This window comes from Tupaia chinensis, unplaced genomic scaffold (assembly GCF_000334495.1).
Source record: "Tupaia chinensis unplaced genomic scaffold, TupChi_1.0 Scaffold000272_1, whole genome shotgun sequence".
NCBI classification, from domain to species: Eukaryota; Metazoa; Chordata; class Mammalia; order Scandentia; family Tupaiidae; genus Tupaia; species Tupaia belangeri.
The window spans coordinates 2,840,229-2,901,582 of record NW_006159754.1 but is presented as its reverse complement, the minus strand read 5'-3'; the positions used below and the strand labels follow the sequence as shown (position 1 = coordinate 2,901,582).

General features: G+C 36.5%; 3 protein-coding genes across 3 annotated transcripts in view; all 3 read right to left on the bottom strand.

Annotated features, from left to right (window-relative positions):
- Window positions 1-6,302: 6,302 nt before the first annotated feature.
- On the bottom strand, window positions 6,303-17,931 carry LOC102487257 (arylacetamide deacetylase). Its single transcript, XM_006149744.1, has 5 exons — window positions 17,794-17,931; window positions 14,162-14,384; window positions 12,110-12,179; window positions 8,751-8,922; window positions 6,303-6,899 (listed from the first exon to the last, which is right to left on the bottom strand). Exons 1-5 carry the CDS (start codon window positions 17,929-17,931, stop codon window positions 6,303-6,305), a joined length of 1,200 nt encoding a protein of 399 aa, XP_006149806.1.
- Window positions 17,932-27,738: 9,807 nt separating this feature from the next.
- LOC102486858 (arylacetamide deacetylase-like) lies at window positions 27,739-41,594 on the bottom strand. The gene is made up of 5 exons (XM_006149743.2): window positions 41,436-41,594; window positions 39,524-39,746; window positions 37,498-37,567; window positions 30,687-30,858; window positions 27,739-28,397 (listed from the first exon to the last, which is right to left on the bottom strand). Exons 1-5 carry the CDS (start codon window positions 41,571-41,573, stop codon window positions 27,801-27,803), a joined length of 1,200 nt encoding a protein of 399 aa, XP_006149805.1. The 5' UTR covers window positions 41,574-41,594; the 3' UTR covers window positions 27,739-27,800.
- An 11,647-nt stretch (window positions 41,595-53,241) lies between these two features.
- The window catches only part of LOC102486447 (arylacetamide deacetylase), an 18,054-nt gene continuing 9,941 nt past the window's right edge, over window positions 53,242-61,354 (bottom strand). Inside the window, exons 4-6 of the mRNA XM_006149742.3 lie at window positions 58,948-59,017; window positions 57,708-57,879; window positions 53,242-54,532 (exon numbers count right to left, since the gene is read on the bottom strand). Of these exons, the coding sequence (XP_006149804.2) occupies window positions 53,936-54,532; window positions 57,708-57,879; window positions 58,948-59,017 (839 nt within the window). The 3' untranslated portion in view covers window positions 53,242-53,935. The remainder of the gene's footprint in view (window positions 54,533-57,707; window positions 57,880-58,947; window positions 59,018-61,354) is intronic.

Below are 61,354 nucleotides of genomic sequence, written 5' to 3'. Positions count from 1 at the left end.
CCTGCAGCCGGCGGGCCCCTCCGCCCGCCGCCGCCTCTGGGAAATTTTTAATCTAATGATACCTTCGTTAAAAAATGTTGTTGGTTAATTAGTTAAATTACTAGCTTGGCTTTCTCACTTACAAAATGAGAATGTTAATGTGAAAACGTAGACTAGAAACTAGGTCTGATATTCCGTGCCTCTAAGTTACAGACTGATCTGAAAAAGAATACACGTAACTATGTATTAATAATCCTCTTGTAGTTAAATAGTAACGTGTGCAAATGATAAATACCAGTGAACTAATGTGCGTGAACAAAGGAAGAAGATGATCTCTGAGAGTGATAAATCCTGTGATGCCATCGAACAGGTAGGGTTAACCTTACTACTGGAGAAGGTCAAGCAGATGTGGCTCTGTGGTGGACAGGATGGTGGGATTTGGTTCGAAGTAGAGTGTTGAGGCTAGATCTCTGTGAGAAGTGGTAGGTGAGGAGGTATCTGAGGGAGAAGTATTGACAGCATAAAAATGGTAGGTGCAAAGTCCTTGAGGCTGAGGACTGAGAACATCAAAGAGGAGTATAGAGAGTGAGTGGCTGGAGTATAGAACGTGAACATCATAGGAAATGAATTAGAGATCAACAAGAGCCTATGCACTGTGTAAGAAATCGTGGGCCACTGTAAGAATTATAGTTTGTAGTGACTGTACACATTTTAGCATACAATTAACCTGACATAAGAAGCCTTGGGGCAAGTAGGTGGCATGGTGTTTAAGGGCACTGGACTTCCATGTGGCCAACCACAGTTCGAGTCTGGGACGTGGTGGCTTGCTTTCTCACTTTCCTACTCTCTCTCTCACTCTCTCTCACACACACACACTTTGTCCCTCTGGTCAAATCAAAATTAATGAATAAAGTTAAATAAAATAATTCTTTCAAAAAAGAAGTCTTTAGAAGATTTTTACAAAAGGAGTGATATTTTGAATTCAATATTTTTATTTCAATATTTTGAAAATAGAACCAAAAGGGTTTGATAATACATTTGGTATAACAGAAGGAGCAGAATCACATTTTGACTTTGACCTTTTCTTTTTCTTTCCTTCATTTCTTTTTTGTGTTTTATATATTTTGTAAGCATTGTGTGTACACACCAGACAGAAGAGTGGGAGAAATCATGCCCCTATGGGATGTGGTTATTCTGCAGTCTTTTCTCCATTTCTACATCATGCTGGAATTTGGTGCATAATGCACATGCTCCTGGCGTGTTTTTCAAACCAATGAGTTTGAGAATCAAACACTGGTGGTCATGTGGGATCTGGCTCCCTTAACCACCAGACCACAGAGCTGACCTGACTTTGACCTTCTCTTGACTTGAGCAATAAGAGGAATTTTGGAGTTATCATTTAGCAAAGTGAGAAAGTCTATCGGTGTGAATATTTCAAGAAGAGTATGAGAAATTCAAGTTTGATATGTGTATGTGCATCTGTGTATTTTCAAGGACACAGTTGAATATACACTTCCCTGCAGCTGGGAAAATCCAGGCTGGACATGTGAGTGGGAGATTGAACACACAGGCACAGAAAGCCACAGGGTGAGGGGACATCACCAATAAAGTAAGTGCAGTTGGAGAGGAGGGTTCAGTCCTGAGACCAGCAGCATTTTACAGAGAAGAGATGAAGGAACAGAGAGAGAAAGAGAGAGAGAGACAGAAAAGTGACTGACAATACGTCACTCCGAAGTAGAAGTTCCAGGAGAATTAAGTGTCTTTGAGCCAAGTGAGGAAAACATTTCAAGGAAGAGAGAATAACTGGGTCAAGTGCTTCTTTTAGGCCAAGGAAGATGAGGACATTGACTAGACTCTTGAATTTAGCAATATAGATGCTGTCCTTTATATTGATGAGAGTGGTTTTGGTAGTTCATGATTTTGGTAGGTTTTTTTTTTTCATGAAATTAAACTGGTGGGAGTATATATAAGAGAGAATAGAATGAGAAGAAATAGAGAAAGCAAGGATAGAAAGCACTTACTCAGATCGTTATATAAAAGAAAATTGAGAAGTATGGAGGAAGCTGGAGAAGAAGATGATGTTTAAAAGCTTTTGTTGCTACTTTTCTTTTTTTTGAGATTTATGAAAAAAAATGTTCGGGGGATGATCAATACAGAGGGAGAAAATGATGCAGTATTAAAAGGACCGACTCCAAGGTGTAATGCCCTTGAATATCCACAAATGAATGGAAATAAGTCCACACACAGAGGAAAATAATCCTCACACCGAAGCGCTAAGTTTGTGGTTATGGGAGATGAGATAGATAAGGATGTCAGTGTTTTCTCAACACGGGGAGAGAACTTTGGGAATTTTCTTAAATTGCTTTTGCTTTCTCAGTGAATTAGCAAGCAAGGTCATCAGCTGACTTCAATGACAATTGTTCACACGTTGGGGATTTCAGTGGAGTCTAAAAAGGATTCTCAATTGAGTGGAAAGCCGTGACATGATTGCTAGGATCATTAAGGGCATTACTGTGATGTGTAGTCTTGATTCTTAAGGGATTTTTTTTTTTTTGGAGGGTTTTTTTTTTTTTTCTTTTGCTATAGGCGTGCGCTCGCCAGACAGGCAGAGAGAGACATAGAGACAGAAAGCGAGAAATCACCCCCCAGCGGGGATGGCCACGCTGCAATCCCTTCTCCTCCATTCTCCTCTCGGGATCTTGGGCATGCACGCACACGCGCCCTGCGTGAGTTTTAAGCCACCGGGTCCGGGACACGAACCACAGTCGACTATGTGAGAGTCCAGTGACATAGCCATTACGCTAACTGCTGGTTCCCCTTAAGTGAATTTTTAACATTTTTGTTTGTTTCTGTTTTTCTTCAACCACACTTAGCTGCACAGGTACAGATGAACAGGGACATGGATTTCTTCAAAGTTGGAGTTTTCACAGAAAAGTAGATAAACAGACCCAAGGGAGCTGACAGGGAGGGCTTACTCTGAGTGACCATAGGACATATTCTCAGTAAGGAGGAGAACGTAATATGAGGGAGGTGAGGAAGAGTCAAAGGATGGACAGTTTAGTCACTGAAGTTTAAGTCTTACTATATCACAAATACCATGAAGATTGGAAACTAGCTGGAGTGAATGCACCAGTTTAGTGTTGAGATTAGGAAGGGGGACAGTTAGGGGTCATGAGACATTGTAGGACCTGACCATGGGAGTGTTTTAGTAAAGGAGAGAACAAGATAACTAGAGAACAGCTACAAATACCTGTGAGTGCAGGCCGCTTAATGGATCATCTAAATAAATACTGGGATTACAAGAGTGGAAATGAGTTAGAGAAATCTGGGGATCAATCAGATGACAGCCAAGAGGCCAGGTTGTGGTGGCGTACATTGAAAATTTCTGTAAAATTAAATGATACAAATTTTGAGCTTTGCCAGACACATCTTTCTTACATCTTCTTTCTCCTTTGTCCAGGTACTCTCACCTCTCTTTATATTTATTTATTTATTTTTCATTCTCGTGATGCTTTATAATGCATAAACCACTCTTAGCTCAGAGTTGTGTAAAAACAGGGAAAAGGTTGGATTTTCTGTACGTTGCCAGCTCTTGAACAGGCTAGAGGTGGAGCTGATAGTTTGCAAGGATCAGTGAGTTAAAACAAAACAAAACAAAGCAAAACACAAAACAAAACAAAACTCTACTTCATTTCCACCTTTGTGGAATATAGAAAAATAGAAGCGGACCAGCAGATGGTGTAATGGTTGTGTCGAGGACTCCCATGTGGTCGACTGTGGTTAGATTCCCAGACCAGATGGCTTAAAACTCATGCCAGGTGCCTGTGCATGAGTGTCCAAAAGCCTGAGAGAAGACTAGAGGAGAAGGGATTGTGGCAGCATGGCCACACCTCCTGGGGGATGATTTCTTTTTTTTTTTCTGTCTCTTTGGCTAGTGCATGCACCCAATAGCAAAAATAAAAAGAAAAGAGAGAGAGAGAGAGAGAGGAGAGAGAGAGAAAGCAGCATCTTCTAGTCAGTACTACATTTCAGGTGCTAGAAATCAAAGAGAAGAGAAGGAAAATAAAAAAGCTAAGGAATTTCTGCTCCCACCCCCAATTCTTTGATTATGGAAATAAAAGTAAAATGAATACGCCTACACCAGACTTTGATGTGAATCTATAGTCCAATTTGATTTGAGAAAATACCTGAGAGTGGAATTGGCAGATCACTGAAATTTTGGCATTTCCCCACCCCCCAGAGTGATCACCCCATTTTGAAATTTTATCACTTCCATGATACAGCACTAAAATATAAACTAAGATAATACTTGCTTAATGAGAATCACTGAAGACAGATGAGCACCTAGCTCTCTGGTCAGGTGCCTGTTTATGCGTAGGTGTCTACGTTACTGTTACTGCTTCTCACCTTTGAGAGGGATCAGATGAAACAGTATCAACCCAGCCAAGGGTGAATTCAAACGTCTATTTCAAAGCAACCAATATATTTTTTGTTTGTACATGGTACATGATACAAAAATGATCAGTTTTAGAATATATACCATTTTATATATCTATTCATTTCATTTAATATTAACCCGCAGTTCTTCATACTTATTTACATAAAAAAATCAGAATCTCTAATAATTGCTTTTTTAAAAGTATTGCTTATTTAATTTTATTTATTAGTATTATTATTTAATTTGACCAGAGAATGACAGAGAGAGAGAGAAAGTGAGAAAGCAAGCCACCAGGTCTGACTAGAACTGTGGTAGGCCATGTGGGAATCCAGTGCCTTAACTACCACACCACCTGCTGGTCCCTCATAATTGCTTTTCGGAACTTACTATTATAGATATGAGTAGCATGTTCTGCTATTCAGTTGCCTACCTATTCTGCCATTTATTCTTTTTTAAAGAATTATTTAATTTTATTTATTTATTTTTTTAAATTTGACCAGAAAGAGAAAGAACAAGGGAATGAGAGAGAAGGAGAATGTGAGCAAGCCGAAGCTTTCAGGTCCAGGATTTGAACTGTGGTAGGACTGTGGGGATTCAACACTTTAATCAAGACTCCACCTGCCAGCCTCGGTATTTATTCTTAAGAAAGGAAAATATAATTTGCTCAACATTGAGACTTTCATTTTACAAAATCCCTTGTGATATATCAAATCAAATATCAGAATTCTATTGGCTGGAGCTTCGAGATTATAGTTACTTTCCTGATAAAATGGAATTGCTTCAAATGTAGCTCTTTTGCCATGCAACAGCTCTCCCTGGATAGGATATTCTTCTGGTACTCAACAATACAGTACTTTTAAGCCCAAAGACAAAGATGGGAGCTGATGAGATGAAGCAGGAAAAGAGAAGCTTTGTACACGACGGCACCTTGGAGTGCCTGCACCATCTGAAGACTGTGGCTGTGCTTCTTCCTCATTAGAATATATTGATACTATATAGATCATGGTGAAAACAAGTAAATCGGCCCAGCCTTCAAACACATTCCATTTAATTTTGTCTTCTCCCCTGCATTGTCAGGATGGGCTTTTCATGGAGCACGTTTTTTCTGTGATTTTTCTGTCATTGATCAACCACAATAGTCTCTGTTAGTTACTAGGTCTTTGTCCACCTGAAAAACCTATTTGGCCTCTACCAAATTTCATTTTTTCTTCTACCTTTCCCCAAATACAAAACAGCTAATTCCCCAAAATGTCACAGTAGTTTTTTTTTTTTTTTTTTTTTTTTGAGAGATTTTTCACTGTAGGGCGCGTGCGCTCGCCAGACAGAGAGAGACATAGAGACAGAAAGCGAGAAATCACCCCCCCAGAGGGGATGGTCACGCCGCAATCCCTTCTCCTCCATTCTCCGCTCGGGATCTTAGGCACGCACGCACACGCGCCCGGCGTGAGTTTCAAGCCACCGGGTCCGGGACACGAACCGCGGTCGACTACGTGGGAGTCCAGCGACATAGCCATTACGCTAACTGCTGGTTCCCACAGTAGTTTTTAACATTAATTAGTGTAACATGTGGTACCTGGCTTCCAGCAGTGTTTCTGAGAAGTAAAGGCACTCAGAATGGTGTCTATACAACATACTCACTTAAGAGAGTATATAAGAAGATAATTTAAAAAGTAAGATGAACTATGTAAGAGGAAAACTCAAAATAGTAGGCAGAGTATGTAAAAATTCAAAGAAACCCTTCAGAGGAAGAACTAAAAACAGAAAAGTAACTATTGACAATGAAAGTATTGTTATATGTGAACAACTCCAAGGATCAATTTCTAAAATGTGACTTCTCTGATTTTTAAAAATTTATTTTAAAAGTATGTCATTGATACCAGTTGTACTATAGATTTTCCCTGAGCCAATTAATATACTGACTTATCATCCTGTGACTTATACTAAGTTCCAGAAATGAAAGAACTCCATGGAATCCATCCTCGACATGGTTATGCGTCACCCTAACTCCAGCGTTCTGAAGTCGGGTGACGTACATGAGTCCGTCATCCCGAAGGACGTCATACTGACAGGTGATGACGTAGGTCTGGGGTAAACTACGCAGCTTGCTGTCATCAGCCAGCAGGGGGGCCGCCCTCACATCTAGGAACCCTGGATACTTCTTGGCCAGCTCGGAGCTACCCTGACGTGGACTGCTATAAACGTGGCCTTTCTTAAACCTCTCTGGGAGCAAGGAACTCCAGTTAACGAACTTGAACAGGTGACTGGATTCCACAGGAACGTGTTGGTTGGAAAACATGGCTTTCTCCAGTGACCTGTCCGTGGTAAAATATTCGCTCCAGAATCTGGCCGTGAGTGATTTGGACAGAACTGGAAACTGTGCATTTTCCTGATATGATGGTGAGTCCAGATCAAGAGTCTGCAGAGCAGGATATATTAAGGACTGGATTTTGAGTTTGATCTTCACATCTGGGTCCTCTAAAAGCTGAGAAATAAGATTTTCACAAACAAGAATAAGTTATGATAGTCGATATTTGCATTTATGATCTAAAAATATTTAAACAGTAACTAAAGTATTCCATCTCAACACATTTTCAAAAATTCAAAATAAGTCTCTAAAACTAGATGCTCTTTGATTAAAGCATACTATTGACATAAGGACAATGATCTTTCCTATACTTCTCAAGGGTAATAGAAAAGCATCTAAGCAATAATTAGTCAGTGAATGTCCTATCTTTCCTTCCAAGAATGACAACTAGAAGAACTGCACATATTTGACCTTGTTTGTCTTCTTTTAAAGTAACCGCTTATTAAGGTATAAAAGCATACTAATAGGTTTGTCATTGACTGACAGGAAGCAACACCTGTGGAAATTTCTGATTTGCAGTTGATGCTAAAAGGATACACTTTTACAGGAGACGTGGGCAAATTTTTTGAATGAAATATTTAATAACACTGCTTTTTCCTAAATTAAGCCAAATGTGCTAACATTTGTAAAAGTAAGTATTTGGCATGAGAGATGTATAAATATAAGGTTGGGCAAAATGTGACCACTAGTGGTGAAATATTGAAAGACTATGTATTGATTTTTAAAAACATATATTTTAAAATGTAAATTTATTTTTTGAGAGTATATGATATATTACACTACAAAACACATATAATTTATACATAAAAATACAAATTGTACCAAATGTATTCTAAATGTTTGAAATTGTAGTATTTGTACATCTTGCAACTCTCGTGGTCAAAATAGGCATTTCGTAGACCATTTACTAAGATCATTGAGGATTTCTATATATTTTTATATAAATTTACTTGTATGAGCCTAAATGCAACTCTGCAAAGTAATTTTTCTCCTGCATTGTGAAATCCATCATAATGAATAAAAATCTACCCTGCCAAGTTTCATATTTCTGTTGTCAATTGTGACTGGAACAAAGCTTTACCGTAATTTTCTTTCTTTCTGAGAATATTGCCAACTTAAACTTTAGGAGCAAAAATAATTTTAGTGTGAAAAAACTGTAAGTAGATATCACTACCCTAACAAATAACATCAATGTTATAAAAGTGCTTTGAACTTATATTTATAATTACAGTCAACTAATAAAATCTAAATTTCTACATATGTAGTTCATAGAGAAATATCTTTTACTCCCAGTAATAATTGGAAAAACAGTTTATATTTTAAGCAATTGTACAATGATTCAATGTAAATTTTAAAAACATTATTTTAATAATCATTTTTTTTCCTCTGTCATAAATACAAAACCCATTCTACAGATAATTTAGGATGAAAATGCAACTTTTTATGATGATAATCATAACATCACTAAATGTTAGATTAACAATATCTCATCTTACAATTACGTACAAAGAAGTCTCTTGAATTCATCATATTTCTGCTTTGTAAATAGCACAGAAATTTTTGAATGTGCTGAGAAGTTTCTGAAAATAGTACAATTACTCAGGCAATGGAGGAATACTCCATTAAGGATTATTGAATCTATTTGGAAGTCTAATAGGGTGATAAGGCAATTGTCTGGTCTTAGATTGTATTACTTATTTCCTCTGACCAGTACAACATTTCACTGATACCTATATAATTTTAAATGTATGCGCTATCCAGAGAATTATCATTTTACTAAGAAAGAGAAAGACAGGAGCAGAGATTGACATTAGGATGTATTAGGCATATCTTCTCAATGTTTTCTAATATCTCGGAACTATTACATTTACATTTGCATCATTTCAATATAGCATGCATAAATCAACTTATTAGTAGACTTACAGTAAAAAGAAAAAAAAAAAAAAACAGAAGTAGCAAGAATCATACCTGCTGAGTCACTGCTGCAGCTAAATTCCCTCCTGCACTATCTCCAGACACACCGACTCGCTCTGGGTTCACGCCATATTCTGCAAGAACTTCTTTGCGTAAGAACCACCTTAAGGCATTATACACGTCTTGAAATTGAGTTGGGAAATGATGCTTAGGTGCTAATCTGTAGCTGCGGAGAACAAAACATGGTTTTCATTGCACTTAGAATGTCTTTTTACTTTTTATTAAAGCATTTTATATATGCCAGAAATGCACATTATAAGCGGACTTCTGACCTGGATCAGAGCACGCCTGCCCACATTTGGCATACCCTGTGAGGTCCTGGGTTGTGCATCCAGGACCTTTCCCTTGTGACTTCAGTGGGGCTAACATTGAGCTACCCACCTGACCCCTTAGCTAATACCTAACATTTTCAAGGAATTTCACGAAGTAGTGCACTGAATTATTTTTGAACCGGTAGTTTATGAACGTGACTTTTAATGTATATCCTTACTGACACTCAGGATTTTGTTCTCATTTTATTTCTAGTATGTTTTTCTCAGCATAACTCCAATATCAATATTGATAAGTATGTATACTATATTTATTTATACAATTTATACTTCATGATTTTTATTTATACTATTTATACTAGGCTGAGGTATGCTAACTTTTCATTGATTATTGATGATTTCCTGTCTTTCCGAGCTTTTACCCTAAAGTTCTATTCATTGGTAGTTGTTTTATATAAGAACACATATGTGGGGTTTTTACTTTCATATATGTATACTTATGTGTACACAAAACCATTTATATCCAGGACCTTTCCCTTGTGACTTCAGTGGGGCTAACATTGAGCTACCCACCTGACCCCTTAGCTAATACCTAACATTTTCAAGGAATTTCACGAAGTAGTGCACTGAATTATTTTTGAACCGGTAGTTTATGAACGTGACTTTTAATGTATATCCTTACTGACACTCAGGATTTTGTTCTCATTTTATTTCTAGTATGTTTTTCTCAGCATAACTCCAATATCAATATTGATAAGTATGTATACTATATTTATTTATACAATTTATACTTCATGATTTTTATTTATACTATTTATACTAGGCTGAGGTATGCTAACTTTTCATTGATTATTGATGATTTCCTGTCTTTCCGAGCTTTTACCCTAAAGTTCTATTCATTGGTAGTTGTTTTATATAAGAACACATATGTGGGGTTTTTACTTTCATATATGTATACTTATGTGTACACAAAACCATTTATGCATATACACTTTAAGATTTGTATTAATGATTGTTGATCACCATAAGTTGTTGACTTTTAATATAACCACTTTATTGAGATATAATTTTCACGCTATAAAATTCAACCACTTAAAGTGTGCAATTCAATGGTTTTTTTGTATCTTTAGAGAGTTTTGAAATCATCATCACAATCACTGTTAGAAATTTTTTGTGGGACCAGCAGTTGGCATAATGGCTATATTGCTGGATTCCCATGTAGTTGAATGCGGTTCGAGTCCCAGACCCGGTGGCTTAAACTCATGCTGGGCATGTGTGTGTGCGTGCCCAAGATCCTGAGAGGAGAATGGAGGAGAAGGGATTGCAGGGGGAGGGATTTCTCGCTTTCCTTCTCTCTCTGTCATTCTGGCAAGCACATGTGCCTTATAGCAAAAACTTCTCCCCCCCAAAAAAAATCATTCCCAGAAGAAACTGTGAACAAATTAATAGTCACTTCACATCCCCTCAGTCCCTGCCTCCTCAACTGCTAATCTACATTCTGTCTTTATAGGTTGCCTTTTCTGGGCATTTCATATGAATGGAATCTTACAATGTGTGGCCTGTAATGACTGGATTCTCCACTTAGCATAATGTTTTTGAGACATTTTCATGTTGCATCATTCTGTGTTACTGATAAATGATAGTGACTTGTATGAATAAACTACTTTTTATTCTTTTTAATCATAGGCTGATGGACATTGGGTCATTCCCACATTTAGGGTTTTACAAATAGTACTGCTCTGAACATAGAAGTTTTTATATGAGCATATTTTAATTCTCTTTGTGTATTATTCCTGAAAATGGAAAGGTTGGGTTAAATGGTAAATCTGTTTACCCTTTAGAGAAACTGCCAAACTATATTCCAAAAGGGCTGTGGCATTTTACATTTACACCACTAGCATAAAAGGTACCAATTTTCCTTGTCTTTACACTTGTTATTATCTGTTTTCTTTTTTTTTTTTCAGTATAGCTGTCCTAATGGGAATGAAGTGGCATACATATGCATTAATGTCTCTTGATGAAAATAAGTTCTTAATGTTTAATATAGAGTGGCTTATTTTTGCATTTTCCTAATGACTAATACTATTGAGCATGTTTTCATATGCCTATTGATCATTTTAATTTTAATAGAACCAAAAATTATTTACTTTTGTGTATCTAAGTTGTCATTTTTCTTTACTATAAATGAAATTACATTAAAATCAAAGCATGTATTTCATAAAAATTTTAAGTTTTTTTGTTTTAGGTACACATTATTAATTATGGCAGTGAACAAACGCAGGTATTTGACTTACTATCTTTAAGAAAATTATCTTTAAAAGCTGGAATACATACTTAATATAACCTTGGATTTTCTAATTACTTTTAAGAAATTTAATTGCTAAATTTGTTAGTGATCACTTATAAACAAATCTAGAGCATGACTCTATGACTTTACAATAATGATTTAACTAGATATGTGGTCATATCTATGTTATTTATCATTTTCCTCTTTTTTCTGAAGTTTAAAAAAAATTTTGCCATGAGGTATATGAGCTAACCAGCAAGAGACAGAGAGAGGGACAGTGAGAAATCATCCTTTAAGGGGGATGGCCACACTATGATCTCTTCTCTTCCATTCTCCTCTTGGGACCTTGGGCACACACATACAAGTGCCCGGTATGATTTTCAGGTCACTGGGTCTGGCAATGAAATACCGAAGGCCATGTGGAAATCCAGCACCTTAACCACCATGCCACCTGCTGGTTCTCAAGGGCACTCATTGTTCAAGATTGTCAATTACAAGTTGAGAGGAAATGTAGTACAAGCTATTATGTTCATGAATGATAGTTTAAGTAAGAAACTTCTGTACTTTCAGTTATTCTTTCTACCTACACACACACACACACACACACACACACACACACACACACATTTTTATTTTCCTTCAACTCTAATCAGTGGAGGACTAGCCTTCACTTTCAATCATCTATTCAACATCATTAGAAAAACACTTACTTTGGTATGGTCATGCATCACCTTAAAAAAGTGAAAAACTTGGTATACAAGGCATCTGACCTGAAAATGAAACAACACAGCTCTTACTTGGTTGATATAACAACAGCATCAAGTCTGTCTGCCGTCCATCTTGACAACAGGTCATACTTTTTTAAAGCTAAAATAGAAGGACAAAAGCATCATGTTAGAGAGAATGGACAAATGAAGAAAAGAATGTTTTCTTTACTTTGTTTATTTTGCATTTCAGCAGATTCTCTACCTATTTCCATGAGAGGAAGATAAATTTAACATAGTGCTTATCCATCAGAAACCTTCCATCCACAACTCAGCAGAATTGATGTTTCCCAGAAAAACACCTAGTTGCTCTTCATCCCTTTTATCTTCTGTCCTGTGAATTTTGACATTGACCCTCTGAGCCAGCTTCATTCTCTAGAAGAAGAAGCTTCACTGCCAGATTAAAGGAGATACCTAACTTGGCTATGTTTTAGATAATGCATACATAGAACCTGGCTTGACCAATGAGTTGCCAGATGGGTAAGTTAAGCAGAAATAGATATGTAACATAGAAGAATCATCTAAGTCTGCAAAGGACAATAGGAAACAAACAGGGACTGGCAGGTGGTGTGGTGGTTGAGGGCGCTGGACTCCCATATAGCAGACAGTGGTTCAAGTCCTGAACCTGGCAGCTTGCTTTCTCATTTTACATCTCTCTCTTTCTCTCTCTCTCTTGTTCTCACTCTGTCACCCTCTGGTCAATTTAAAGTAAATAAATAAAGTAAAAATAATTCATTAAAACAAAATAAAAACACAACTGATTAGAAGTGGAGTAGGGATATGCTTCTTTAAAACAAAGTTGGAACCTCTCATTTGCTGCTTACCTTTGTGTTACTATTGTAAAAATGTATCTAGCTGAAGTTTAACTTCACCTTTTCCTCTTTTTTTTTGCGGGGGGGGGGAAGAGAGATTTTTGCTATAGGACATGTGCACTCACCAGAGAGACAGAAAACAATAAATCTCCCCGTCACCCCCAGGGGGGATGGCTACGCTACAATCTCTTCTCCATTCTCCTCTTGGGATCTTGGGCACACACATACGTGCCCAGTGTGATTTTTAAGCTGCCTGGTCAGGGACTCAAACCATGGTTGACCACATGGGAGTCCAATGACGTAACCATTATGCCAACTATTGACCCCGTCTTTTTAAAAGAAATCTTATCTGGGAGAAAGTGTTGATGCTCTTCTTATCCATCTTCAACGCTACCAACATAATTATTCTTCCATTCTCAATCCTGTCATGAATTTGGGCATGAATGTGCATGTGTTAAGTATGATTTTTAAGCTACTGAGGCTGGAATTCAAACTGGTTGACCATGTGGGATCAGGCTCCCTTAATCACTAGGCTATGGGGCTAGAAGATGAAATGTGTTTCTATATGAATATTTCAAGACTGTTCTCAAGAATATTAATATAAAATGTTCAACAGCCAGGCACATACTTCTTTCTTACTTAAATGGCATCTCAGTGCCAATCAGCACTTCTTATTTACCCCTCTTTCTTATGTCCCTCACAACCTTTGGCTTCCTTTTCATTTTGAGATCTCTTCAACTACTTCCAAGTGCTTTGTTGGTTGTTTATTCTTCCACCCAGCACAGATGTCTGTTTCCCCAGGGATCTGCCCTTACTCTTCCAGTTATACTGTCTCTCTCTCTCTTTCTTGCTCTCATCTTCTCTCCCTACCTCACTCTTCTAACATCCAACACATCTGAGAATCTTGTTTAATTTCACATCTTCAGGATTTCATATCTAGTTTAGTCTCCCTCTCTAGAGTTCAAATTTAGGCCAAACTCTACTCTTCTAGTTAATCTACATTGTATTCATTGAGAGTAAACAGAAGGATATCAAGAACTCTGGAACTTGGGTGCACTGGGTGATATTTTCAGAGTTACCTGATTGGGACTACTATTCCAGGGATTTCAGAGATACATTTCTTTTTTTATTATAATTTCATACTTCATAAAACCTGCAATCTTTATACCCAACCTAGATGATGCTGTTCTATCTTGACCTATATTACCACTTAACGACAACTACATTATTCAGTCTAGCTCAGTGGCAGAGGTTGGTCAAAACATTCACTTACCAGCACTTCCCAAACACCAGCCACCACCATGGATGTAAAACACACCCCTCCTGAGTGCTTCTGACTTCCTCTTTGGCACATATACACGAACAGGAATGTTGTTGAATTTTGTCTCGGTCACAGTGACATTTTCATCTGAGGTCACTGGGACGTTATTTAAGCTCATGATGGTATTGAAAGTTTCCATAAAATGGTTCAGTCCCAGCAGCTCAACAAATGAAGCCTAAAACCAAAACTCACATGTATTTTAGAAGTCTAGTTTCAAATATCAAAAGATCTATGAGCACATGAGTACACATTAAGCTCAAATGAAATAAACTGAATTGTCTTCCATGAATGCTCTTTGATTCTTTCAGAAGAACCGGAAGTGTAGAGCTTATGCCTACGGTGGCTGTAGACAGGGAGAGAGAGCACGCATTTAGTCTTTTTTACACAGATGTGTTTGGTTCTGTACTTAGATGTACAACAAAAATGCTCTTCTCAAAAACCTCGTACTTAAGTGAGAAAGTCAGATCAACAAATTTATAGACATTCAAAATGCTTACAGAGTGTGCACAAGTTACCGTGGGAGCAAACAGCAGGTGAATGCAAAAGCTACCTGGGAGGAGCAAATAGAAAGATGTCTTCAAACTGGAAAGTCAATTTGGCATGAAGTTTGACAGAATGACCTTTCTTAAGAATTGAGCTGAATAGTTAAAAAAAAAAACAACAAAACTTAAAAAAAAATTTTTATTTAATTTATTTCTTTTTGTATATACATTCACTCGCATTGTTTAGCTTACAATGTGAGCATTTCAATATGTGAACATTTCTCCCCAGTCCCGTTGATTAAAATATCTTCAACCGATAACACCACACTTCCCTATCCGGTCAATGCTCTACCTCCGTATCCCTTCTCCAAATGTCCTTTGTTAGGACCCACTCCTCCACACACACCTCATCTGACAGTCACACCCATCTCTTGTGTTTGTACAACCATTAGTCAATCAGTTTCTGTCATAGAGTGCAGACATTCGATATAGGTTAAGTAAGAAAAATACTTTTGTAGGAGGAAATAATTTAACACAGAGATGGGCAGCTTTTGCAGATGGCTATCAATCTGGGTGCAGGTTAAAAGGAAGAAAGGAGGTGGGGGGCGGTGAATGGGTGGCAGGAAAAGGAAGGTCGTCCTGACTGCCTGCCACCTATCCAGTCCCTCTGACAGGTCAGTACTCTCAGCATTCTGTGGGATTTGATCTCAGTGACATGAACAACTCACAATGTATGTGTTAGGTAATATTAGCACAACCACTTCAGAGATGTGGACAGCAAGCCTAGGGAGGATAAATAAGCAGTTTCCACTCACACAGTTGCTATATAAGCTTTACCAGGATTATAATTGCAGCAGTTTGATCCTTGATTTAATGCCCATACCATAATCTTTCAACAAAATGCATGAGAGGATCCTGGAAAGATTTCTAGACGTTTTTAGCCAGATAGACTAACCAAGAAAAATAAAATGAACCAAGAAAATAATTGGCCCTAAAAACCAAATCGTCAAAACAAGCAACTACACAAACAAAATACAAAACATGTAAATCAATACTAAGACAAGACATTAAAACCATTTTTTAAGATGTGTATCTCTTGAGAGCACTAAAATACATTATGTTTATACGTTATGAACAGAAGGCTTTTTTTTTCTTTTGAGAGGTTTTTGCTATAGAGTGTGTGCATTCACCAGTCATACAGAGAGAGACAGAGCGACAGAAAGTGAGAAATCACCCCCCAGGGAGGATGGCCACGCTGCAATCCCTTCTCCTCCATTCTCCTCTCGGGATCTTGGGCATGCACGCACACGCTGCCGGCGTAAATTTTAAGCTACCGGGTCCAGGACGCGAACCGCGGTCGACTACGTGGGAGTCCAGTGACATAGCCATTATGCTAACTGCTGGTCCCCAAATGGCTTTTTAATAAGGCTACTAGATAGGAAAAAAATGTATGTAATTAAAGCTAGATGATTAATAAATGAAAAAAAAAAGTAATAGGACTGGATCCCTAGCATTGCTCTACAATGCTGCTTAAGAGATCCTGGATATCACATGGCTATTGCAGTTTGACTCCCTGGTTCAGCTGGCCTCTCCACAATACATTGCAACAACTTTCTCATCAATCTCAACGGCTCACGTAATTTCTGCAACTTGTCGGTATTTTCCAGCTGAGGTTTTTTACACTTGCAGTTTCTTCCTCTGTACTTAGGTTGGTCCTAAGTGAATTTTGTCCTTCTGGTCTCTAAGAAAATTTTCCCTCTTCCAAATGACTTTTTCCTGACCATTTAAACAATGGCCCTGCCAACGATTTGCCCAAATTACTCTCTTTTTCTTCATCTTATCCTCTTCAAGGCACTTCTCATGATCTGAAATTGTTCATTCATTTGATTCTTTTATTTTTTCTTGTTGAATAAATGGGAACTATAGTTAAACTGGTATAAGATGTAATCTGAAGGGAGATTTTAAAGAATGCCGGTAATAAAAGAAATCAATACTGGGAAAACAATGGGAGGTGACCACAACAGCTACACCCTTTTTGCTTGCCAGCTCCAGAGCCACTCTGGCAAGCAGTCAGTTGCCATGACACCCCAGTCCCTCCCTCCCATTTCTGCATCTCAGGTCTCCCATGGCCAACGCTGGGCATGTGCCAACCAGATACCACAGAGTGTTTCCTTGAGAACTTGTTTACATGAACTTGGTCTGTATTCGGAATCCTGAATCCCAATGATGAATGCATAAACATCTACGACAAATTCAGCGCTACAGAGTCAAGGGGTCTCTGATTGGTTTATGAAACTTAAATACCTAATGCAAAGGTTTTGACTGTTAAGGTAATAATTTCAAAGGAAGGCCATTATTGTGACATTGATGCTAATGGAACAGAGCATTTTTCAGTGAACTCTACTCAAATGGCTCCTCTCTTGATTTTCTAAAAAATTATATATACATACATATTTATTATTTGCATTTAATCACCGTACATCTTTACAGTGTAGATAGTTTTCCCTGGCACAAATACAGTATGTATCAGTCAAGACAAAGATATTACCACATACATTATCATCAGCAAATAACTTTTCATTCTTGATATTTTTAAACACCATTACAACATATGAAATAGGAAGAAAGCAGACAATGTTTCTAAGCAATGAAAAAACTCTTTGGCATTTAATCAAGAGATAAGCAAATCAATAGATCAAAAGAATCCTGAAGGGACCAGCAGTTGGCATAATGGCTAAGTCACTGGACTCCCATATAGTCGACCATGGCTGGAGTCCTGAACCCAGTAGCTTAAACTCATGCAGGGCACTTGTGCATGCGTGCCCAAGATCCTGAGAGGAGAATGGAGGAGAAGGGATTGCAGCGTGGCCATCCCCCGGGGAGGGTGGTGATTTCTCACGTTCTGTCTCTTTGTCTCTCTTTGTCTTTCTGGTGAGTGCACACCACTCCCTATAGCAAAAATTTCTGGGTGGTGACAACCCCTCCCTATAGCAAAAAACCTCTCCAAAAGAAAAAAAAAAAAAAAAGAATCCTGAAAAACTTACTTCTCCAGATCAAATGGCTGTTATAGCCACATCTGATTTCATAAAATTTCCAACTTACCGAATATATTATAGTTTTCACATATGTGTTCACCCACATCATTTTCCATGGTTCTTCAGTGTTATCGGGGAGAGGCGTATAAATATAACAGGCTGCAAGGATCCCCGCAATCAGAAGATACAGTGATTTTCTTCCCATGCTATAGCTGTTGGACTTCTATGTCTTTACCAACAGAGATATGACTGAATAGTTTAGCATCCAGGGTGCTTCTGATCCACTCAGAAACTTTATCTTACATCTTGAATACAGAGTTGTTCGTTTAGTTTAAGACTCTTCTTGGCTGCATTCTCAGGAGCTGGAACAGGTTTCACACCATCTTACAGCCTGGCCCAATACGAATGAGATGATCAGGAAGTTTGGCCAGAACATTAAAGATTAACTGTGACTCCATTCTCTAGCTAGAACTCTTCTGACACCAAAATTCTTTGCAAAATCTGCAAACTAGACCCTGCCTCCTGGCTGTACTCAGCTGCCCCACCTGAGAAGCCACCCACTAATACTCCTAGGAATTTTCCAGCACAGACTCTCCAGCCTCCCCCATTTAAAGCAGAAAATGGGGAAGTTGTCAGCACCCCCACTTGAATGCTCTGCCTTTACAGTTTCCATCCTAGGTTGCCTTATTACAGGCCCAGGAGCCCACTGCCTAAGTTCTGCCCTTATAGCATGTAAATAAGTCAACAGAAGCCTTTCAAGTTCAGGTCCCCTTCTGAATACAAGAGTGGTATTTCACAGATAGAGCAGATCTACTACAACACTCAGATGGTACAGAGAGATAACAGTACATTCTGGCAATTTATCTAAACTTTTGATTTGGAAAAACAAATAAGAATGCCTGAACATGTCTTCAGATTATAGCCACCCAAGTACTCAGCATAATCCTATAATCTGGAGACCTAAGTCCCACCCTAGGGTAGGATCTGAGAAGCCCTGATCAGAGCCTCTACCTCAGAGAGATGAGGTATTTTCAGTGTGGGAAGTCTGGGCACTGAAAAAAGGCAATGCCCACAACTAGTATTCTCTAGTCCCCAGCAGGGGTCTTCTCCCTAGGTAGGGGAATTATTCACTGAATAAGAGAATGCCTCAAGCTTCTAAGAGAACCTGGGATTCCTAAGTCTATGATGGCCTCTAAAATTGAGAACTAGTGAGAAAGAAGACCTCAGTGACTCTGAGGGACATCTGGAAATCTTATCAGATGAGTCTCACATAAACCTTACAATGACAAATTATTATTTTTAAAATAATGATTTTTGCTTAAATTAGAGGTTAAGGTAATTTCAAAAGTAAACTTATAAGGAAAAAACAAGATAAGAGAAAAAATAATAAGCAGGAAAGAGACATGAAAAGAAGGTTAAGACTGTGGCGATGTATTTTGGTAAGGAAGGTTAAAAGGAAAGGTTTTGATATAGAAAGAACTTTCATATGGTATCTATCTTAAGGTAAAATGACTAAAGTATCTTAGAGCGAAAGAAAGGAAAGAAGGGATGAATACTAAAGGCCTAAAACTTGATGTTGAAAGCTTGAGTTATGTTAAAAGAGACCAAGGAAAAGCATTACAAAAATAATAAAATTAAGATTTTGTTGGTCTAAATGTTGTAAAGACAATGTAGGACTTAAAGAGTTCTGATAGTACTGATGCAATGCCATCAGTCACAAGTCTGGTTGTTGTCTTTCAGTGCCATGTACAGAAAAAAGAAAACAGCTAAATTTATCTATGGCATCATTATTGTAAACTACAATCGAGTTATAAATTATGGTCATCTAAAGTTGTTGTCATCCACCATTCTAGGATTGGTTCCCATGAAAATGGCTCTAATGAGCACTTAAACATGGGTTTCTTTTTTCTTTTTTTAAATTTTTAATTTATTATCTTAATCTCGTTTATATTACATTGAATCACATATAACTTTACAGCGTTTTACATTTCTTTTTCCAGAAGGAATTCCATTCGTATCAGTCAATACAAAGACACTAAAATCCCTATCATCATCACCCAATAGCTTTTCATTTTTTTTCTAGATCATTATTATTATGATTCCATTTTTTTAAACATTCAATCACTAGTTATCATTTTGCTTGTAAAAAGACTTTACCCAACAGGTAATAAACCATATCTGAATCCCACTAATGTCAGGCCTCTCTATTTGTTCCCTTGCTCTCCTTCTCCATACCCTTCTCTTCTCCCACCCCATTCCGAACTGTCTTATCTTCGCTAACTATTTTCACTGCTTTTATGCCCTCCAATATTTTGATCTCTCCCATAAAGTGCAGATAGTCAATATATATTAAGTGGATACATACAATATCTTTCTTTCATATTCTGGCTTACTTCACTCAGCAATAGATCCTCCATATTCGACCACTTTCTATCAAATTTCAGGCTCTATGTTGTTTTTTTAGAGCTGAGTAGTATTCCATAGAATATATGTGCCACAGTTTTTCAATTCATTCATCTGTTTGTGGACATTTGGTTTGGTTCCGTGTCTTAGTGATTGTGAGTAATGCTGCAATAAACATTGATGTGTAAGCACTTTTCTGACTAAGCGTTCTGTCCTTTGGGTAGATACCCAGAAGTGGGATTGCTGGATCAAATGGTAGTTCTATTTGCAGATCTTTGAGGAACCTCCATATTGTTCTCCACAGTGGCTGAATCAGTTTACATTCCCATCACAGTGTAGGAGGGTTCCCTTTTCACCACATCCCCACCAACACTTATCACTTTTCATATTTTTAACCTTTGCCATTCTGACAGGGGTTAGGTGATATCTCACTGTGGTTTTAATCTGCATCTCCCTTATGATGAGGGATGTTGAGGATTTCCTCATATGCTTTTTGGCTGTTCAGATGTCTTTCTTAGAGAGATTATTGTTCAGTTTATTTTCCCATCTTTTAATTGGGCGAATCTTTTTTTTTTTTCACATAAGGCACTTGAGTTCCCTGTGTATTCTGGTTATCAGTCTCTTATATGAGGCATATTTTACAAAAATACTCTCCCATTCTGAGGATTGTCAATTCACACTTGCTACTGTGTCCTTTGCTGTGCAGAAACTTCTTAGTCTGATATGGTCCCATTTGTCTATTTTAGGGATTATTGCCTGTGCTTTGGGAGTCTTATTTAAGAAGTCTTTGACTACTTCAATGTCCCCTGAGTTTCCCCAGCATTTTCCACCAGTAGTTTTATAGTTTGAGGTCTTAGGTTCAGATCTTTGATACATTTTGAGTTGACTTTTGTTAATGGTGAAAAATGGGGGTCCAGTTTCTTCTTTCTGCAGGTGGATACCAGTTTTTCCAGCACCATTAACTAAAGAGGTTTTCCTTTTCCCAATGGATTGACTGGTATCCTTTGTCAAAAATCAGTTGGCTATAAGCTTTGGGGGTTATTTCTGGGGTCTCTATTCTATTCCATTGGTTGACATGTCTGTTTTTGTGCCATTACCATGCTGTTTTGATGATCACAGTTTTATAGTATATCTTGGGATCAGGGAGTGATAAGTCTCCCACTCCACTCTTCTTGCGTAGGATTGCTTTGGCAATACAAGGTCTTTTATGATTCCAGACAAATTCTATGATTGTCTTTTCTAGATCTGTGAAGAATATCTCTGGTATTTTGATTGGAATTGCATTAAACATGTAGATTAATTTGGATAGAATTGCTATTTCTTTTGTAAGATTTTCATAGCTTTCTCTTTTTTTTGTTTGTTTGTTTGTTTTGTTTTGTTTTGTTGTTTTGCTATGGGGCACATGCGCTCCCAGAAAGACAAAGAGAGACAGAGAGATTAAAAAGCAAGAAATCACCCCCCAGGGGGGAGGGCCACACCGCAATCCCTTCTCCTCCATTCTCCTCTTGGGATCTTGGGCACGCAATGCACACACGCCCAGTGTGAGTTTAAGCCACTGGTCGGACTCGAACTGTGGTTGGCTACATGGGAATTCAGTGACATAGCCATTATGCTAACTGCTGGTCCCCATAGTTTTCTTTAAAAAGGTCTTTGATTTCTTTAGTTAGGTTTATCCCTAGGTATCTTATACATTTTGTGGCTACAGTGAAAGTAATTCCTTTCTTCAATTCTACTTCATTCATCTTGTTCATATATAGAAATGCTATAGACTTTTGGATGTTGATTTTGTATCCTGCCACTTTACTATATTCACTTATTACTTCCAGAAGTTTTCTCATGGAGACCTTTGGGTCTTCTAAGTATACCATCATGTCATCTGCGAATAAAGATATTTTAAATTCTTCTTTGCCTATTGAATGCCTTTTATATTATTCTCTTTTCTGATTGCATTAGCTAAGACTTCCATCGCTATATTAAAAAGCAGTGGAGAAAGTGGGTAGCCTTGCCTAGTACCAGTATAGTGTTAGCTGTAGGTTTTTCATAGATGGCTTTTATTGGGTTGAGAAATGACCCTTCAGTATCAATCTTACTGAGGGTCTTAATCATGATGTTGTATTTTATCAAATGCTTTCTCTGCATCAATTGAAATGATCATATGATTTTTACCTTTCTTTCTGTTAATATGGTATATTACATTTATGGTTTTGCATATGTTGAACCACCCTTGCATCCCTTGGATAAAGCCTATCTGGCCGTGATGAATAGTCTTTGTTATATGTTATTGGATACGATTTGTGAGTATCTTGTGAGAATTTTTGCATCTATATTCATCAACAATATTGGTCTATAGTTTTCCTTTTTTGCCATGTCCTTATCTGTTTTGGAAATGAGGATGATGGAGTCTTCATAAAATGAATTTGGAAGGTTCCTTCCTTTTGAATCTTTAGAAATAATTTGAGTAAGATAGGGATTAACTCTTCTTTAAAAGTTTTGTAGAATTCAGAAGTGAAGCCATCTGGACCTGGGCTTTTCTTTGCTGGGAGGTTATTTATTACTGACTCAATCTCCTGGCTTGTTATGGGTCTGTTCAGGTTTTCTATGTCCTTTAATATAAAAAATATTACGATAATAATAAATTAAATTAAAAGCTAGAGCACACACGCATACATGCAGTGTGTTTTCCAAGCCACTGGATCTGAGGCTTGATCCATGCTTTTAGCCATGTGGGATCCAGCTGCCTTAACCACTATGCAATAGGCTGGCCCTTTACCAGTCTTTTTCTTTTTTAAAAAAATTAATTTTTTTCCCATTAGAGCATGAATGCACACAAACATGAGAGAGACAGACACAACAGGATCCTCATGCAGAGATCCACTTTTTGTTTCCGTTGGCCTAATCACAGGCACACATCTGCTGTGTTCAGGGAGGTCCTTAGATATGACCCGAGGATCTTTCCCCCATGGGTTCAGTTGTGCTACCACTGTAGTGTTACCTGGCCTGTATCAGTCTTTCTTTCCCATATGTTCTTTTTAGTTTTATTTTTCTTTTCCTCTTTTTTTTTTTTTTTCATGTGTTCACCAGAGAGGAGAAAGAGAAAAAGGAAAAGTGAGAACTCACTCCCTAGGGGGGATGACCATGCCACGATCCCTTCTTCTCCATTCTCCTTTTGATATTCTCGGCGTGTATGTACACATGCCCAGTATATTTTTCAAACCACCAGACCCAGGACTCAAATGAAACATTCAGCCATGTGACATCCAGCAACCCTAACTACCAAACCACTGGCTGGCCCTCCTTTTAGTTTTTAATCTGAAACATTTACAATAAAAGGAGGAGCCTAGAAATACAAGTTTTGAGTGTTCCTTTCAACATTTACTCGCAAAAATGCTGAAATATCCAGAATGTTAATTATCCAGGTCACCCTGGTTGTCCAACTAAATTAGAAGCAATTGATTGAGAACAGACTTTGCTAACCTCTTCCTGGTCTATAGATACCATTAATCTCGCATTAATTTATTTTCTTTTGGGCAATTTAGTGAGCCACAAACTTTCAGTTATAAGAATATAAAAACAAAATAGATGGCTTCTACTATAGGGATCTCACTGTGTATTTCTCATTCTACAGAAATATAAAATATGATAAGATTTCTATTCAAATAAACAACTGTCAATTCACTTGTCAATTAAAATAGTATTCTATTTTTTTTAGTTTTGCATAGTTATTATTTATGAAGACAGACAGCTATTAGACTTGTTAGAATCTGTTATCATGTAAACCAAGTACTGGTTCTATGTAGATTTGGGTTTAAGCCAAAGTTCTTATCATATTTTCATATTCCATTGTAATTAGTTATATTTATAAGTAGAGCTATAGTGGTTCAAATTGCACCTATAGTTCAAATAAAATTTTGTAACAGAGTATAGAAAAAGTGAGGATAGGGAAAATGAGTCTTCTCAGTATAGTTAAAGAGAAAAGATGATATAGTGGTGAAAGTAACAACTAACAATATGGTGTCATTATAACATTTTAATAAAATTAAAATATGACATCATTTTAAAAAAATTATTTATTTCCGGAGAGAAAAAAAAAAAAAGCCATCCTCAACAGAATTGCATGCCACAATGCCTCCAGCTCCCAGCCTTTCTAGCCAGACCAGACCATGTGCCCCAGTATGCTTGCCTGGTCCGAACAGTTGGCCCAGGAGTGAACCCCAGCCTTTCATATGGATCCAGAACCCCAGAGTAGTGTGCTACTGTTACATCACTACAGCTGGCTCAAAACACGACATCGTAAGAACACAGTTGCTATTACTGGATTTCTAGTCAATTCTACACTATCAGAATGAATAAAAATGAGGGTTATGGAGATATAAGATTTGGTTTAAATTTTATCTTTAAGGTTAATTGGTTTTGCAGAAGTTAAATACGATCTCTTTGCCTTGTTTTTTCATCTGTGTATTGGAATTATTGTAATAATGTTTACATTAGGAATTTTGAGCATCAAGTGATACAAAATATTTAAAATGCAAATAGGGAGAAATGATTAACAGAAAGAAAAATGCATGTAATCAAAGGGTGATGGAATAGTGTACCATATTAGAGTAAAAGATATCTTTGACAGGGCCAGCAGGTGGCATGGAGGATAAGGTGGCTGGATCCTATATGGCCATCTGCACAGTTTGAGTCTCTAACCAGGCTGCTTGAACCAAGTTGGGTCCCTGGAATAAAATTGACATGGTAATGGTATATAATCTATTTAATGCACTTTGAGATATGATTTGGTAGTATTTTATTGAGATCTTTTGCACCTGTATTCAGGGTGGTTCAATATATACAAAACAACAAATGTAATATATTACCTTCGAATAAGGAAAGATGTAAAACTATATGATCAATTGATTCAGAAAAACCATTTGGTAAAATACAATATCCCTTCATGATTAAAACTCTCATCAAAATTGGCAAAAGGTATATTCCTCAATACAAAAAAAGCCATCTATAACAAACCCACAGCTAACATCATACTAAAAGCTTTTCCACTAAAAACTGGAACAATACAAGTCTTCCCACTTTCTCCATTCCTTGTCAACATAGTACTAGATGTTCTAGCCAATGCAATCAGACAAGAGAGTCAAATAAAAGACATTCATATAGGAAAAGGAGAATTAAAATGATCTCTATTTGTAGGTAATATAATTGTAGACCTAGAAAATAATATAGATATAGATATATAGATATATCCTGGAAGTGATAAAGTAAACCAGTAAAGTGGCAGGATACAAAATCAACATACAAAAATCTACAGCATTAAACAAACTGAGGTAAAATTGAAGAAAGCAATATCATTTACAATAGTAACAAAAAATTTAAGATACCTAGGAAAAAAAACAACCAAACAAGTGAAAGATGTCTGTAAAGAAAGCTATAAAAAAACTTTAAAAAAGAAATTGAAAGTGATACAAAAAGTAGAAAGAAAGGTATCCCTTGGTCCTGAATCAGAGAAAGAAATATAATCAAAATGTGAATCCTACCCAAATTAATCTACAAATTCAATGAAATTCTGACCCAATGACCAGAGATATTCCTCACAGAAATATAAAAAAAAATTATAAAATTTGTTGGGTATCATTTGTCTGGATCACCAAAGCAATGCTGTGCAAAAAGAATAAAGTAGGAAGTATCTCACTTCCTGATCTCAAAATATAATGCAAAAGCTGTGTTAATCAAAATAGCATGGTACTGGCACAAATACAGGTAAATAGACCAATGGAACAGAATTGAGAACCCAGAAATAAACCTTACCATTCAGCCAACTGATTTTCAACAAAGGGAACAAGACAATCTAGTGAGGAAAAGAAAAACTCTTTAGCACATGGTGTTAGAAAAACTAGATATCTGCATCTCTCACCATTAACAAAAGTCAACTCAAAATGGATCAACGATCTAAACATAAAACCTTAAACTATAAAAATACCGGTGGATAACACAGAGGAAACTCTTGGAGGCATTGGAGTAGGCAAAGACATTTGAAATAAGACCCTGAAAGCACAGACAATCATCCTGAAAATAGACCTGTAGTACCCAAAAGTAGGATTACATGAGGCTAAAAAGGTTCTTCATGGTTGGACCAGAAGATGGCATAATGGCTATGCCACTGGACTCCCACATAGTTGTCCACAGTTTCAGTCCTGAACCTGGTGGCTTAAAACTCACACTGTGCGTGTGTGTGTGTGTGTGTGTGTGTGTGTGTGTGTGCCTGCTCAAGGTCCTGATAGGATAATGGAGAAGGGATTGCAGCATGGCCATCCCCCTTGGGGGGTGGATTTCTCACTTTCTGTCTCTCTGTGTCTCTCGGGTGAGTACGTGAGTCCTATAAGGAAATCTCTCTCTAACAACAACAACAAAAAAGCTTCTACATGTAAAAGAAATAATAATTAGGGTGAAGAGATAACCCTCAGAGTGGGAGAATATATTTACAAACTATTCCTCAGATACTCAGATAGGGACTAATAACTAGAATATAAAGAGAACTCAAGCAGTTTACCCAGGAGAAAAAAGATCAATTAGATTAAAAGGTGGGCAAATAAGCTAAATGGACACCTCTTCAAGGAAGAGGAATAGCTGAGAAGCATATGAAAAAAAAATGCTCAACATCTCTTATCATAAGGCAAATACAAATCAAACCCACAATGAGATAACACTTAGCCTTACTCAGAATGGCTAAAATAAATAAATAAATAAATATGTGTTGGTGAGACTGCAGTGAAAAGAAAGCTCTCATACATTGCAGATGAGAACGTAAATTAGTACAACCACTGTGGAGAACACTATGGAGGTTCCTCAGAAACCTACACATGGAACTAATGGTAGTTAGACCCAGTAATTCCACTCTTAAGTATCTACCCAAAGGATAGGAAAGCACTCAGTCAAGAAAACACATCTATGTTTATTGCAGCATTATTCACAATTGCTAAGACATGGAATCAACCCAAATGTTTAAGAACAGACAAGGGAACTTTAAAAATGTGGCACATGTACTCTTGGAATACTGCTCAACTAAAAGGAACAGTGAGATCTGAACATTTGATAGAAAGTGAATGAATAAGGAAGATTTGCTGCTAAGTGAAACAAGCCAGACTATGAAAGATAGATATTGTATGTCCCCACTTAATACATACCAGTGTAATACTTAGACCTGGCTTCCAGCAGTGTTTCCCAGAAGAAAAGATACTTACAGTGGAAATAAAATGACAATGTATGAGGCAGATGCTTTTGAAAAAAGTGAGCACATAATTCCTATGAGTGATTAGGAGCATTTCAGACTCTACTTACATATTGATTAAAATCTTGACATGTCTCAAACAGGCAATATTTGCTAACACTTATCCTCCTGCAGTTGTAAATAATAGCCAACACACACAAAAGAGAGTATATAAGAAAAGAAAATATTTTAAAAAGTAAGATTAACTATGTGAATGGAAAAAAAATCTCAAAATAGCAAATAGACTAAAAAATTGAATGAAACCATCCAGAGTATGAATGAAAAACAGAAAAGTGACAATTGACAATAAAAATTATGTTATACATGGACCATTCTAAGAATCAAATTCCAAGATGGGGTCTCTTTGATTTTAAAAATATTTTTGAAATATGTAATTGATACCAGTTGTACTATAGATTTTCCCTGAGCCAACTAATATACTGACTTATCATTCTGTGACTAATTCTAAGATCCAAAAATGAAACTACTCCATGGAATCCATCCTCGACATGGTTATGCGTCACCCTAACTCCAGCGTTCTGAAGTCGGGTGACGTACATGAGTCCGTCATCTCGAAGGACGTCATACTGACAGGTGATGACGTAGGTCCGGGGTAAACTACGCAGCTTGCTGTCATCAGCCAGCAGGGGGGCCGCCCTCACATCTAGGAACCCTGGATACTTCTTGGCCAGCTCGGAGCTACCCTGACGTGGACTGCTATAAACGTGGCCTTTCTTAAACCTCTCTGGGAGCAAGGAACTCCAGTTAACAAACTTGAACAGGTGACTGGATTCCACAGGAACGTGTTGGTTGGAAAACATGGCTTTCTCCAGCGACCTGTCCGTGGTAAAATATTCGCTCCAGAACCTGACCATGAATGATTTGGATAGAAATGGAAACTGTGCATTTTCCTGATATGATGGTGAATCCAGATCAAGAGTCTGCAGGGCAGGATATATTAAAGACTGGATTTTGAGTTTGATCTTCACATCTGGGTCCTCTAAAAGCTGAGAAATAAGAAGATTTACACAAATTATTCAAATAATAAAATTAAGGTATGATAATCTATATTTAAAATTATAATCTCAAAAATACTTAAGCAATAACTGAAATAGTCCAGCTCAACAAATTTTCAAAAGTTCAAAAGGTGTCTCCAGAACTAGATGTTCCTTGATTAAAGGATACTATTGACATAAGGACAATTATCTTTCCTATACTTCTCAAGGGTAATAGAAAAGCATCTAAGCAATAATTAGTCAGTGAATGTTCTCTTTTCTTCCAAGAATGACAACCAAAAGAACTTCATAAATTTGACCTCATTTCTCTTCTTTTTAAAGTAACAGCTTATTAAAATATATAAGCATACTAATAGGTTTATCATTGACAGGAAACATCACCTATGGAAATCCCGGACTTGGTGTTGATGCTAAAGTGATACATTGTTCTATGTGACATGGGCAGATTTTCCGAATGAAATTTTTTATTAACATTGCTTTTTCCTAAGTTAAGCCTAATGTACTAATATTCGTAAAAATAAGTATTTGGCTGGGACCAGCAGGTGGCATGGTGGTTAAGGCGCTGGACACACCCATATGACTGACCATGGTTTGAGTCCCAGACCTGGTGGCCTGATTTCTCACTTTCTCTCTCTCTCCCTCTCTCTCTTTGTGTATCTCTCTCTGGTCAAATTAAAATAAAATGAATGAATAAACAAAATTAAATAAAAATAACTCTAAAAAAATCAGAGTTTGGCAAAAAGACTTGCATAAATACCAGAGTGGGCAGAATATAATGAATAATAGTGATATACTAAAGATATGTTTTAATTAAAAAAATTTTAAATGTAAATTTGTATGTTTTCAAAATAAGTAATGTATTATACTGTAAAATATATATAATTTCTCCCTAAAAGTGCTAAAAGTACTAGATGCACCCTAAATATTTTCAAATTGTAGTATTTATGTATCTTGTTATTCTCATAATCAAAATAAACATTTTGTGGATCGTTTATAAAGATCATTGTGGATTTCCATGTATTTTTTATGTAAATCTACTTATATGATTATCAATATAATTTTGTAAAGTAATTTTCAGCTATATTATGAAACCTACAATAACGATTAAAAATCTACCCTGCAAAGTTTCATATCCTGTTGTAAATTATGTTTGTAACAAAGCTTTACCATCATATTCTTGCCTTCTGAGAATATTGCTAACTTAACTTCTAGCAGTCAAAATATTATTTAGTCTGAAAAAGTAGTAAATATGTAACTACCATAAAAAACAACATCAGTATTATAAAGTTGCTTTAAACTTATAGTTCATAATTGAGGTCAAGCCGTAAAATCTAACTTCTACATATGTAGGTCATAAATTAAACATCTTCTTCTGACTCTCACTAATAATTGGGAAAATAGATTTTAACCAATCATACAATGATTAAATATAAAATTTAAAAACATTATAAAAAAGAAGTTTTCTTCCTTTGTCACAAACACCAAGTCCATTCTACAGATAACTTAGGATGAAAATGTAAGTTATTACAATGCTAATGATATCATCATTAAATGATCTGATTGTCCAAACACATACAAAGAAATCTCTTGAATTCATCATATTTCTTCTTCGTAAATAGCATAGGAATTTTTGAATGTGCTGATAATTTTCCAAAAATAGTGAATTATTCAAGCAATAGAGGACAATTCTACTAAAGATTACTAAGTCTATTTAGACCTCTTATAGGATGATAAAATAATTGGTCTCAAAATTACATTATTTAATTCCTCTGACTAGTGTAACATTCCACCAATACCTATGTAATTTTAAATCTATCCAGAGAATTATCATTTCATTAAGAAAGACAAAAAAATATCATATGAGTACAGACTGATGTTTTTATGTTTTAGGCATTTCTTCTCAATGCTTTCTAGTATCTCAATAAAACTACTATATTTATATTTGCATTATTTTAATAAAGTATATATAGTAAATAAATTTATTAGTAGACTTAGTGGACTCCCACATGGCCACCTGGACCTGGTGCCTTGAAAATCATGCCGGGAGCATGTGTGTGCAAGTTCAATGTCCCAGGAGGAGAATGGAGGACAAAAGGGGCTGCAGCATGGCCATCTTCCAGGGGAGGAGGGGATTTCTCATTCTCCCTCTTACTTATCTCTCTCTCTCTCCAGCAAGCACATGTGCCCTAAGGAAAAAAACCTCTAAAAATAAATAAATAAATAAAAATTCTTAAAACGTAAATAAAAAAATTAAAAACACAGAAATAACGAACATCATACCTGCTGAGTCACTGCTGCAGCTAAATTCCCTCCTGCACTATCTCCAGAGACACCAACTCTCTCTGGGTTCACGCCATACTCTGCAAGAACTTCTTTGCGTAAGAACCACCTTAAGGCATTATACACGTCTTCAAATTGAGTTGGGAAATGATGCTTAGGTGCTAATCTGTAGCTGTGGAGAACAAAACCTGGTTTTCATTGCACTTAGAATTTCTTTTTACTTTTTATTAAAGCATTTTACACATGCCAGAAATGCACATTATAAGCAGACTTCCTTCATTTTCAAACTGAACACAGCCAGATAACAATGACTTAAACATAAACGGAAAAATCTCTTAAACTCCTGAAGTATCCTCTACCTAACCTAACTGTGTAGATTAATTTTGCTGGGTTTTACCCATTAAACAAATGCAATCACATAGCTTGTACTCCTGTATATCTGGTTTTGATTGCATGACATTACATATTTGTGCTTCTGTCTTCCTGTAGAGGACTCCATTTTGTGAATGTACCACAATTATTCATTAATATGCTGATGAGCTAATTGAAATAAGCTAGTCACAGATAAACAAATACTTCATGATTCTATGTGTATCAGGTCTCTAAAACTGTCAAAATTGTAGAACCAAAGAGTGGAAAGGTTGTCAGGGGGCTTTGGGGAAGTGAAAGTGGGGATTTACTAATTAATAGGCATGAAGTTCAGTTAAGCAAGAGGATAAGCGCTGGAGATAGGCTGCAAACTTTTGTTCTGTAGTGAATAATAAGTATATTTTTCTAACTTAAAATGTTAAGAGAATTTGCTTGCAGTCTTGGCTTATGAATGCTCTAGATGTTTTTTTCTTTTTGAGCATCTATATGTATTTCTATTGTTATATACCTGTTTTATTGATGGTTACAGAGTTATGCACAGAACCTTTTCCTTCCAAAATTTCTCTCATTAGGGAGATAGTGAGATAGAGACAAAGAGACAGCCTGCACCAACAAGGTCTTCATGCCACGATCCACCTTCAGACCCAGCAGGGCTGGGTCACAGCATGCCTGCCCACACTTGGCATACCCTGTGAGGTCCTGGGTTGTGCATCCAGGACCTTTCCCTTGTGACTTCAGTGGGGCTAACATTGAGCTACCACCTGACCCCTTAGCTAATACTTAACATTTTCAAAGAGTTTTACGAAGTAGCACACGGAATTAGTCTTGAACTGGCAATATATGAAAATGACTGTTTTTTTTAAAGAATTATTTTATTTAACTTTATTGATTTATTTTAGTTTGATTAGAGAGAGACAGAGAGAGAGAGAGGGAGAGAGAGAGAGAGGGAAAGCAAGAAAGCAAGCCGCCAGGTCTAAGACTTGAACCACGATCAGCCACGTAGGAATCCAGCACCCTTAAGCACCATGCTGCCTGCCTGTGAAAGTGACTCTTAATGCATATTTTTATTAACACTCAGGATTTTATGTTGTTCTCATTTTAACTCTAATATGAGGTATGCAGCAATAACTACTCATGATTTTTATTTATGCTATTCTGAGGTATGCTAACTTGTTCTTGATTATTGGTGATTAGTATATCCTTTCCTGTATATTGTCCTTTTGAGCTTTGACCCTATACTTCTATTAATTGATAGGTGTTAATATATACACATATATGAATTTATCTAAAATATATTAACACCTATCAATTATATATGTGTATGCATATATACATATATGTGTATGTATATATACATATATACATACATATATACACACATATGTGTACATAAAACATTTATGGCACAATTTTAAAACTTGTGCTAATGACTATTGAACATAAGTTGATTTTTAATATAACCACTTAATTGAGATATCAATTTTCACACCATAGAATTCACCCTCTTAAAGCATGAGATTCGATGGTTTTTTTGTATCTTCAGAGAGTTTTGAAACCATCACCTTGGTCAACAATAGAAATTTTGTTATCCTCAGAAGAATCTGTGAATAAATTAATAGTTACTTCACGTCCCCTCAGCCTCTGTCCCCATCAGCTGCTGATCTTTGTCTGTCTTTATAGGTTTGCCTTTCCTGGGCATTTCATATTAATGGAATCTTACAACGTGTGACCTATTATGACCGGCATCTTCACTTAGCATAATGTTTTCAATATTTATTCATGTTGCAGCATTTCCTTTTATTGACAAAAAATACTCAATTGTATGAATATAATACTTTTTATTTTTTATTCATTAGTTGATGGACATTGGGTTGTTTTCACTTTTGGAGTTTTACGAGTAGTGCTGCTGTGAACTTAGAAGTTTTTATATGAGCATGTTTTTGTTTCCTTTGTCTATATTACTGAAAAAAAATGCCTTGTCATACACTAATGCTATTTTTACCCTTTAGAGAAAGTGCTAAGATATAGTCTAAAATGGCTGTGGCATTTTACATTCATACTAATAGTACTGAAGGTGCCAATTTTTCCCTGTCCTAATAATTGTTATCTATTTTTCTAAATTAGAGCTGTCCTAATGGGAATAAAGTAGCATACATATGTAAAATCTCTCTTGATGAAAATATGTTCTTAAATTTTAATATGTAATGACTTGTTTTTGCACTTTCCTAATGTCTAGTAATGTTGAGTATACTTTCATATGCTTATTGAACATTTTAATATTAATAAAACCAAAATTATATGCATTTTGTGTGGTCAAAGTTGTCCTTTTTAAAAATATAAATGAGAGTATGTTCAAAGACAAGGCATCTACTGCATAAAAATTGTAAAGTGTATTATTTTCTTAAGTACACATTATTTATACATCAAGGAATCAAACACAGATATATGTCTTGTAGTGTCATTTGACTTACCATCATTTTTTTTTTTTGGAGAAATTTTTGCTATAAGGTGCCTGTGCTTGCCAGAAATAGAGAGAGACAGAGAGACAGAAAGTGAGAAATCACCCTCTGAGGGGATGGCCATGCCACAATCCCTTCTCCATTCTCCTCTCGGGATCTTGGGCACACACACACACACACACACACACACACGTGCCCGGAGTGAGTTTAAGCCACTGGATCCAGGACTCAAACCGCGGTCAACTACATGGGAGTCCAACGACATAGCCATTACGTCAACTGCTGGTCCCTGACTTACCACCTTTGAAAAAATAATTTTTAAAAGTAAAGCTGGGCTTGTCCTGCCCACCCACCAGGAGACCTGAACCTGATCTGGGCAGGCCTCCTTGGGTGAGTCTGCGCCCGGAGCCTGGGACAAACATTAGAACTTTCTGATTATTTTGCTCACTGCTCTGGTGGCCTGGACTGGCCCCACCTGCCAATGGGAGACTTGAGCTTGGTCTGATCAGTCCTCCTTTGCTGAATTGGTGCTTGGGGCCTGAGAACAACTTTGGGACTTCTGGTGCACCAACTAGTGTGCTGTGTGACTTGATCCTCTTCACCGTTTCATCTTCTTAGCTTGCTACCCCTCACCAAGAGCTGAATGTTTAATAAAGGAGCCAAGCACCTGAAGTACCCAAACTGCTCTGACCTTGGAGACAGAGCCCTCCAATAGAACATACTTGGGAACTAAGGCTGAAATTTCTTCTATCAATACTACAGAATCTACTCCAATAAATAGAAAAAAGGGAATACTGCATCAGATGACTAAGAACCAGCACAGATTCTGAAGAAACATGAGAAAATAAGGTGGTTACTATTCCCCAGATGAGCATAGTAGTCCCTCACCAACAGAGAAATACATAGAAATGTCGGAAAAAGAATTGGGAATATTCATATTAACAAAACTCAATTAGATGCAAAAGAAAACAATCACTTCAGGAATTGAGAAAATCTTTTCACAATATGAGAGAGGAATTGCATAAATGAATAGACACCCTAAAAAAGAATCAACTAAAACTTCTGAATGAAGAATACAATGCAAGAAATTTAAACTTCCTTAGAAAGCAATTAACAGGAGATTGGACCATGCAGAAGAAAGAATTTCTGACCTTGAAGACAAAGTCTTCAGCATAAACCAAATCACCAAAAAGAATGAAAAAGCTACCAAAAAAAAAAAACAAAAAAAAAGAAAAAACTCACAAAAAAAAAAAAAATGAGAACAACATACGGGAAATTCTAGACACAATGAAATGCCCAAATATCCATATAATGGGTATTCCACAAGATGATGAATCTGCTAAAGGCATGAAAAACCTCTTCCATGAAATACTATCTGAAAAATTTCCAAATATAGAGAAACATGGAGACATCCAAACCCAAGAAATAGAACCCCAAATAGAATCTACACAAAAAGATCCTCCCCCCAGCACATCATAGACAGATTGGTAAAAATTAAAGACAATGACAATATTCCAAAAATGGCAAGGGAGAAATATCAACTTACTTATAAAGCTTATCACATTAGGCTAACATAAGACTTCTCAACTGAAACAATGCAGGCAAGGAAAGAATGAGACAATATATTCAAAACACTGAAAGAAAAACAATTGCAACCCAAGAATATTATATCTAGCAAGATTATCCTTCAAATGGGAAAAACAAATAAAATTATCGGATAAACAAATACTGAAATAATTCACCAATACTAGACCAGCTCTACAGGAAGTACTGAGGAGAGTGTTGTATCAATTTAACTAAAGAGAGAAGAACAGAAATAGAAGAACAAAAATCAACTGAGAAAATGGCTAGCAAAATGACAGGGATAAATCTATGACTTTCAATAATAACATTGAATGTTAATGGGTTAAATTCTCCCATTAAAATACATAGACTGGTTGAGTGTTTACAAAAACAGAAGCCATCTATATACTCCTTACAAGAAACACACTTCATTGGTAAGGTCACACGTAGTCTGAAAGTTAAGGGGTCAGCAACAATATCCCATGGAAAAGGAAACCAAAAAAAAAAAAAAAGGTTGAAGTAGTGATGTTGGTATCAGACAAAACAGACTTTAAGATAAAAGATGTAAGAAGAGACAATGAAAGACATTAGTACATATAGTACTAAAAGGACTTGTTTCCTAAGAAGATATAACACTTGTAAATATCTATGCACCCAACACAGGAACACCTAAATACATCAAAGAGAGACTGTTAGATCTCAAGGGAGAGAGAGACTGCAACACAATAATTGTAGGGAATCTCAACCCCCCACTGACTCCTCTGGACAGATCATCTAGACAAAAAAAAAATAAACAAAGAGATACAAGATCTAAAAGATACCATACATAAAATGAACTTTACAGACATTACAGACTATTTCACCCAACTACCACAAAATATACAATTTTCTCACCCCATGGAACATTTTTGAAGATTGATTACTTGATAGGGCACAAAACAAGCCTTTACAAGTTCAAAGGTATAGAAATTATATCTAGCATCTTTTCCAACCATGATGAAATCAACTATAGACAGAGCCCTTGAAAATACACAAACATATGGAAACTTAAGAACCTACACCTAAATGACTTTACAATTATAGAAGTTTTCCACTTGCATGTCCATGTTTATTGCAGCATTTTTTATAATGGCTAGGACATGGACTGAACCAAGATGTCCAAAAATAGAAGATTGAGTTGAAAAAAAAAATGTGTCATATGTACTCAATGGAATACTACTCAGTCATAAAAATAAAATGAGACCCTAACATTTGATACCAAGTGGACAAATATGGAAGACTTAATGCTAAGTGAAGCAAGCCAGAGTATGAAAGATAGACTTTGTATGTCCCCACTCAATATATACCTATTGTCTGTGCTCTTTAGCAGAAACTGAAAGTTTGGAAGCTATTGTGGCAGGGAGGACAATTGTAGATACCACTAGAGATAGTAGGGACAGGGGTAGTTGGAGGGGAACATGAGAAGAAAAAAAAAGGTACATTTAATTGACACAAAAATGAAAAGCTATTTGCTGATGATAATGTATAAATCAATGTCTTTGTCTTGACTGATATATATAGTATTCATGCTGGAAAAAGCAATGTTGTACACTATAAAGATATATATGATTAAATATAAACTGAGATAAATTTTTTTTTAAAAGTTGAAATACATACTCAGCATAAGCTTGGATTTTATAATTACTTTAAAAATAATGTAATTGCTGAATGTATTAGTGATAACTTACAAGCAAATATAAAGCATGACTATACAACTGCACAATACTGATTTAACTTGGCATGTGGTCATGATCGTGTTATTTACCTTTTTCTTCTTTCTCTTAAGTTTTACCATCAGTGGGTATATGCAGCTCTGGAATATGTCTGTCTTGAAATCCACCCCTTATATTATTGTCCCAGCATATTCTTTTCAAACATGATTGATTGAATCAACACACTATTTTATGCAAACTCATTGACTTTGTTTAATCTAATAACATATTTTAATATTTAATCTCATCAAGTGCTATGCACTTGACTAAGTTTGTTTGGGTGATGTTATAGCTCAGTCTTTAAAATCACCCTCTGTGATTCAGGGCACTCATTCTTAACAAAAGTGTGAATTAAGAGTTTAGTTGAAATACAGTCCAAGCAGTGATGTCCATGAATAATAGTTTAAATTTAAATAAAAAAGAAAAAGAGTTCTATAATTTCTGTTCTTCCTTCCTTCATAAACTCACATACAGTTCTAACATTCACTTTCAATGACCTACTTAGTCTTAGTGTTATTAGAAAAACCGTCATTTTTGACATACTCATGCAGCCATGAAAGCTCAGACACTCTTGGTACACAAGGCAAGCTCAGTCATGCAGCCATGAAAGCTCAGACACTCTTGGTACACAAGGCATCTAACCTGAACACAACACAGCACAGCCCTTACTTGGTTGATATAACAACAGCATCAAGTCTGTCTGCTGTCCATCTTGACAGCTGGTCATAACTTTCTGAAGCTAAAATAAAAAGAATAAAAGAAAGATGTTAAGAGAGAATGGACAAATGAAGAGGACAATGTTTTCTTTACAAAACATCCTATTGTGCTTATTCCCTACATATTTCCACACTAAAACATGAGAAAGATAAATTTACACTGATCTGCTTATCTGTAAGACACCACCTATCCATAGCTCAGTGGAAATGGAGTTTTCCAGATAACCTCCGAATTGTTCATCTTCTCTCTTTTGTCCGGCACATTTTATCATTGACCCTTTGTTTGCTTGCTATTATTCTTTTAATTTTCATTTAATCACTATATATCTTTACAGTGGACAACATGATTTTCCCAACACAAATACAGTGCATGGATTAGTCAAGTCACTGACCCTCCTGATCCAGCTTCTTTCTCTAGAACACTGACCTTTGCTCCCTGACTAGAGAAGAAACTAACTTGGTTCTATTTTAGATAATGGATACACAATACCTGGCTTGATCAATGAGTTGCCAGATAATGTGAATCTAGGAGAAATAGAAACTAAGGTAGAAAGACCACCTAAATCTGCATACGACAATAGGAAACAAACAAAAATACCCGAATGGAAGTGGCTTTTATGCTGCTTTAAAACACAAAACTGGAACCCTCTCATTTACTGCTTGTCTCTGTGCTATCAAAAAATGTATCTAGCTGAGATCTGACTTTACGCTTCTGTTTTCTTATCTAGGAGGATGATTTGATGCTTCTCTAATCTTTCTTCAAGCTTACTATCTGCAATGAATTATTTTACCAATGAAATACTTTTCCTCCGTTTTTCATTGGTAAATCTATCCAGCCTCAGCCCTCTCAGTCCATCTCTTTTCAAACAGATTTCTATCAATTACATTCACTACCTTTAATCTACCAAACTTTAAAAAAAATTCTCCTAAATAAAATATATAATAAGATTATACTACTTATCTCTCCTTTCAATCTACAATCTATCATTCTCTGATTTATTCCTTTCACAGTTAACTCCTTCTAAAGCCATCAATCATTCTCATCATTTCCTTATTGCTCAAGTTTTGTTTAATGTAATATATTATTTTCCTTCTTTCCTTCTTCTTCTCTCTCTCATTATCTATTTTTTTTTTTAAATGGTTTTTGGTATAGGGCACGTGCACTCGCCAGAAAGAGAGAGACAGAGAGACAGAAAGCGAGAAATCACTCCCCAGGGGAGAAGGCCACGCCGCAATCCTTCCTCCTCCATTCTCCTCTCCAGATCTTGGGCACACACGTACATGTGCCTTACGTGAGTTTAAGCCACCGGGTCCGGGACGCGAACCGCAGTCCACTCACTACATGGGAGTTCAGTGACATAGCCATTATGCTAACTGCTGGTTCCTTCTCTTCTTATTAATCCCTCTTTCATGTATCTCTCAATGTCTTTGGATTCCTTTTCATTTTGAGACCACTTCAACTACTTTTCTCTTCTTTGTTGGTTGCTCAACCCTGTCTGTCTCCTCAAGGATCTGCCTTTGTTCTTCCACCTATAATGTCTCTTTCTCTTTCTTTCTTGCTCTCATCTTCCCTCCCTATCCCATTCTCCCTCCTAACTTCCCACAAAATTGAGAAATTTTGTTTAACTTCAAACCTGTAGCTTCTCATGTCTAGACTAATTTATTCTCCCTCTCGAGAGTTCAGATCCAGGCCAAACTCTACTCTCGCAGTTAATCTATATTATATTCATTGGAGGTAAACAGAAGGATCTCAAAAAACTCTGGAACTTGAATGGGTTGAGTGATATTCTCAGATTGGGACTTCTATGCCAGGGATTTTATAAATATATTTCTATTTCTCTTAATTCCATAGTTCAAAAATCTTTCAACCTTTATACCCAACCTTGATGACTCCAGTCTATTAGGACTTATATTATCACTTTATGACATCTACATTGTTCAGTCTAGCTCAGTAGAGACTGGTCAAAACACTCACTTACCAGCACTGTCCAAACACCAGCCTCCACCATGGATGTAAAACACACCCCTCTTTAGTGCTTCTGACTTCCTCTTTGGCACGTATACACGAACAGGAATGTTGTTGAATTTTGTCTCGGTCACAGTGACATTTTCATCTGAGGTAGGTGGGACGTCATTTACACTCATGATGGTATTAAAAGTATCCATAAAATGGTTCAGTCCAAGCAGCTCAACAAATGAAGCCTCAAACCAAAATTCACATAAATTTTAGAAATCTAGTTCCAAATGTCAAAAGATCTGTGAGCACATGAATACGCATTTAGCTCAGATGAAATAAAATGAATTGTCTTCCATGAAGGCTCTTTGATCCTTTCAGAAGAACTAGAAGTGTAGTGCTTACGCCTACAGTGGTTGTTAACAGGGAGGGACAGCATGCATTTAGTCTTTATTTTACACAAATGTGTTTGGATCTGTACCAAGATGAACAACAAAAATGATCTTCTCAAGAACTTCAGATTAGCAAACTGTTATAAACATATGGAGCTTGACAGAATTACCTTTCTTAAGAATTTAGCTAAATGGATTAAGAAACAAAAATAGAAGAAAGAAAAATGTTTTTATAGGAAGAAATAGCTAAATGTAGAGATGGGCGGCTTTTGCTAATGGCTATCAATCTTGGTGCAGGTCAAAAGGAGGGGAGGAAGTGGGGAGGGAATGAATGGGTAGCAGAAAAGGAAAGGCTGGCCTGACTGCCTGCCACCTGTCCATTCCCTCTGACAGGTCAGTACCCTCAACACTCCGGGATTTGATCTCAATGACTTAAATAACTCACCTATGTATGGGTTAGGTAATATTAGCATAACTATTTCAGAGACGTGGACAGTAAGCCTAGGAAGTTTAAATAAGCAGTTTCTGCTTACACAGTTGTTATGTGAGTTTCGCCAAGATTATAAATGCAACATTTTGATCCTTGATTTAATGCTTATAGCATAATTGTTCAACAGAACGTATGAAAAGATTATCAAAGATTTCTAGATATTTTCAGTCAGACAGATTAACCAGTAAAAACAAAGTGAGCCAAGAGGATAATAGGTCATAAGAAACAAATCATCCAAACAACAACTACACAAATAAAATACAAAACACATAAATCAGTACTAAGAAAAGACATTAAAAATCATTGTTTTTAAAAAATAATGTGTATCTTTTAAGAACTCTGAAATACTTTACACTACACAAATCATGGAAAAAATCTTTTTAAAAAGGCTACTAGAGAAGAAGAAAAACATTGTATATATAATTAGAGATATATGATTATTAAAAAAAAATATATAGGGGCTGCTCCATAGCATTGCTCCAATGTGCTGCCCAAGAGAAACTGCATTCCATATGGCTACTGCAGTTCACATCCCTGGGCAGTTGACTTCTCCAGACTAAAGGCTACTGCAGTTCACATCCCTGGGCAGTTGACTTCTCCAGACTAAACCGGAACAACTTCCTCATCCATCTCAAAGGTTTCATGTAATTTCTTTAACTTGTTGGTATTTTCTAGCTGGGATTTTTACATTACTGTCTCTTCCAGAAAACATTTCCCTTGGCACACAGGTTGCTTCTAAGTGCTTTTTGTTCTTCTGGTCTCTAAGATGATTTCAAAAGATGACCCCTATTATTACACTGATGTTATCTAAATAAAGTATTTATCAGTGACCCCTTCTCAAATGACTCCTCCCTTCATTTTCTTGATATTTTAAAATAGGATGATAATATATGAAATGGAAAGAAAGCAGACAAGCAGTGTCTCTAAACAATGAACAAACTCTACAGCATTTAATTGAAAAGACAAATCAATGATCAAAAGAATCCTGAAAATTTGACTTCTCCAGATCAAATGGTTGTGTATACACATCTGATTTCATAAAATTCCAAACTTACCAAATATGCTATAGTTTTCTGATATGTGTTCAACCACATCATTTTCCATGGCTCTTCAGTGTTATCGGGGAGAGGCGTATAAATATAACAGGCTGCAAGGATCCCCACAATCAGAAGATACAGTGATTTTCTTCCCATGCTGTAGCTGCTGTGCCTCTCTGTCTTTGCAAACAGAGAAAATAAACTTACATGATATGACCGAATGGTTTAACCACCAGAATGCTTCAGCTCCACCCAGAAACTTTATCTTACCTTTTAAATAAAGAGTTGCTTGTTTAGTTTAAGAGTCAGTATAATAAAGTTAAAATTTTATTGGTAATCCAAAAACAATCATGTTGGGTTCACATTAAAGGTTCAATGAATAATCAGAAACTTGGGCAAGTTCTGTCAAGTTCACATTCTTAGGAATATTTAATTAAACAAGCATATATTGAGCTAGAAATTGAAGGAAGATTCTTTAACAAAATCATTCATAGATAACATACAGGATGCAGAATCTTTGTTTTAAAATTGCACATCTTGGAATGGGGGAAACAAGTGAATATATTTCTAAATGCTGAATATATAGGAAACAAAATAGTCATTGTCTCTGCCTCCACAGAATTTGCATTATTTGACAGGAGACACAAATATTAGCAATTTTGATCATTTTTTGAGAGTGGAGTCATAAAAATATTGATGATAATTGTGAGGCAGACCCTGGTTAGGTAATAGGAAAGACTAGATAGCAGAAGGGATTCGTGATAGAACATTGACAAAGGAATGGGATTTGAAACCGATCAGCCTACTCCAACCTGAGAGAAGTCTACATTCCTCCCTGCCCTTTGTCTAGTCAAAACTAACATTGTAACCCTAAGATACACAAAAAGGACAATAGGAGTCAAAAATCCAAGGCAGGGCAATTCCTAGGTTTGAAATTTTAAACATCCAGATCTAATGGAAACTGTAAACTGGTAAGTTTGTCTCCATGGAAATTGCTGCCCCAAAATATAATCAAAGTCAAGAGGGCCACACTTAAGGGCAGAGGACAGTCACACCTCCACCTAAAAGATGTAACCACTATTGGCCACAATTAGGGCCGAGGGGTACCCATAAATTAAGAAAAGAAAGAAAGAAGCTGGAGAAATAAAAATTTGTTGTTGTTGTTGATATATATGAAAAGAAACATACTGTTCATGGTGATGATCCATAGAGAGGGACAAAATGGCAATGCAGAACTAAAAGCTGCGAATTCCTGGGATAACTCCTTTGAGTATCCCAATAACAGACGACACATATAGAGGAAAATTATCTTTACACAGATGTGTGAATGTTTATTTTTGTCTGTAATAATGCGAGAGAAACTAAGTAGGTGAAGACATTGGCACTGTGGTCAGTGCAGAGTGAGAACTTGTGCAATTTGTCTGGAATCGTGTCTGTTTTCTCAGTGAAATGGCCAGCAAGGGCTTGGCTGAGCTAAAGAGTGGCTGAGGAAGTTCTGGGGATTTGAATTGTTAAAAACAAAAATCTCCCTTGAGGGGGAATCATAGCTTGATTACAAGATGAGTGAGAGTGTACTTGATCTTCGCAGCCGTGACTATAGAGGGGAATTTCAGCACTTTTCTGGTTTCCTTTCAACTAAGTTTAGCTGCATAGGTCCATGTGCAGGGTAGGCAGGAAGACAGAACTTGTCAACGTTGATGTTCTCACAGATGAGTGGGTAAGAAGGGATGCGAGGGAACTTACCGCACATAGTCTGACCACACAACATATTTTAGAGGATGAAGACATGAAGGGAGTGAAGGAAGAATGGATGTTGGCATAGTCAATGAATGTTAAATCCTCCTATATCTCAAATATTACTGAGTTTGGGAACCCAGCTGTAGTAAGAATATTGTGGACTCTAAATATGAATTGATTAAAATCTTACTCAGGCAGTCGGTATTAGCTTACATTTATTCCCCTCCAGTTGTAAATAATACTCAACACTCACAAAAGAGAGAATATTAGAAAATAAGATAGTTAAAAATTAATATTAGCAGTGTAAGAGAAGTCTCAGAAATAGCAGATCATTAGTTTGGAATATTGAATGAAAACAGAGTGAAAAAGAAAGACAGAAAAGTGACTATTTACAGTAAGAATTATCATGCAGGCCAGCTCTCTGGTCTAGTGGTTGAGGGAGCCAGATCCCACATGTCCCACAGCAGTTCAAATTCCATTCCAATCCATGTATGCATGTGTGCCCCAAATCCCAACAGGATGGAGAAATGGAGAAGGAATTGTGGTGTTACCATGTCCCATTGGAGGTTGCTTTCTCTTCTCCCTCTTTCTCTATCAACTAATCAAAACTTCTCTATATGTAGTTTATAAAGACCTTCTATTCATGACTCCTACTACTACCTGGGAGATAGTTGAGGCTTTAAACAATCAATAGTAGTATTTTTTTCTCTGTAATAAGCACAAAATGAATCTGGAATGAAAAATGCTATTTATTACTATTATGATGACATTACCCTTATTAAATGAAAACATAAAAATATATGATTTTACATATACATTAAAGAAGTCTTTTGGATTCTTCATATTTCTTCTACGTAAATAGTAAAAAAATTCTTGAATGTGCTGGTAATTTTCTAAAACTAGTGTGATTATTCTGGCAACAGAGAAACATTCCATTGAAGACTGAGTCTATCTCAACCTCTGCTAGGATGATAAGATCAGGTCTTACAATTATGTTACTTCACTCATCTGACAAGTACAATGTCTTGCTGTCCTGAATACAGTTTTCAACTAATGCTTTATTCAGGGAATTCTAATTTTATTAAGGAACAACGGAGATTGCTGTTTTGATGTTTTAGGGATTTCTTCTCAACGTTTTCTAATAAATCAATACAACTACTATACTTATTTTTTGCATTAATATAGCACATATATTAAATCACCTTATTAATAGACTTAATTTTTTTAATTTTAAAATTTAAATTTATTTTATACATTCAATCACTATATATCACTTAGCTTGTAAAGTGAATTTACCCAGCATGAATACATTTCACACCAGTCCAGTTGACTTATTTTTTTTAAAAAAAGAAATAGTATCGTATCTGTGGAGTCACTACTAGAGCTAAATTCCCTCTTGTTCTACCTCCAGACATACCAGTGGTCTCTGGGTTCACGCTATAGTCGGCAAGAACTTTTTTGCATAAACTACCTTAAGGCATTATACACACCCTCAGATTGAGTTCACTTGCCAGCACTTCTCAAACACCAGCCACCACCACAGATAGAAAACACATTCCTCCTTAAGAACTTCTGACTTTCTGTTTGACACATACACACACAGGAATGCTGCTGAATTTTGTCTCAGTCGCAGTGACATTTTCATCTGACATAGGTGGGACATCATTAAAGCTCGCAGCAATCATAAAGGAATCCATTAAAGTGGTTAAGTCCCAGCAGCTCAACAAATGTAGCCTAACCATAAAATTCACATGCACCTTAGAATTTAAGTTCCAAATGTCCAAAAGATCTACGAGCGCATGAGTACATGCGAAGCTCCAATGAGATAAACTAAATTGTCTTACATGAATCTACTTTGATCCTTTCAAAAAGAATCGGAAGTGCAGAGGTTATGCCTAGCTTATGAACAGGGAGAGGAAGCACTCATTTATTCTCAATTCCATAAACATATGTCTGATTCTAAGCTTTAAGTTTCCAGAGATGAACAAGAGAAAAAAAGTTCTTTTTTAAGCTCAGAGTTCAGTGGGAAAGACAAATCAGCAAACTGTTACAAAATACTGAAAATGCTGTGTAGGCTGGATACAAGGTATTGTTGGAGCCAAAGCAGGTGAGTGCAAAAGCTACCTGGGAGTAGCACATAGAAAGGAGCCTTAAAACAGGAAATTCAATTTCATCTGAAGCTTAATAGAAAGACCTTCCTTAACAATGTAGCAAAACAAACTTTTTTTAAAAAGGGAAATAGTCTTATACAGAATAACTAGTTTAACTTGGAGATGGGAAACATTTTTTTTTTTTGAGAGGTTTTTGTACATCCACTGGGCCTGCCCCAACCTGCTGCCCAAATTGCTCTTTTCTTCTACTTTATCTTCTTCAAGGAGGTTCTCATGATCTAAAATCATCATTCATTTTGTTCTATTTTTCTTTCACCTCTAGAATATCAGCTCTGTGGGGGCAGACTCCTCATTTGTAGGATTTTACAAAGAATTGAATTGCTGAATAAATAAGAAATAAAGATCAATTCAGTAGTTACAACTGGTTTAAGTTCAAAAAGATTTTTAAAAAGAATTATTACTATTATGATTTTTAATTTTGCTATAGGGCATGTGTACTCACCAGAGAGAAAGAGAGAGAGATTGAGAAAACAAGACTTCAGGTCCAAGACTCAAACCATGGTTGGCCATGTGGGAGTCCAGCACCTCAACCACCAAACCACCTGCTGGGCTCCAGAAAGGAGATTTTTAAAAATAAGGGGAATAAAGTAATCACAGCAATACCAGAAAAACATCCCCAAGGTGCCAGCAACGGCTACATCCTTCCTGCTTGCCAGCCCCAGAGCCACTCCAGGGAGTGGCAAACAGCCAGTTGCCATGACACCCCAGTCCCTCCCTCCCAGTTCTGCATATCAGGTCTCTCATGGCCAACGCTGGGCATGTGCCAACCAGATACCACAGAGTGTTTCCTTGCAAACTTACTTTCAAGAACTTAGTCTATATTCTTCTTCTTCTTCTTCTTCTTCTTCGTCTTCGTCTTCGTCTTCGTCTTCGTCTTCGTCTTCGTCTTCGTCTTCGTCTTCGTCTTCGTCTTCGTCTTCGTCTTCGTCTTCGTCTTCGTCTTCGTCTTCGTCTTCTTCTTCTTCTTCTTCTTTTTCTTTTTTTGGAGAAGTTTTTGCTATATGGCGTGTGTGCTCACCAGAAAGACAGGGATGTGTTATGAAAAGTGGCAAACCCCATTAGGAGAACCTCCCGCACCCAGAGGTTTATGGCTTTTTTTTTGTTCCTCTTCCACAAATAGCAATTATCCCTCTGAGACAAAACTTGCTCTTAGGTACTTGACTTGCTTTTGAGTACAGGAAAACTCTTGTAAAAATTTCCATTAAAAATTCAGCTTCAAGCCTGTCTTGTGGCTTAGTGGTTAAGATAGCCAGATATCACATGACTGATGCAGATCAAAATCCTGTCCAGCTGACTTGAAAAGCACACCAGACTTGTGTGCATATGTGCCACAAATCCCAGTAGGATGGAGAAATGGGGGGAAAGGAATTGCTGTGGGACCACATCCTATTGGATGTGCTTTCTCCCTCTTCTTCTCTCTCTCTCTCTGTCTCTCCATCTCTTTGAATGCACATGCCTTCTGGCAATTAAAAAAGAAAGAAAAAAATGCAGTTTTCTTGTTTGAGGGACTTTAAAAAGATATGCTGGCTAGGGAAAGCAGTAATGATTTGAGACAATGACCTGGAGAAAGGAAAGTTCACAAGAACTTATGAAAGCCAAGGTCTCTGGACATTACAACTAGAGGTTATCCTGGGAAATTGTGTGAGGCTGCATTGTGGGTACCTATCAGTGAAAGTGTGAGAATCAGAGGACATAATGGTTCGCTCTTTCTTAATAAAAATTTTAAGTGCCTTACATATCTTGAAGTAGAGGACAGTGAAATCAATATTTGATGAAAAATATTGACATAAACCAATAGAAAATGAAGATGTGTAGAAAATTAGACATTTAATCTAGTATTTAAAATAGAACTGTGTTCATAATTTATTCATTTAGATATTAAAAATAATTTCTATTTTTGAATCTATATCTTATTTAACCTAATGTACTTTCAGTCAGAATAATTTTTAGTCTTAAATCAATTATACTAAGATTTAGACAAATATTCAGACTTTTATATATAACTTAAGTATATTAACTACAAAAGAACATAATAACTACATTTAAATAAGTATTGTTACTAAATATGCATATACTTGTTTACAATATGTTTTGTTTTAGGTCATCAGAAAAGTTATGATATATTTTTCTATGTTTTTCTATGCAAAAATGTCTCATGACTTTCCCAACCACCCAATAAATTAAAAATAGCTATTAGTTACATATAATGAATTGCATATAATATATGTGGGGTATACTAATGATATATTTACATGCATTCTTATGCATATAAGTGTATATTTATTTCTATGTGTGTATCTTCATATATGCATGTTCAAATGCTATATGTAGTATATAGAGTTACATATTAAGAATGTAGTTTTTTTAAAGAATTATTTTATTTAAATTTATGTATGTTTAAATTTTGACTAGAGAGGGGCAGAGTGAGAGAGAGAGAGAGGGAAAGTGAGAAAGCAAGCTATTGGGTCTGGGACTCAAACTGCGGTCTGCCGCCTTTAGTCACCATACCACCTGCCGGCCCCGAGTATACAGTTTTTATTAGATTTTCTTGAAGTTAATAAACTCATAATAACAGACAGGTTAGGAAAATGGCCATAAGTTTAAAATTTACAAAAATGAAGATTTAATTGTCCAATGAAGGAAAAACATCTTTAGATGATTATATTACACATAGTGTATTAAAAGTACAGATTTTTTATTATTGAAAACAATTCATTAGTCAATAGTGATTCAGAGGGAGTTCAGAGCTACCTAATATATACACATACCTATATATAATGTGCTACGTACAATTATATTTAGTCAAGCTATATGCATTGTATTTGTATCCACATCTAATACAAATCTAAATCCGTATCCTTATGCATATTCATTTCTATATTTACATACCTTGAGTTTCACAAATTTTGCTGGACCTCACTATTAAATATTAATTTTTTTTCAGTATGCCAAGTTCCACGAGTCAATAAAAGTACAAACAATAGTGACCAGCAGATGGTGTAATGGCTATGTCGCCCATGTGGGTGACGGTGGTTTGAGTCCTGGACCCGGTGACTTAGACTCGTGCAGGGCACATGTGCATGCATGCCCAAGATCCTGAGAGGAGAATGGAGGAGAAGGGATTGCAGCATGACCTTACCCCCTGGAGGGTGATTTCTCGCTTTCTGTTTCTCTGTTTCTCTTTCTGGTGAGCACACACACGATATAGCCAAAACCTCTCCAAAAAAAAAAAAAAAAAAGAGAAGTGATTATACAAAGTAGTTTTATGAGTATGAAAGTAAATAATAACTACACCTATTGAGGATTTTTTATTTTGCTTCATTTTGTTTTGTAGGGTAGAGTGCTTTCTGGGCGTATGCTTATTTTATAATCTCCATCACAGCACAATAATCTATTCAAGTCATGCTGCCTGACCCATAATAACAAACACTCATCAAATTCCCAGAAAAAATGAGAGATGAGAAGAGGAAGGAGAGGTCAATGGTTCCTCACTAATTAGAACTTCTGTGGGTGTGAGAGTATTGGCAATGGGTACCACAAATATGTACTTGCAGCCAGAGGAAGGGAACTTGACTCAGGTCTAGGAAGAGGTGAAAGAGAGTTATAAATGATTGTGCAACTTCCTGGCTGGTAAGAGTTTATTACTTTAGCTATATGGACCTTTGCCATCCTTTGGACTCCCTTCACACATGGGAAGTTCTATGCACGGTCCACTCCACTGCCAGGACTGCAGAAGCCCCTCACCTGCCCCTCTTCTGCAGCTGTGTAAGGTGTGCTTGATTCATGATACCAGTGACCCATACTCTACCATATTACCTCAACAAGGTGCTGATGTTTGTTTGCCTTGGTTCAGTGGCATGTATGTGAAACCAGTTAACAAATGATAACAGACCTGCTCATTTTGAATGCTAATAAACACAGATGTTAAGTAGATACTAAGCATTTATTTGCTTACTTTGTTAAAATTAACTCAATGTCTGTAATATTAAAATAGGTAACCCATTTCCAAAGAGTAAATTGTGTTGACTTAGAGTGTCTTCTGTTAACTAATCAAATTTGGCTAAAGTCAATTCTATTTACTCCCATAACTCATAAATTACTGAATTCTAGTGCTCTTTTTTTGAAAATAAATGATTTTATTTATTTATTTTTTTTAGCGAGATTTTTTTTATGGGATGTGTTGACTCACCAGAGAGACAGAGAGAGATAGAAAGACAGAAACAGAATATACACAAATGATCTGGGTGCTACAGGGGGATGACCATAGTGCAATCCCTCTCCTTCAGTATCTTCTGGGGATCTGGGGCTTGCACTCACACACGTCTGGAATGAGTTTTAAGTTGCTGGGTCCAGGACTCGAACCACGGTTGACTACATGGAAGTCCGGGGACATAACCATCATGCCATCTGCTGGACCCATGATTTGTTTTAAATTTAGAATGTATTAAAAATTTTTAAGGTCTTTAAGAATGATATAAACACAATTAAAGAGAGTAAGTTAGTTTTGCAAGGAAGTTATAAACTATGTTCATTGAGCACTAAAATATTTTAGTTGATTTTATAATCTCAAAAAAAGTTTCTAGATTCTAACAGTGTAATAAACGTATAACAAAAACACTTCAAATTTGCCTTGTACCCCAGAGTCTTAGTGAAGTGACTAGAGTCTTACAGATTTGTTGACTGATATCATTCTAGTGGAGTAGAATGACCTGAAACAACTGGAGCTTAATGTACAAATCTCAGATCATTTGTCTATATTCTATGCTCTATAAGCACTATGGATATTGTTATTAATTATTAGCTAATATAGAGGAAAAACCTTGGACAGTGCTGATAGTTCTATTTGTCTTTTTACTCAAATATATATATATATATAATAAATATTTTAATTTTATTTACTCATTTACTTATTTCATTTTGACCAGAGAGTCACACACACATAGAGAGAAAGAAAGTGAGAAAGCAAGCCACAAGGTCCAGGACTTGAACCATAGTTGGCCATATGGAAATATCCAGCGCCTTAACCACCACACCACCTGCTGGTCCCATACTCAAAAGTATTTTAATGGTTAGCCTTAACCTTAAGGTGTGCTATGTATTAAAAAAAATAAATTTCTGGGACCAGCAGTTAGCATAATGGCTATGTCACTGGACTCCCACATAGTTGACTGCAGTTCGAGTCTCCGACCCTGTGGCTTAAAAACTCACACTGGGCGTGTGTGCATGCGTGCCCAAGATCCTGAGAGGAGAATGGAGGAGAAGGGATTGCGGCATGGCCATCCTTCCTGGGGGGTGATTTCTCACTTTCTGTCTCTCTGTCTCTGTCTTTCTGGTGAGCACATGTGCCCTATAGCAAAAACTTCTCAAATAAATAAATAAATAAATCTCTGAGAATCCACATTTGATGAACTGTGTCTAAACCACTATACTGCTACTAAAGTTGGAGTTTTAATAAGGTGCTATGCAATTTAAAAAGTCCAACTAATATCGTGTATTTCCAGCTGTTTGTTAAATTTTTGGAGGTGGACCACTGGATCTCTGATTAAACCATAGCAGAAAAGAGAGAGAGCAAGAAAGAGAATCAGGAGCGGTGATGACAAACTCAGGAGAAGGACAGATGAGAAAAGTAATATTTCAGGAAATAATCTCAAGGTCATAGAGAAAATAAATTGATTACAGTATTAAAGTTTTTGCCATAGGCATGAACTTGCTGGAGAGACAGAAAGAGACAGTGAGAGTGAAAGGAAGATATCACTCCCCAGAGGGGATGGCCACACCACAGTCCCTTCTCCATTCTCCTTCTGGGATTTTGGGCACACATGCACATGTGCCTGCTGTGAGTTTCAAGCCACCAAATCTGAGACTCAAACTGTGCTTGGCCATGTGGGAGGCCAGTGCTTTAACCACTATCCCACCTGCTGGCCCCATAGTTTTACTTTGTTTAACAAGCCTCCATGTGGCCAAAGATTGAGTAGTCAATGTGCCATCACTGAAAATATTTTTTCAGCCCTGAAGGCCATCTATCACCCTTTAAATTTGCAATCAATGGTTTTCTTGTCCTTTAAATAAATTATGGCATTCTTTTTATCATATTTTTATTATGATTATTTATACATTCAATCACTATACGTCATGTAGTTTGTAAAGAGAGTTTACCCAGCATTATATACATCTCAGTCTAGTTGAGAATATTATACACATGCTCATCAACGAATAACAAACCGTATCTATTTCCCACAAATATCTTCTCTCTCCTTATTTTTCTCCTAATTTCCTTTCCTGCACCCTTCCCCTCCCACACTCTCCTTCCACTTTGTCTCAAGTGTCCACAACAATTTTTAATGCTTTTATGTCCTGCAGTCTTTCCGTCTCTGCCATAGAGTGCTGACAGTCTGTATCTGTTAAGTGGAGACATTCTTGAGACTAGGTTCACATTACTTTGCTACAGGGAAGCAATTCGCTAGAAGGAAAATGAGACAGAAGACAGAATGTGACTTTATTTTCAAGTGATTAACCCCAAAAAAGAGTCACGGATCATGAGGACCCTGCCCTTTTACCACATTGGTAAATGCCGTATCCCACGTCAGCTCACTCTGCCTTCTTCAAACTACAAATTAGATCTGTGAAGTTTTCTCTTGGGCCTTTAACAGTTATTCTAAACTTAGAATACTTAGATTAAAAGCTCCTAAAAACATGTTGAGAGAGAGAGACAGAGAGCCGGAACCTCTGACAGAGTCTTTGTTTAAATTTGCTTGAGCACAGTTGTGAGTTTATCTTTGAAAAATCAAGATTTATTTAACCTCTGAAGATCAATTAAGTGCATGAACAGAATTAAGAAAATACCTTATTATTATTTCAGTATATTTAGGTACCATATTGGGTAAAATTAGATAATCATTTTTTTGTCTTGAAGTCACTAGGCAAATGAGAGAAGGAAACTTTCAATTTCATAAAGAGTAATTATAAACTATCTTGACCTAATACCATTTTAGCTAAAGACTACTTTCCCACCAGCACTGACAAAAGAAAATAATATTCATTCTCGCCACTTTATTTTTTTCCAACATGTAAAAGCCTGCAATAGTACGTTGAATAAAAGTGTCGTGGAAGACAAATAATTTAACCAAGTGACTCGATTTTCTGGCTCAATGGCACTTAGTGATAAAGTTCTGTCTAAAGATGTATAAGTGGAAAGATGCTTAGTGGGACTTGTCACTGTTGTTTCATGATGGGACAGACATTTCCTATCACCATAAAAATTGTGCTCTTTTCCTCCTTCTTTCATTGTTCTCCTGACAGAGGCTGACACAGAATTCCTAGAGGGGCTGCAGACATCTTGCAAGTATTAAAAGCCAGGGTAAGTAAAATCCACCTGAGAATCAAGGAGCCTGGATGGTTGTGGCACTGAGAGACTATGATAGCAGCCTTCCATTTCCTGTCTCTGCACTGCTTTCACAATTAGAAATACTCTAGGGACCAGCAGTTAGCGTAATGGTTATGTCGCTGGACTCCCACGTAGTCGACTGCGGTTCGAGTTCCGGACCTGGCAGCTTAAACTGCGTGCATGCCCAAGATCCCGAGAGGAGAGTGGAGAAGGGATTGTGGTGTGGCCATCCCCCATGGGATGGCTTTCTGTCTCTCTGTCTCTCTCTATCTTTCTGGCGAGCGCACATGCCCTATAGCAAAAACCTCTTCAAAAAAAAAAAAAAGTACTCTAGAGAATCTAGAGAATGTGGTCACTGAAACTCAGAACATGCTACTTAATTTTCCCTTCTGTAATATGGGTGTGGATTTAGAACTCTGACAGATTTTTTTTATTTGAGATTTAGCATATGTAAAAATACGTATAGTTATACATTTGTATATATAAATATGAATGTATGACATATGTCTACACATCTGTCCATACACATAAATATATTTTTTTGACTTGTGATTCTTCTTCCTTGTTTAGCCACTCATATTTGGATCAATTTTCTTATGTTCGCTTCTTGACAGTCTCATGACCTACATTAAGCAAATTTAAATGTTATTTATGTCAGGCAAAAATTAAGTGTCACTATCCTCTTACCAAGAAGTCTACATAGATCTTTAATGTACGTATGTTTAAATGTTAGTGTCTTGGGCTGAGGAAATGGTTTGTATGAAGAGACATATTTTACAGTGGTAGGCCGATAATATCAAGCAGGGGCAAACATGTTTGGAAATAGTAAAAGTTAATATTAGTGATAAATGGGATTTTGCCAAGGACCCATGCCGAGTAATGTCTTGAAGTTACATAGAGCCATTTGTTCTATGACAAAATTTACCCAGTGAGCAAAACGGAATGAAAGAAAATTGTTGTCTTTAATATGATAACAAACATAGAAAAAAATGAAACCTACATACTTGAACAAAAGTGAGGAAATTATTTCTGAAATAATATGTAAAACTCATCCACTGACAGTAACAAGTGCTACGTGCATGACGATTTAAGACGACCATGGTTGATTAAGTGTGCATTTCTAATATGAAACCACTGTGTTCTTTTTTTCTTCATTTTTTTTTTTTTACTTGAAATTCTGAGACTTGCGTTTTTCTTCATACAGGTACCAATTGGTCAGATTTTTGCTACAGGTTTTCATGCAGCCAGCTAATATATTGATTTGCTAATTTATAACCACTATTAAGTTGTAGAAGAGAAATTATTCCATGGAATCCATCCTCAATGTGATCAAGGATCACCTGGACGCCAGCGTTCCCAAGTCGGGTGACGTACATGAGTCCGTCATCCCGAAGGACGTCATACTGACAGGTGATGACGTAGGTCTGGGGTAAACCACGCAGCTTGCTGTCATCAGCCAGCAGGGGGGCCGCCCTCACATCTAGGAACCCTGGATACTTCTTGGCCAGCTCAGGGCTACCCTGACGTGGACTGCTATAAACGTGGCCTTTCTTAAACCTCTCTGGGAGCAAGGAACTCCAGTTAACGAACTTGAACAGATGACTGGATTCCACAGGAACGTGTTGGTTGGAAAACATGGCTTTCTCCAGTGACCTGTCCGTGGTAAAGTATTCGCTCCAGAACCTGACCATGAATAATTTGGACAAAAATGGATAATATGGGTTTTCCCGATATGATGGTAAATCCAGATCAAGAGTCTGAAGGGCAGGATATATTAAGGACTGGGTCTTCAGTTTGATCTTGATATCTGGATCCTCTAAGAGCTGAGAAAAAAAAAAAGTGAATATGTTACTTAAATCGATTACTTTAATTAAAAATTAAAATAATCAGGACAGCTGGTCATTAATGTAGTTTCTTGTATGATTTGAGTCCTGAACCCTGTAACTTAAGAAACACATGACTTGTTCATGCATGTCCAAAATCTTGAGAAGGGAATGGAGGAAAAGGGATTGCAGTTTGGCCATTCCTCCTTCTTGGGGGTTAGGGGAGGATTTCTCACTTTACTTTCTCCTTCTCTCTCTGACTCTTTCTGGGGAGTTTATGCACCCTGTAGTAAATTTTAAAAGAAAATTAAAATAACCGCACTATAAAAATTGTATTTTAAAATTAAAATTTTTTAAAAATCACAATATAACTTATGGAATCTTGATAAATATCTCCATGTTAAAATATTTTAGTTTAAAATAAACTAGTACTAGATGTTCATGAATTAAATGTAAAAGGTATCATTTTTAAAAATCAGTATGATAATGGACCAGTAGGTGGCATGGTGGTTAAGGCATCAGATCCCACATGACTGACTGACAGGTTTAAAACCCAGACCTGGAGGCTTGCAAATAATTCCAGGTATGTGTGTGTGTGTGCCCAAAATCCCAGGAGGAAAATGGGCGAGAAGGGATTACAGCATGGCCATTACATCTGGGGGGTTATTTTCTCACTTTCCCTCTCTCTTTCTCCACCAAACGCATAAGCCTTATTTTAAAAAGAAAAAATCAGTAAGATTTTCTTCATGGATCATGAAAAAGAATCTTTTATTATAATGTGGGCTTCGTAATTATGTAACCCAGAATAGAATAAAGCACGGAATATATTTGACCCTTGGTCTCACTCTTAAGCATATTATATGTTCCTCGATATATTAATATATCTTGAGATACAGGGAATTATATTTCTTTGTAAGCTCCAATACTAAGGATGTATCAGACTTTGGGTAAACTTACATCATCTGGAACTACTATTTTTAAAATTTTTGAGCACTGTTCTGTCTGTTGTATGTCTAGTTTTTTGTTCTTTATCCAGAAACAATAGAATTTTGCATTTTTTTTCCAAGTTGAATTTCCTATAGTGTGCTTCTGCCACAGGCACATAAATTATTATTTTACTAGTCAGAAATTATATACTAAATACCAGTGGTGTTTTTTTTTTTTTGCCATCCATAAGGCGCATTTACTCACTGGAAAAAAATAAAAATAAAAAAATAAATTAAAAAGACAAAAAACAGAGAAAGGAAAAGAGAAATCACCCTCCAGGGAGGATGGCCACACCATGATCTCTTCTCCTTCACTCTCGGGATCTTGGCCACACACTCACATGCATCTGTTGTGATTGTTCAGACCATTAAATCTGGAGCTTGGACTGTAGTCAGCCATATGGGAGTCCAGTGACTTAGCCACCATACTACCTGCTGGCCCAAGTTTGTTGATTTATTTATTTTTTTAACGAGTAATGTTTGGATAAATTATTTGAGATTTTCAAGTATGTTCAAAACTAACAATTTGATTTTGCATGTTTCTGAAACACTGGTTCACTCAAGGTCAAATTATTGTCAGTACATTGTGTTCCTACTTTTCAAACTCTGCTCTCAGTATTATGGACAATTTTTTTGATCTTTCATTCAATTTGCTATATTGTTGTATTCTGGTCAATGTATGAACAAATTCTCACACTGGACCCTTAATATTTATGGTTAATGTTTTTATTTTTTTCTGGGCTTTTGTTTCTTTTTCAACATCTTATATCAATTTTTATAGTTTCTCTTTCAAATAACTACTAAATTTTAAAATTTATTTGTATTCACATTAAATGCACATCAAAAAAATGTTTTAAGGTTCTTTGCTATAAGGTACTTGCATTCACTGGAAAGAGACAGAGACAGTGAGAATGAAAGTGAGAAATCACCCTCTGGGGGAATGGCCATGACATAATTCCTTCTCCTCCATTCTCCTCCTGGATTTTGCCATGCAAGCATGCACACGAGCCTAACAGAATTTTCAAGCAGCCATGTCTAGGACTCAGACTGGGGTTGGCCATGTGAGAGTGCTGTGCTTAATCACTATGCCATATGCTGGTCATGATTAAAACATTTTTAAATGATAACAAAATCGGAGTATAGGTGATTTTTTTTTCTTGTTTCCTTCTCCATATGTGTACCTGGTTGTCTTCAACTCTCAACTCAATATTGTAATGAAAAATTATTTTATGTAATAACTTGTAACCTAGAAACATGTTGCCTGCTCTTAGTCATGACCTACATTTGCTCCTGATAAGTATATATTCACATATTATGTGTGTGTATATATCACATGCATGTGTGTGTGTGTATACACACACACACACACACCTTCAAAAAGTTTGTGGAAAACGCATAGTATGAAAAACTATGTATAGATTTTTCAGATTTGTTTACACTAAAACAAACATGTTTTTAATTCTTTTTTTGAACATTTTGAAGCACTACGTGCACTGTAATATTCTGAATATGTATTTTTGAATATATATATCTTATATATATATTTAAATATCTATTTCAATATTTTCAAAATTTATTTCAATTATATTCAAATATATATAATTCAAATATATTCAAATACATATTTTTGAATTTTTTTTTTGAGAGGTTTTCGCTATAGGGCGCGTGCGCTCGCCAAACAGAGAGGGACACAGAGACAGAAAGTGAGAAATCACCCCCAAGAGGGGATGGTCACACTGCAATCCCTTCTCCTCCATTCTCCTCTTGGGATCTTGGGCATGCATGCACACGTGCCTGGCATGAGTTTTAAGCCACCGGGTCCGGGACGCGAACCGCGGTCGACTACGTGGGAGTCCAGCAACATAGCCATTACGCTAACTGCTGGTTTCCAATATTTTTGAATATATATTCAAAATATTTATAATAACCTGATTTCCTAATTTTGGTGATTGCTATCATTCATAGCTTTTTTTTGTTCATTTGTTCAAAAGGCCAGCGCAGTGACAAGAAAACTATGTTGGCATTTTAAATAAAAATGAAATAAGGTTTCAATGATGAAGTTGTTATTCTCAACATTCTCTACATAAGAAAATACTATTGATACTATATTATGTAAAATCTATAAGTAAAATATTCTTAAAAATAAGCAAGGATAAAGAGATAATACACAAAAATGCTAAGCCTCTTACCTGCTGACACACAGCTGCAGCCAAATTCCCTCCAGCACTATCTCCAGAAACACCAACTCTCTCAGGATCTATACCATAACTTTCAAGAATTTGGGGGTGTAAAAACCATTTTAATGCCGTGTAAGTGTCTTCAAATTGAACTGGAAAATGAAACTTTGGAGCTGATCTGTAGCTGTAGATAGAAAAACATTGTTTCCTTAATCAATTAATTTTAACTCACATACCAAACACAAGCCATGAACTTCCAAACCAAAATCAAAGATCAATTTTATCAGTATGGTATCTAGATGTTTTCTGTTGGTTGGAAGATATGTTTCCTAACCATGAGATCTTGCTGCTTCTAGTAAACATTGTCATTGCAATAAACAAAATTAAATGTTTAAATGCTAAACTTGGTTCAATCTTGGGGAAAGCCTCTCTAGCTGTTATTGTTTCCTTGCTAATAATTCTTCCAGAATAAGATTTTTGTAATTGCTGCATTCTGTTTTAGCAGCAAGTTATTATTATTACTTATTTGTATCTCCACAATTACTTTTTAAAACTTAGCAAAATATTTCTACTGGGCATATTTTCAAAATATGACACATTAATCGATAAGTTCTGTATTTTCTTAGTTTTAGGTTTAAGTACCTTCTCATAGACAGTGTGCTCTATAGAAATTCAACCTTTTTTTTCTATTCCTTAGAAAGTGCTCTGGAATGTAACTTGAGATATGGTCTATCTTCCATGGTTAATTGGGCAAAAGTTGTTTTTATTGACAGATTACTAATGCTAGACACCATTTCTAGCACTACAAATGTAATACTTAATCCTTTCTGTCAATACTACGCTATGCAAACTATTACTATTAGAAGTTAAATCTCTTAAAGGTCTTGTGTTTTCCTATATGCTGAGCCACCATTTTATCTCATCCCTCTTGTTCCAAAGACTTCCTCGTTATTACTCCGCTAATTAAGGGAAATGGAAATACAGAAGTGGTATTTATACCCGAGTGATAGTATAGGTTAATTTCACTTGAAGAACTTTTCAACTTTCTGGCCTTTGTTGCTTCTTGATTTATGCAATATGTCTTTTCTCTCTCTTGATAGACTGGGTAGCTTCTGACATCAGATTTCTTTGTCTGTGTTCTGGGTCACTGGTGACACGGGTTTATTTTTTGGTGTGATACAACATTCAATATAGTTGAGTGTGTATGTTATGTAAGGCATTTGGCCTAGAATCAAACTAATACAGCACCTACTTGGTTGCTATAACAATTGCATCCAGTCTGTCTGCTGTCATTCTTGATAAGCGGTCATAATTAATCATAGCTAAAATGAAAGAAAAAATTCTGGGATTATTAATGAGAATTGAAAAACGGTACTGTTGAAGAGAGTGCACAGTGATGACTGCATTTCTTCCGTTTACTTTAAAACACTACATTAAAACAATCTAACACGAGGCTCATCTTGATGTGAATTATTCTTCTCAGTGATCCTTTCGTTTGTCCATGATCAGCTGGCTTTTGTCTTCTCCAAAGTTCTACATCAGCTATTCCAAACTAGCTTAGTTTAGCTGTTTATTACGTGACCGGCATGTAGCCTAGGGAGGTAAACTTTTAGACATGTTCTCTGGCTTCAAGGAGCTCACATCTGTGAAGGGTGGGCAGAGATACATATCAGAGATAATGTCAAGGACATCAACACAAAAACTCACTGCAGGTAAAGTAGTATTGAGGTAGAGGGGAGGTCCCTTGTTAATCAGCCAGGGGTACTGGGAAGAATCTACGGAAAAAATTTGAGCTGACTAGAGACTTAAAGATTGTGTAGATATTTTATAGAGGTGGTGAGTGTGTGTGTGTGTGTGTGTGCATATATGTGTCTGGTAGGTTAGCACTCATGCCTGGACAGCTTTAGCAAAATACTGTGAAAAGCAAAACTTTGAGCAGTGAAGCCTATTTGAAAGACAAACATGGTAGACATCTTTTTTTAGAAGTAAAACTTCATCAGCAGCAGATGTTCATACTTTTTATTCATAAAAACAGTAAGGTAGCATTCCCTCAAGTATCTTTATATTTCAAATGCCAAAAATCTCTCCACTATGGAGGACTCCCTGTCCCTAGCATGACCTTTGAGGCTGTGCTTCCCCAGACATCATCCCTACTTCTTCAATATTCTGCTTGCCCTCGGTGCTTTCTAAATTTAAGTTTACAAAGTTATGCTTCTCTCACACTGAAATACAAAAATACAATACTCTCTATCATGTCTGATTTTCCTTTTTGTTTGATTCCCATTTTTCCCCCTCTTCAATGAAGCTTCTTGAAAGACAATAGTCACTACTTTAATTTCCTCATCCATCCTTCACTATTCAGCCATCGTAACTGACTTAACATCCTGCCACTCTCGAATTTTTGCCCTCGCACACTCAATACAAAGACCCACATCCATAAAACATTCTCTTCTCTTAATATTCTAGTGTCCCTCGAATATTTGGTACTGCTAACTCCATTTATTTTCTTGATATTCTCTTCTCTCTTGACTTTCCTTATATCTCTGGCCATTTTTAGTCACCTAGATGGTCTCCTCTTCCCTCAACGTGTGAAAATAGTTTCATGCCAACAGTCTCTAAGCCCCAACTTACACCACTGGTGGTCAGAACCCCTTTTAGACCTAGACAAATGGGAGCCTAGCCATGAGCATCACACTTAGAAATGCCTGGCGTTCCTCTGGCTGCCTGCTTCACAACAGGGTACAGAGCCGGTAGAGCCAAGGGTATGAAATTTCTCCTCTGGGCCACACTCCCACTACGCTGGACCTTGAGCCTTGAACAATTTTCTCCTTTTTTCTGTTGTCCTGTTCATTATAATAGACAACATAAGAATAAGGTACTAAATGTCTCCTTTAAACACAAAAATTAAAGTATTTTCTGGAGTGCATTTTGATCTTAGAAAGTGATAAAAATATATTATTGGAGAAAAAAAGAAAAGGGAAAAGATAATCCATTATTTATTTCTAGAAAGTCCTTTTTTTTTGTCAAGAAAGAGACAATTTGAAGAGAGTAGACTATGCCTTAACATTTAATTTTAATAAATTTAATAAGTAAAAACTTTGTAATTATTTTCACCTTTACCTAGAGACATTAAGAACACATATTTGGAATTTCAGTTTTGCTTTGATGGATAAATAAGACATTTCCAGAAGTATGTTGGAAAGCTCAAAATTCAGAGAGAATTTTATATTTGTGGAGAAGCCTGGTCTTTCTCCTGTAAACTTTGTAAGTTCTGTAAGAGAGTAGTAAAATCATTCCTGGAATTTTTCTAAAAAGATGTTTTAAATTCAAATTCTTAATGAACTTTGTTTGTTTTACTGTGGGACACAGAAGGAGAAGGAAGGTGAGAAAGCACCTCCTGCCCACAGGGGAGATGACCATGCCACAATCCATTCTCCTTTCAGGATTTTTAGGCATGCATGCACACGTGCCCTGTGGGTTTTCAAGTGGCCATGTGGGATCCAGCTGCTTTAACCGCTGTTCCACCTGCTGGTTCCTTAATAAACCTTTATGTTGACTGAGATTTCAAAAGTTTTACTAATTCACATTTTTTTAATGAAATACATTTCAGAAGCAAGATATTTGGTTTGTAGATCATAATATGAGAGTATTCAAAGTAA

Bases quoted from the DNA above. Each gene is read 5' to 3' on its own strand.
- LOC102486858 (XM_006149743.2), bottom strand. From the start codon at position 41,573: ATGGGAAGAAAATCACTGTATCTTCTGATTGTGGGGATCCTTGCAGCC. The intron at 37,568-39,523 runs GTAAGTGAGTGT...TTTTTATTTTAG, and splicing joins CTGGTGTTTGGACAGTGCTG to CTTCAGAAAGTTATGACCAG. The intron at 28,398-30,686 runs GTATGATGTTCG...CTTATTTCTCAG, and splicing joins CTGCAGCAGTGACTCAGCAG to CTTTTAGAGGACCCAGATGT.
- LOC102487257 (XM_006149744.1), bottom strand. From the start codon at position 17,931: ATGGGAAGAAAATCACTGTATCTTCTGATTGCGGGGATCCTTGCAGCC. The intron at 14,385-17,793 runs GTAAGTTGGAAA...TTTTGGTTTTAG, and splicing joins TGAAAACTATAATATATTCG to GCTTCATTTGTTGAGCTGCT. The intron at 12,180-14,161 runs GTAAGTGAATGT...CTTCTATTTTAG, and splicing joins CTGGTGTTTGGGAAGTGCTG to CTTTAAAAAAGTATGACCTG.